The sequence below is a fragment of the Heptranchias perlo genome, chromosome 29 (assembly GCF_035084215.1).
Source record: "Heptranchias perlo isolate sHepPer1 chromosome 29, sHepPer1.hap1, whole genome shotgun sequence".
Lineage (NCBI taxonomy): Eukaryota > Metazoa > Chordata > Chondrichthyes > Hexanchiformes > Hexanchidae > Heptranchias > Heptranchias perlo.
In genome coordinates this window covers 27,655,723-27,727,811 of record NC_090353.1, presented here as the reverse complement: position 1 = coordinate 27,727,811, position 72,089 = coordinate 27,655,723, and the positions used below count along the sequence as shown (strand labels likewise).

Genomic DNA, 72,089 nt, shown 5'->3' with positions numbered 1-72,089 from the left:
TCGCTGCTGCTCCGAGTCCCCCCCCCCCCCCCCCCCCCCCCCCCCCCCCGACCTAACCTCTTCTGGCCCAGAGGCCAGCCTGGCTGCCTGAGATTGCGATGGACCCCAGGGGCTCATTTTCTGCCCTTAGCCTGCCAGCTGAATGCTAATAAGGCCCTGCTGTCAAAATAGACCTAGCCTCTCGCTGGGACTATTGGGTGACTGGTAGGCAGCTCCGCCAGCTAGCCGCCCGAAGTCTGTTCGGGGGGAAATTCTCCACCCCCCCCCACCCAATCCCCCACTTAAAGCACTGTCTTTCTTGACGTGACATTTCCTTCGTACCAGCGACTCAGCAACAGGAATCATAATTTTCCATATAATATTCAATAAACTCTGACTGCAGTTACTTTAATGATCCTGAATCCTGCTTCTAACCAAATAATTTTCTGTGTCTGTTTTGTCAACCTTTTTGAATATGGGCAGCACATTAGTCTTTTTCCAATCTACTGTTACCTCCCCATGTGTCCAGTTTCTCCCTCATAAAGATAGTCAGTGCCTCACCGATCTCCTTCCTATTCTTTCTCAGCACTCTGGGATAAGTACCATCTATCCCTGAGGATTTATTAATTTTGAGCCCATTTAGCCTGCTTAGGACTTCTATCTCATTTATAATGAAGTTGTTGATTATCCTTGGGGCATCTTTGTTTGGAGAGGGAATGTTGCTCATGTCTTCCCTTGTGAATACTGGGAGGAAGTATTCATTCAGAATATTTACTGTTTTATGCTCATCTGCAGTTGCAAGCCTATTAGTGTCTTTTATGGTTCTCATCTTTTCTCTGACTGCCCTCCTGTTGCGGTTCTGAAAGATTTTTTTTAATTATGCTTAGCTTCATTTGCTTTTGTTCCTCTGATCAGACTTTTAACATGTTTCCGCATCTTCTCGTATTTGCCTCAATGAGCCACTTCTGCTTTCTCCTTGTAGGATTTTTGCAGGCCATTTTTCCTCTTTATTTCACTTTTGATTTTTTTTTTACTAATGCATTTAAGGTCACCTTGATTTTGTCTGAGCTTGTTGGTTTTGGGAATCTTTTTTTACATGCTCAACATTATCGTCCTGAATTTCCACGGGGTTCCACGGTTCTCCTGCCAGGACTTCAGCAGAAACTCAGGAGAAATGGTGTAAATGGCTTTTTTTAGGCATTTACACCATTTTTCGAGGGTTTCCACTGACCTTTCACCAAAGTTAAAGGTATTTCTCTTGTCTTCTTATAAAGTGTTGTTGAATGACCTCCCCCAATTTACTTAATTTAGTTGCTCCCTCATTTCATCGAATGTAATTAACCATTTTAAAGTTATGTACCTGGCTCCTAGTCTTAGGTATTTCTGTCTCTCAGATCAAGTTAAACTTTATCACTCTTTAGTCACTGTCCCCCCTCTTTCCTTCCCCCCCGCCCCCAGTTATGTGCTCACAGTCCAAGTTAAACTCTTTGCATCTATATGCTTCTTTTAGACCTGTGCAGTTTTTTGTGTGAGTCGAAATAATAACTAATGTTTTGTAGAGCCCTCAGTGTTATGGAATGTTCTGTCTAGCTAGATGATAAACAATACATTAAGATTTTTATTAAGCTTGAGCAAGTTCAAAAAGCATACATTAATGGCATTTACTATATGACATTAAACATGTTTTCAATTCAGCCAGTGTGTTTGCCATCATGCAAGTTTAACATTTAAACATGCATGAAGTTAAATTATTTTTTTTATCACTTTCAAATCTATTTAAACTGAACAAGAGTTAAGGGATGGCATTTCCACTCAGTTTTCCAAAGATTTTTCCTGGCCTTTGAAGAATGTCATTGTTAAGGTAAGCAAGCTATCTTTAGGATTATCTGTAGCAATAAGCCACCACGAGTGGAATTCTAGAACAGAAGAGTAGCCCAAGATTAAGAATCCTGGACCCAGGAGGGTGATCTATACAGAAACAATTATGTTTGGTAGAGGAGAGGGAGTTATTTAGAATTAGGCCTCTAGTGAAATTTAGGAAGGGCAGGAGAATTGCCAGCACAGGCATGATGGGCTGAATGGCCTCCTTTGCTGTAAGATTCTATGAATAAGTGTGTCAACAAAATGTTACATCTGTTGGGGGGGATAAGAGTACATTAAATTTAGATTTTAAAAAATAGGCATTTGAAAGAAATCAATTATAAGATATGCCCCTGTTTGAAAATGTAATTGTATGCTCTGAGGCAGAATTGTGGTCCTACATGTTGGAATATGTTTGATTCCTCCATACCATTGAGTTCCCAAACACAATCACATTCTTTCTGAGCAGAGAAATGGCACCTCTCACTGGAAGGGAAAGAGGGAGGAAACTCCAAGAAGCAAGACTGTCTTCTAAAGGCTGCCCTCTGACAATATCTGTGGCTAGACATTCTTCAATGCATTCCATTTATCTCACAGGCAAAGTCATTGTGGGTGCATGACTTTGCCCATGAGATAAACATAATGTAAGGAAGAATTTCTAGCTACTACATGGGTCAGATTGACCTTTGTGGAGACTCGGGGCCTGGAACCTCATTCCCAGCTTTCTCTCTTGGTCATAGTTGATGCATGGCCTTAAAAGACCAGAAAAGATGGGAGTCAACTTAAGGGATTTCACAGTCAAATTTCAAATAGAAAATGTATTTGCCAGGTGCAGATATAGTGACGCACCCGCTATAATGAAATTGTTTTGTGGCAAATATGTTTATTATAAGATGATATTTCTCATTTTTTAAAATGAAACTCAGGTATGTAAGATTATGGATTCCACCTTCATTATACTTGCAATTTTTAATTCTAACTGATTTTAAGTGAGAAAGTTTACTAAATGCCCCATGAAAATGCTTAAAAAGAAAGACTTCATCAATCTAGGCTAATTTATCTGGAAATAAACCAGAATTTTTGAAACCAAACAAACACTACGGCCCTGAAATTCTGCCATTTTAATGGGCTAATGCCTCCTCCATGACAGTGAAGAGAACAATTTCAGACAAAAGCATCTTTACTGCCAGGGCATTTAGCATCACCTGAGCCAAGCACAAAGAGGCGAATCGGACAGAGAGGATCACACGCCTGTCACAGAACCCACCAGACGTTACCTCCACTAACTTAAATGGAAAGGAAATCAGATCGATTCTGTTACCAGCATACGGTTCTCCCACCAGATTTGCTTGTTTGCACTCCACCCAGGCAATGTTTAGTGTCCAAGAGGAAAATCTGCCCCAAAGTATTCACATGCCAACATCCGACAGTGTCATTTCAGGACCTAGCTCTTTATTTCTGAAAAAGGTGTTTTTTCTTTGGGGGAAGGGGAGAACAGAAACAAAACAAACAACAGCAAAGCAAAAAAAAAATCTACAAAACCCTAGCCTTAATTATAATATAGCACCTGTGTGACAAATTAAGTTTTAACTGGTCGTGTATTATTATCTCTCAACACAGTAATAAAATAAGTCAGGAGCTAAATTCCTGAACCTCATAATAGAGATTGTTTTATTGTTGTTAGCCTTACTATTAACATGGGTGTCATTTTCCATTTCACTATTTTTAAAATTTGAAATATTATTAGAATTTGTCACTAGCTGAATATTTACAATATAATATTGTATGCATTAAAAGAAATGAGCATTGAAAATTTTGCACATGGTAACTAGGTAAAAGATAAATTATTCCCATAAATACAGCAGTAAAATCATCGCTAAAATATCTATATTGGTGAAATGAAAAGATTTTGTGATTGCCTGTAGAGGGCGCTTTAAGTATGTAGAATAACATTTCTGTGAGTATCAATGGAATCAAAAATATTTCCACGAGCTTGATATCACAATGGCAAAGTGACCTCGCAAAGCATTTTAAATGACTAAAAAATACAAATATGCTCATTCAAATGAATCTTTTATTCAAAAGTATACATGTATTTTAAATGTAACGTCATTGGGAGTAGTGTGATCCGATAAATTTCTCTACTCATGAGGTTGCATATAACCCACTCCTGACTTTTTTTACTCTCATGAATTTATACAGCCAGCTTCACCTGGGGAGATACTTAATCATCTCAGTGTTACCAATGACCTGTCCTTTATGTATTCTCAGTAGACTATCCGTTTCATTGGATGTCAGAATTCCCATCGTTCTGGTTCGTGCCTAGTACTGTGAAATCTACAGGCTTTCACTCATTTCAAAACAATTCTTCACAATAAATGTGAATTGTCTCATTTATTATTACGCTTATAATAAATGATTGTGTGCTGCAGCATTGTAATACTGAACCGAGAGCAGATATCGACCATGGTGCACGGTAGACAAGTTATCTCGTTTGGGTGTTATCGGGCACTGCGGATGAGAAAGCTTATCCTGCGGTAGCAGATGTGAATCAAAAATCATAGAGGTTTCTTTATCTTCGTGGTTTTAGAGGGAGGGAACTTTACTCAGGATTATGCATTAAGCCATAGAGCACCTATGACATGCCTGTTGTACAATTTCTTAATATTACACAGTATAATTTCTCCAAGTCTGCTCCCAGCAACTAACGTGCTCATCTCATGGGACATCTCTCCGTGTTACAATTGTCTAGCTGCACCACGTACTTCTACCACATAATACGTACTAAAATATCAACGATGGCTATTCGACTCCCTTGAGATTAAACAAGTTAGGGAGAGCTCATGGCAATGCAAGTTGTATGTGGCCAAACAGTTTTCCTATGCTTTCATATTGATCATACTATACAGCATATTTAAGATGCTCCTTCCGATGATGGACGTTGGAATAGAACAGGAATATTTTTGAAAACTGTACAACAAATGAAGGAGAAGCAAAACTTAGTAGGGTGAAGAAAGGTCTGGGTCATCAAGAAAGAGACATAACAGATTGATTTACTTTTTTTTGAGTGATAAATGCAATTCAAACAAATTAATACAGATTTTATTTGGTTGAAGTATTTGGGGATTTGATAAAGTTTTTGAATCAGGGGAGTTATACAGAATTGAATTTTTAACATTGTATCAAACTTCGAATCTGATTTTCTATATATTTTTTTTTCCTGTGTTCATCAATGTGTGTAATGTCAATGCTGACATGAGGGAGAAGGGAATAGAGGAATATGGGGAAAGGGTGGGAAGAGGTAATTAGTGTGGGAGGAGGCTCGTGTGGTGTATAAACATGGAACTGTTGGGCCAAATGGCCTGTTTCTGTCCTGTAGATCCCATGTAATTCTAGGAAATGTGGGAATTTCATTTGAGGTGAAAGGAAATAGTGAGGCCTAGAAGGTTAAGTATTGAGTCATCAAAGCTAAGAGGTGATATATTCTGGTTAGATAAATGAAACTGTGGTTTTGAAGAATTAAAAGAAATAAAGGGGGGAATTTTAACCTCCCAGGATGGGCAGGAGGAGGGGTAAATTCTTAATGACCCCAACGTGTCTACTTCCGGTTTGGGGTCAGATGAGCAACCTGCTCTGCAGAGGCAGGTCGGTAATTATAATATTTAAATGAGGCTGCGTGCCTCAGATTTCATCATTAATTTGGATTTAATAACTGCAGGCTGGGGAAACCCGGCAGCTAATGGGAGGCGGGAGCTGCCGGCTGCAGCAGGCATGTGCTTTTCCAGCACTGCTTGTGGGCCAGGAGAAGCAGGAGTGCTTCACCCCCCCCCACCCCCTGCCCCCTCCCCCCCCGCAGCCCCTCAAGCTAATCTGCCACGATCGGTCAACCACCCACCCCCGCGATCTGAGCCCAACCCCCCTCGCGATCCGAGCCCAATGCACTTTACATTGCCGGGGACCATCCCACTCCCACTCTGACCTCTCTGTCCTTGGCCTCTTGCACTGTTCCGGTGAAGCTCAACGTTAGCTTAAGAAACAGCACCTCATCTTTCATTTAGGCACTTTACAACCTTCTGGACTCAACATTGATTTCAATAACTTCGGATCATAACCACCGCTCCCATTTTTTCGGTCCGCTAGTGCTGGTAATGGTTCCGCTGCTGCCATTTACAGCTACTCCTGATCAATCTTTTGTTTCTTATCCTGACCCATTACCACCTTCCTTGCCTTGCACCATCATCCCTTTTGTCATTTAATCACTCGTGCCCTCTACCGTATCACAGACCTTCCCTTTTGTTCTTACCACCCCTCCCCTCCCTCCCAACACCCCCCCCCCCCCCACACACACTTTCCCTGGCTCTGTACTTGCTCAAAAACTTTAACTCTTTTAACATCTCCCGGTCCTGTCGCAAGGTCTTCGACCTGAAACGTTAACTCTGTTTCTTTTTTCACAGATGCTGCCTGACTTGCTGAGCTTCTCCAGCATTTTCTGTTTTTATATTAGTATATCTGTATCCAGTTACTGTGGCCTCTTAGAATTTGTACAGAACTTGTTTGATCACATTGTGGGGGTTGGAGCGGAATTTCCTGGAGTTTTTTTCCTAAATTGGCCTACAGTTTTTCTCTTTTTATTTTTGCCTCTCCTAGAAGATTGCATGGCTGCATGTAGGGATGGGGAGGGGTCAAATGTGGTCAATGGTCTACAGAAGTTACATGATGCTGGTCTGTATAGGACAGGCTTGATTGACCATCTGATCTTTTCCTGTCCTTCTCTTTCATACATTCTCTACCCCGTCACCCCCCAGCATACTCTTTACTCTGGTCAGCACTGTAAAGTTGTTTTATATTGTTCTTCAGTCACTGGCTCCTGTCGAATGGATCTCCTGCAGCTGGCATCCACATCAAGGTAAATCTGTTGGAGCTTTTTTCAACTGGAGTCTTCCTGGCTGCCGCCAATCTTAATGGGGGTAGTAAACATACAGCTGAACCGTGATATTATCACGCACAGATGTATTTATCATCTTCTTGCTGATGTATTCTGGCCAAAGTACTATGGCCAGCCCATGCATGCATTCCCCTCTTTGCTGCTAGCTCACAGAGAGTTTGGCGACACCACTTAGAATTCAGGAGAGGAACGCCGTTAGGCTGCACTCCCAAGATCTGACCTATAATGTAAAAGGCTCTTAAAGGAACAGTTCTGATAAATGATTTTCACTCCCAGCCATTTTCTATTTGATTTCAGATTCCCAGCTTTCACAACTTGCTATACTTTAACTCTGGAAGTTGTGTTTGAATACAGGCCAGAATGATAGAATGGAAGTCTCTCCACTCTAATTTCTCTGATAGTTATAAAGCTGTTAAATTTATTAGTTAGGGCTATCTTTACAGCAATGTTAACGGTAAATATGTCTTGACACTAAAAGAGTGTTTTGTTCATGCAATGTGAAAAATCTACAAACACATTGCTGCTTCCTCTGACCAACCCTCTGACACCTGCTGTTCATGAAATCTAGCAAAGCAATCATTGTTCAACCATGATAATCATGGTTCAACAGCTTCACAAACAGTTAATGAGCCTCTTGACCCACATGTGTTAACCACCAACTTCATGGCTTTTATCTACAAATCACAGATGAGAAGGGTGATTCAGCCCATCTTAGTTCATCCATCCAGAAGAACTCTACAGACCCCCTTTACAGCATCTAATTCTTTCTATAATGAGTTCATGTTTTTTTTTCCTCCAGTGGTCTATCTGGAAGTCCATTCCATATGTGAAGAACTTCCTAATATCAGTCCTAAAGTTTCCTTTTTCTACTTTGAATCTGTGACCCCTTGTTGTACTCCCACAATTTAATTTAAAGTAATATTCTGTATTTACCTTTTCAATACCATTTACAGTTTTGTATATATCTATAAGATCACCTATTAGATGCTTCCTTTCCAAGATGACTAGTCCAAATTCTTCAGTCTTTCTTCATAACTCAGGTCCTTGACACTAAGGATCAGAACCATGGCTCTTCTCCACACTGCTTCCAGGACCTGAGTGTCTCCCTTATTTCTTGACAACCAGAACTGGATACAGTATTCAAGATGTGGTCTGATCAAAGGACTATACATTTTGATTGCAACTTCCTCTGACTTCTGTTATTCTGTTTTAGCTATGTAGTTCAACATCCTATTATCTTTATTGATTGCCCCTCTACACTGGTTGGACATATTGAACCTTGAGTCTACTAAGGTTCATCAATCTCTTTCAACTTCATCCGTAGCTATTTCAGCACCATTTATGGAGTACATATGTCACCCATTGTTTCCTTCTATGTGCAATACTTTGCACTTATTTGTATTGAATTTCATCTGCCATTGTTCTGCCAACATTGGCCATATTTTGTCCAACTCATTCTGTAATTTTCCTCCAATTCCATGACCTCTCCTAGTCTGGTATCATTGCTAAATTTGACCAATTTGCATTGCGCATCTAAATCCATGTCATTGATGCAAATTAGAAACATGAATGATTCCAATAATGAGCCCCGGATCATCCCTCTAAATAGTACCTGATGTTTTCTACTTTCTGGCCAATTTCTTATCCATTCCCAGATTTAACCTGAATACCACAACTTTTTGAGTTTAACTAGTAGCCTTTTATGTGGAATTTTATCCTTTGAAGTCCAGATATACCCTGTCATAGATTTTTAACAGTCCAATTAGATTGTCACTTCCTCAAGAAATTGAGGAGATTAGTCAGAGGGGATCTTCCCATTCTGAATTCATCATGACTGTTTTCTTCAAACACGCTGCCTTTCCTAGTTTAGTATCCTCTATAAATTTATCAGGTTATTATTATAGAGGTAATCCTAAAGTTTACTATGATCAATTCCATTATTTTACATCACCCAGAGTATGTAACACTTTCAAGTGTGACAAGTATGATCTGTGACCAACCCACAAGATACAAGACTTTTATTATATGTCAGTGTAGTATGCAGGCTTACTTGAATTTATGACAACAGCAACCAAAACTATAATGTCTGACTGCTCATCTTTTCCCAGACATCTTGACATACTTTCCATAAAGTTTACTTGTAATACTTTTTATTCCTTCTCCTTAGATTCCTCCAAGCAATGTCCAATTTCCCAGCCAAAGTTGCTGGTAGCTAACTAATCCCTGGACCTTTACCGGTGCTGCTCTTTAACCAGTTGTGAAGACATACATGAGAGTTTCCGAAGGTATATCTATGAGGAAGTGTTTTGCTTCTTTTCTATGCTTCCCTTCATCAACATAATCAAGATAGGGAATTCATGTCATAGTGAGTCACACCCTAAGGTGCAGTGTAATTTCACCAATGTGCTGCATCATATATATCCAATTGTTTTTATAGTGACTAACACATCAGGGTAAATTAATCTTGTGTAACAATTGCTGAATGTTATTGAAATAATGCCGATACTGGCTTTTAATAGGATGGTGGTGGAGGTGTAGACACTGTTTGAATCACCAGCGTTACTGAGGGAATTAAGAATGTTCTCAATCCCACATTGTGGTCAGCATAATACATTGCAATGCATTTTGTGGGGTAGAGAAAACCAGACAGTAAAAAAAAACAACATAAATTATCAAGCCTTTTCCCACAATCAAAAGCTGTATTTAATATTGTACAGGCATCCGTGGAGAGTGAGCACTTCTTCAAATAATGATGGATTCTTCCCTGCATTTTGCCATTGTATTGTTTCATTTGGTTGATTATGTTTGGATACGAAATAGGAAGTTGGTCAAACTCATTAAAAAAAATAATAATTTCTTTGTTTTGGAAAGATGGAACCTTGTAATATCGTCAGTCAGGGAGGTAGGGCATTTTCAATAAGTTGTAACACATTGAACAGTGAAGATATTGAGAGCATTGAAGATATTCATAAGAATAGACTAATGCTCCTAAATCAGAGGAGACTCTTCTAACACCTATCCTATTCCTGCAAGAAAAAGCGTGTAATCTAATAGGCAATCCTGCTCTAACCTCTCATCTGCAGCCTCTCTATTGCAATAGGAGTAGGCCATTTGGCCCCTCGAGCCTGCTCTGCCATTTGATAAGATCATGGCTGATCTGGTTGTGACCTCAACCCTACTTTCCTGTCTACCTACTATAACCTTTCACTCCCTTGTTAATCAGAAATCTATTTAACTCAGCCTTAAAAATATTCAATGACCCTGCCTCCACTGCTCTCTGGGGAAGGGAGTTCCACAGACTCACGACCCTCTGAGAGAAAAAATTTCTCCTCATCTCCATCTTAAATGGGAGACCTCTTATTTTTAAACTGTGGCACCTAGTTCTAGTCTCTCGCACAAGGGGAAACATCCTCTCAGCATCTACCCCTTCTAGTCCCCTCAGGATCTTATATGTTTCAATAAGATCACCACTCATTCTTCTAAACTCCAGTGTATACAGGCCCAACTTGTCCAACTTTTCCTCACAAGATAAACCCCTCATCCCAGGAATCAGTCAAGTGAACCTTCTCTGAACTGCCTCCAAAGCAATTATGTCCTTTCTTAAATAAGGAGACAAAGACTGCACACAGTATTCTAGATGTGATCTCACCATGCCCTGTACAACTGTAGCAAAACATCTCTCTTTATGTATTCTATTCCCCTTACAATAAATGACAACATTCTACTTGCCTTCCTTATCACTTGCTGTACCTGCATACTAACTTTTTGTGATTCATGCACTAGGGCACCCAGATCCCTCTGTACCTCAGAGTTCTGCAATATCTCTCCATTTAAATAATATACTGCTTTTCTATTCCTCCTGCCAAAATGGACAAGTTCACATTTTACCACATTATACTCCATCTGCCAAATTTTTGCCCACTCACTTAACCTATCTGTAAACCTTTGCAGACTCCTTGGGCGCGGGTAACCCACCTAGTAAAATCGGTGGGTTCCCCACGCGATCGCAAGTAAATTGAAGCCACTTACTTTGGCTTCTGGGTTTCACGCTGGAAAGCTGCGCAGCGGGCGGACTGCGCACCCGCATCATAGGCTGTCAGATGGAGGAGCCCTATTTAAAGGGGCAGTCCTCCACTGATTGATGCTGCAGAAAGGAGCCAAAATTACAGCATGGAGCAGCCCAGGGGATAGGCTGCTCCCAGGTTTAGTGATGCCTCATTCCAGGTCCAACTGGATGGGGTGAGGGGGAGGGGGAGGAGGAGGAGGGGGAAGGGGAAGGGGAAGGGGAAGACATCTTCTCCCCGGCGGACGAGAGGAAGTGGCCTACCTCTGCCACCACGAAGGCTTGGCTTGAGGTGGCAGAGGAGGTCACCAGCACCACCAACATATCACGCACCTGCATACACTGCAGGAGGCAATAGGTCAGCTGAAGTGAGTACACTTACTCATTCCCCTGCACTCCGTCTGCCACATCACCGCCCCCACCCTACATCTCCTTCACTGCCAACACCACACTATCACATCACTCCTCACACCCACTAAAAGCTCATCCTCATTTTACCTGTACTTACTCACCTCGCCAGTACTCATCCCACCACTACCACTCAATCCAATCCTCAAACAATTCATGGCTGTATCTCATACTCACCCTCTGATGCATCTCTTTCACGGTCAGCCTCACCCAACCTGCCACTACCTGTGCTGCAGCCACAGGGCATACATCACGTATGTGTAGTAGGAAGCATAAGGCAAACTTGTCGTGAGCATGAAGGGGATGCACAAGGGTGTTTGAGGGTTTGTCATGGTTTTCACTTATATTTGATTTCTGATCAACTTATATTACATATTATATTGTCACCACTGCTGCCACGTCTTGGCTATTCTTGACTGGCTTGTGCAATAATGCCCTTCCTGAGGATCACCATGAAGACCCACAACTGATGCCACCCATTGTGTCACTGCAGAGTGGGTGCAGGTGTATTTGCAGGACTCTTTTGTGCAGACGACTGAGAGACGCCGCCGATGTCCCCGATGGCACCCTGGAAGGATCCGGAGGAAAAGTTGTTGAGGGCAGTAGTGACTTTGACAGCGACAGGTAAGAAGATGGTGCTCAGGCCAGCCGGGAACAGCTCAGCATGAAGGAGGCTGCAGATGTCCACAACTACATGTCGAGTGACTCTGAGCCTCCGTGTGCACTGCTCCTCAGAGAGGTCCAGGAAGCTAAGCCTCTGTCTATAGACCCTGTGGCGAGGGTAGTGCCTTCTGCAACGCATCTCTCTCTGCGGTTGCCCTCACACCTGCTGTGCAGGTGGATGTGTCACAGCACTGTGTTGTGGAGCTCCACGTGTCAGAGGTGACCGGCGAGGCTGGTGATGCTGTTTGTCCTCCGAGGAGGTCATGACTGCAGCTACGGCGGCCCCCATCCGGAAGATGTACATCTGAGGGGGTCCGCAAGGTAGGTAAATGTGTCTGCACACCAGGTAGAGGTTGCAAGTTGGTGAATTTTTGTGTTAGGAGGAGGGTGGTGGAGGCCAAACTTTGTCCAAAGTGACAGAGTGGCCTCCTGCAATGAGTGAGGGTCTCCCCACCACCCCCCCACCCCGCCCATCTGTCAAATGGACCTTTGCAACTCCCACAGGCTGGTGGCTGCAACACATCTATTTCAATTGGGAGTGTTTTCCCCCAGTATGTGAAACACGCTCAGTTTGGATGAAAATCTCACCCCTCCTAAAATATCCTCCCAATCAGGTCTGCTAACGACCTTAAGTATCAAAATAATTGGTTTAAGTGGGATCCCGCCGGCTTTAATTGCCGGTGGGAGTCCCGCATGCGGGGGCTGCACGGGCATCTAAGCGCATCATTGGGGAACCCGGAAGTGGGCGGGTTGGAGCCGGGCTCCGGACCCGCTCTGGGAATCCCGAATTTTCGGAGCCGCCCCGCCACGAACTCACCCGCTCGGCTGTCCGAAAATCGACCCCCTTATGTCCTCTTCACAACTTACTTAGCTACCTATCTTTGTGTCATCAGCAAATTTAGCAACCATACATTCGGTCCCTTCATCCAAGTCATTGATATAGATTGTAAATAGTTGAGGCCCAAGCATTGATCCCTGTGGCACTCCACTCGTTACATCTTGCCATCCTGAAAATGACCCATTTATGCCTACTCTCCGTTTCCTGTTAGCTAATCCTTTATCCATGCTAATATGTTACCCCCTACATCATGAGCTCTTATTTTGTGTCGTAGCCTTTGATATGGCACCTTGTCAAAAGCTTTCTGGAAATCCAAGTACACCACATCCACAGGATCCCCTTTATCCACGTTGCTTGTTACTTGCTCAAAGAACTCTAATAAATTAGTCAAACACGATTTCCCTTTCACAAAGCCGTGTTGACTCTGCCAGATTGCATTGAGATTTTCTAAGTGCCCTGCTATAACCTCCTTAATAATAGATTCCAGCATTTTCCCTATGGCAGATGTTAAGCTAACTGGCCTGTAGTTTCCTGCTTTCTGTCGACCTCCTTTCTTGAATAGAGGCATAACATTCACTATTTTCCAATCTGATGGAACCCTTCGAGAATCTAGGGAATTTTAGAAAATTAATACCAATGCATCTACTATCTCTGCAGCCACTCCTTTTAAGACCCTAGAATGAAGTCCTTCAGCACCTGGGGACTTGTCGGGTTTTGTTCTAATAATTTTTTCATAGCCCTTTCCCTGGTGATTGTAAATATTTTAAGTTCCTCCCTCCCTTTCACCTCTTGATTCACAATTATTTCTGGCATGTTATTTGTATCCTCTACTGTGAAGACGGATACAAAATATCTGTTCAATTCATCCGCCATTTCCCTATTCTCCATTATTAATTCCCCAGACTCTCTCTCTAGAGGACCAACGCTCACTTTACTTACTCTTTTCCTTTTTAAATACCTGTAGAAACTCTTACTATCTTTTTTATATTCTTAGCTAGCTTTCTCTCGTACTCTAATTTCTCCCTCCTTATTATTCTTTTAGTCATTCTTTGCTGTTTTTATGTTCTGACCAATCTTCTGACTTGCCACTAATCTCCATAGAATTGTATTTCAGAACCTCAAGGCCTAGATTTGACACTTGTTACCCCACATAGTCTAAATGGGGTCGAGGAGCAAATGGATCTAGGGGTACAGATTCACAAATCATTAAAAGTAGCAAGGCAGGATAACACACCATTAAGAATGCAAACAAGGCACTGGAGTTCATTTCTAGAGGAGTAGAATTGAAAAGCAGAGAAGTTATGTTAAACTAGTACAGAACCTTGGATAGACCACACTTGGAGTACTGTGCTGAGTTCTGGTCTCCATATTACAAAAAGGACATAGAGGCACTGAAGAAGGTCCAAAAAAGATTTACAAGGATGATACCAGAACTGAGAGATTATATCTATCAGGAAAGACTGAACAGGCTGGGTCTCTTTTCTCTAAAAAAGAGAATCATAGAATCATAGAAGTTTACAACATGGAAACAGGCCCTTCGGCCCAACATGTCCATGTCGCCCAGTTTATACCACTAAGCTAGTCCCAATTGCCTGCTGAGAAGGCTGAGGGGTGACCTAATAGAAGTCTTTAAAATTATGACGGGGTTTGATAGGATAGACATAGAGAAAATGTTTCTGCTTGTGGGGGAATCCAAAACCAGGGGCCATAAATATAAGATAATCCCTAATAAATCCAATAAGGAACTCAGGAGAAACTTCTTTATCCAGAGAGTGGTTAGAATGAGGAACTCGCTACCACAAGGAGTAGTTGAGGCGAATATCGGAGATGCATTTAAGGGGAAGCTAGGTAAGCACGTGGGGGAGAAAGGAATGGAAGGTTTTTTTAATTGTATCATGTGATTTATAGCAATTAGTGTTAATTGTATTCGGGTGGTATGTGTCAATTGGGGACTCTCATATCCTTTTCATATGCAAGCTTATCTTGTGTGAGTGAGTGAGTGATTGATTGATTGATTGCTGTGTGAATGAAGGCTTGGAAACAACTGAAGACCAGGCTCCAGTATTCTATCCTTTACCAGGCTATCCATTTATATCAGGTTATGCTAATAGGGTTAGATAAAGTAGAGTGGGAGGAGGCTCATATGGAGCATAAACACTGGCATAGAGCAGTTGGGCCGAATGGCCTGTTCTTGTGCTGTAAATTCTATGCTACTGCTCAGAGCAAGGAATGCCTGTTCAGCATTGTTATAGTCAGATTTAGGGCCATTTAAAATTTGTTGCCTGTGCAATCAATCACTGAGCAATTTATTATATAGTGATTGGCACCAAATTAACATTTTAAAAAAAATTCTTCATCAGTTTTTTTACAGACCGGATTATGGCTACTGGGGACACTGAGGCCATTTGCAGTCATTCTCCAGAGGCAAACTCCTCAGCGGAGCTTATCCACAATATGCAAATAACTCCAAGGCCAGAAAATTGGTCAGGGACCGAGGCACATCTTTGTGGCAGATGGAAGTCCCACCACAGCAAAGATGTGGCCCGATTCCACTAAATCAGCATGATGTAGGCTTAGAACTGTAGAATCTTTGCTTCCTGAGGTCTTTTCTCTTCCCTGCAATTTTCAGCTTTTTAAATCTAGTCTTCAGGCTTTTTAAGTGATTTATTTTCTGTATCGGGTTACGTGAACAGAGTGTCTTGTGGGATCTTTCCCATGTTCAGCTCCTGTATTTTTCAGTATTTTATCACTATAGACACTATATTGATTTACAGCTCTTTTGTCTTAAACCATTTTATGTTCCAATTGGCATACATGTTTATACTTGAATAAAATGGTGAATCATCCAAAGGCAAGTCTGTGGTCTTTGTAGTCTGTACGTTATGTATACAATTATCAGATTTCTATGCTGCATTTGTTATTGAGCAAACGCTCACTTCAATTTTTTAATGTCTCGTATATTCTTTCCATTCTTGTTTTGGTTTGTCTATTTTTCAGGTATTTGTATCAATATTCATTTTAATTGTATGATTTCTAGGGATGTGAGCCAAACTAAATTCAGATCTCAGTGACCAGAATTGGGCAGTTTGGCTGAATATGTGAATACCTGAAGTTTGCCAAATTTATGTAACTTTAAGATTGACTGTCCCTTATATGATGGTTCGTATTCATGGTTGTCTCAATTTTCCATAATTCAGTATATATTTTCCCACATTCATGGCAGATAGCTTGCTAGCAACTGCTCTTTCTGACTAGATAAACTGTAACAATAGTGTATGTTAAACAATTATAGATACAACCACTAGGGATGGGGAAGTGGAAAGGGTGAGGCAGATGTATTTCCTCTTTTTCCCCCCCCCTGCCCCTTGCCCCCATTTTGAATCCTAGTATTGTCCTTGATGTGCCCCCAACTCTTTATAAATGGTTGTGCCTCTGCTGGCAGGCTAATGCTGTGTATATTTATCCATTATTCCTGACAGTCTAGTGAGAAGGAAAATGATTTGTAGCAGTGTAATGTTAATACATTTTGAAAGGAAACAACACAAGATCATAAGAAAAGTCAGACCATTCAGTCCATTGAAGCTCAGCCCTCTGGTACATTAACTCTCCCATCATGGAATTTTTCCTGGTGGCTGTCCAATAAGGAGTATGTGGGATTATTTGCTTGTGGTCCAATGCATCTAATAACTGATGGTCTTGTGGTGACAGTCCAGTAGAATAGTATACATTAGATATTCCTGGCTAGTCAGTCAGAGCAGTATGTGATAAATGCCTTACAACATAGAGATGATTGTAAAACACGTAGAGACTACAGCAGAGAAAGAAAGGAAAGAAGAAAGAAAATCTTGCGTTTATATAGTGTCGCACTATGTCTATCAGAAATCTTAAAATGCTTCACATACCATGAATTACGTTGAATTGCAGTGACTGTTGTTATATAAGCAAACACAGCAGCCCATTTTTCATACAACAAGATCCCACAAGGAATAATGAGATATATGACCAGTTAATCTTTTGGTGGTGTTGGTTAAGGAAGGAATGTTGGCCAGTGGTTTATGCTCAGTGCTGTATGAGTTTTGTACACTGCTGCTGGAGCTATAGGGAAGATTTTCTGCTTTGGGAAAATGTGTAGTGCCAGCCTGTGATTTTCCAGCTATTAAAATTAATGACAAGAGGCTGTGGAAAGTCCTCCCCTTATTTTTTTTCTACTTTGCCTGCCCCAACACCGCTTACTAAACGTTTTACTTTCTTACCAACTCCTTTTTGTTTTCTTAATTTGTTCCTCGCCTTAATGTGCTTGCTTTTTCTTCCGGTCTGTCACTCTCATCTTTTCCACTGCTGTCCCTTCTGATTTTATTTTACACAATTCCCCAATGTGAACAGACCTGTTGTCACATTGACCTTAGGCTGCAGCGCTGATAGTATTATCCTACCAACCAATCTGCTTCTGTGCAACATAGAATGCTACAAGAATCTTTGAAATGATAACAAAAAGCAACAACCCTTTCTTCTTAAGGCATGAAGGATATGTTTATATAAACAAAAACCACTAGTGATGTCTGCAGCACTCAAGAGTTATGCAACCCACATCGCTCAGATTGTCTTCCATTGTATACCTAACTCTTCCCTGTCCCCTAACACCTCAAATTTAAAATTCTCTTCCTTGTCATAGAATCATAGAATGATGCAGCACAGAAGGAGGCCATTCAGTCCATTGTGCCTAATGACTAATTGGAGCTAACCAATTAGTCCCATTCCCCTGCCCTTTCCCCGTAGCCCTGCAAAATTTTCTCCTTCAAGTATTTATCCAATTCCCTCCATGTTTAAATCCCTCCATGACACAGCGAGTGGTTAGGATCTGGAATACACTGCCCAAGGCGGTGGTTGAATCTGCCTCCATCATGGCCTTCAAAAGGGAACTGGATAAGTACTTGAAACAAAAAAATGTGCAGGGCTACTGCGATAGGGTGGGGCAGTGGGACTAGCTGGACTGCTCATGCATAGAGCTAGCGTGGACACAATGGGCCGAATGGCCTCCTTCCATGCTGTAACCTTCTATGACCTCAAATCTCCCTTTCTCTGTCACCTCCTCCAGCCCTACAACCACCTTCCCCTTCCCCCCCCCCCCCAAACACTCTCCCTCTGACTTTGATCACTTGTGCATTCCCCTTCCCTTTGTCACATCATTGACAACTGTGGATTCAGCCGCCTAGGTCCTATACTGTGGCATTACCTTCCTAAACTGTTCTACCTCTCCATTTCCCTCTCCTTCTTTAAGGCCCTCCTTAAAACTCACATACTTGCCAAATTTTTGGTCACCCTTTATAATCACTCCTTCTTGGCATCTGTTTTTTCCTAAAGCCTCTGTAAAGCATTTTTCTACATTAAAAGCACTATATACAAGCAATTTTTTTTGTTGTAGTGATATAAAAGGATTTGTGAATCCTTTTCCCTTTCTTATCTAAGGAGGCTTAGGCACTGACAGGACTAAAAAGATTGGATCTTCAGTTTGAGCTTCTCAAGTATGTGATCTTTAGGATCCTCGAAACCAAAGAGGAATCACCAAAGAAACTTAAACTCTCACATCAATGTCTCTCCATGGTTCTCCTCTTGTCAAAATTCATCATAATAGTAAATTATAGGAGGTTAATTACTGCCTGAGGGAAATTTATTCCCAACTGTTCCTTTTGAAATAATGGGCATGATTTTAGCATGGCAGCAGGATCTCAGCAGGGGGGGGTCAACGTGCGCGTGGGAAACCCGGAAAAAAATTTCCTACCCTTTTGCAAGCGATTGCGACTTAATTGAGGGCCCTTAATGTGGCTTCCAGGTTTGGCATCCCCACGCTGCGCAGCGGGCGCACTGCGTACCTAAATGACATGCTGGGAGATGGATTATTTAAAGGGCCATTGTAAGCATAGCTTTTAAGGATAAGAGATGGAAATTAAAGAAATGGAGCTGCACAGGACCAAGCCAGCACCCTGGTTCAATGCTTCCTCTCTTGAGTTGCTACTGGTCGGAGTGAGGAGGAGGAGGGACAGGCTGTACCCAGGGGGTAGGAGGAAGCGCCCTGCCTCTGCCACTAAGAAGATCTGGCTGAGGAGGTGACCAGCGACAGCAACATATCCCAGACTTGGGTGCTGTGCAGGAAGCAGGTCAGGAAAAGTAGTACAGTTACTCATTCATCTGCATTCTGTGGTGCACATCATCCCCCTCACACTCTGCCCTGTGAAGCCTACTCCATCACATCATTCCTCACACCCACTTAAGGCTCATTGTCAACTTACCTTCACTTTCTGTGCACTTCCTCACCTCCCCATTTGTACACCCACCCCTCCCACTCACCCCAATCCTGATGCAATGTGATAAATGTGTCGTTAGTCACTCTCTGATGCATCTCTTTCATTGTCAGCCTCACACAAAGCAATTCATCCATCAGGTGACCCCGTCACCCTCACTCACTCACACACATGTCTGTACTTTCTCCCCTTATAGGAGAAGAGAGCCCAAAATGCAAGGGAGAGGAGTCGGACTGGAGGGGGGACACCACAAATAGTGGCCCTCACAGAGGTGGAGGAGGCGGCCTTGGAAATCAGCCGAACGTTGGAGTGCCTAGCCATTGGGGATGCCGGGACTGGCACCCCGCAAATATCTAGTGACAGAACTTTAACATCCCTCACACACAACATGAATTGATGTTATCAATGATTGACCTGTTGCATACCTCAGTATGCTTATTGCAACGTTATTTCTGCTATGAATCTTAATATTGCTGTATGTTCTCTTCCAGGGCCTTCAAGGAGTGAAGATGTGGACGAGAGCGATTCTTCAGAAGAGCTCCCGGCCTCTGAGGGTGCATCGTCACATCTTAGTGAGCCATGCACCAGCGCAGATACTCACACCTCGGTGGGTCCTAATAGAGAGTTAGTTGGGTTATCACCTGGTAAGTCACCACACACAAGTGAGCATGAGCAGACACTGGTGGCAGGGGCATCTGTGGAAGTTCTGCGTCAGTGGGCGCACTCCTTTCCCAGCTCTGCTCAGCTGGGCATAGATGCTGAAACCCGGGGGCCATTGTTGAAAAGGAGAATGATCGAGGTACAGCGGCACCTTTGCGATGTACCGGAAGACGTGCCACATTCAGCCTCCACATTAACACAGAGGCATCACACATGTCCTCCAAGCTGTTATCCAGCAGTATGGGAGGGATGATGTTGAAAGGGGACATGGAAGTGGGGACTCCACTCAAAGCGGTCCCATGTTTCACGCGTTGCCCCCCCTCAACCGACACCCACAATGCTGCCTCCTTTCCAGATGGCCGAGTCTGCCCCTGCACAGGTGCAGGTGGAGCAGTCTTTGGTGGGACCCTCACGGGCTGCAGGGTGTAGGCCGAAAGCACCTAAGCAGTCAGGGCATGAATCTGAGCACCTGCCATGACCTCTGCTGAAGCCATAGGGGATACACCATGTAGAAGCGGTAGTAAGAGAAAGTTCTAAGGCTTTGTAATCACAAAAGATATGCACAAGAGTGTCTGACAGAATGTTGTGTTTTTCATTTATATTTGTTTTTTGTTAAATGCATCTTAAACGTTATAATTCTCACCACCATTGCCCATTCCTGAGTCCCTTTCATGAACGGCGAGCCTTGATGCCAGCCATTGGGCGCATTTACAATGGGCGTATGTGTGATTGTAGGAATGTTTCATGCAAGGGGAGGGGGGCTGGTGTTGGTGATTGTTGTTCCAGGTGGCCTGAGTACATGACTATCTTCACATTGCAGATCTCCTTACGAGAACCTATCAAATATGAGTGACTCCTTGGCATCACGAGCAGCCAGGTGAGCTGTTGCTCTGCCCATCATCGTCCTCCTCCTCCTCCTCCTCCTCCTCCTCCTCAATGCTGATGACAGATGGAGCTGCTTCATGAGCGCATGGGACCTCAGCCTCCGGTAACCCTCTCTGTTAAGCGATGTCGTGCAGGAAGCAACACATGACTGTTCTACACACTCTCGCTGGTATGTACTGAAGGGCTCCCCCAGATCGATCCAGGCACCTGAAGCGCATCTTGGGCAGTCCTATGGCTTGTTCAATGACATACCCGACGGTGATGTGACTGTTGTTGTACCGCTGCTGTGCCTCACTGGTGGGATTTCTCAGAGATGTCATGAGCCACGTCTTCAGGGGGTATCCCTTGTCTCCGAGGAGCCAGTTCTTATGTCTGTTTTGTGCATGGAAGAGGGCTGAATGAAGGAATCATGGCAGCTGCCAGGAAATTTGGCATACACCTGCAGAAACCTCTTCGATGGTCGCAAACCAGCAGCGCATTGATGGAGTGATATCCCTTTCGGTTGATAAACAGTCCTGGCGTGTGCAATCAATTGCGCCCTGCATCTGTGGGAAGCCAGCCAGAGAGTGGAAACCCACTGCCCTCTCAGTCTGGTTGATGTCGTCGATGGGGAAGTCGACGTAGTCGGGTGCCCTGGCGAACAAGCCATCTGTGACCTGTCATATACACTTATTGCAGATGACTGCGAGATCCCGGCGATGTCAACAGTGGCGCCCTGGAAGGATCTGGTGGCAAAGAAATTGAAGGCATTAGTGACTTTAACTGCGACGGGCAATGCGCTGCCCCCAGGCCCAGCCGGAAGCAGCTCTGCATGAAGAAGCATGCAGATGTCTGCAACCACCTGGCGACTCAATCTGAGCCTTCGTATGCACTGCTCCTCAGTGAGGTCCAGGAAGCTCAGCCTCTGCATGTAGACCCTCTGATGAGGGTAGTGCCTCCTGCTACCTCGGGCCTTCCATTGTTCCCCTTTCTGCTGTTCTGCAGGTCCTTGTGGCGCACCTCTGTCTTGTGGAGCTGCAAGCCCCAGAACTGCATGCCATGCCTTCCGCGGATGGTGATGTCCCTCCTCCTCAGTTGTACTGCTGAATAAATCCATTGCGTCCCCCTATCCTGATGGTATCAGTTTGAGAGGGTCCAAAATGTCGGTAAATATGTGTGAACACAAGAATTCTGAATGTGAACAAAAAAATCTCCAGTCTGAACACACAGAACTCCTAGCCAAAGGTTTATCTGAGAGAACTGATTGCCCTGCTGCAAAAACTCACCTTTTATTCACGTCAGTCACTGGTTTAAAGGTCCAAATGGCTGCCGGCTGCAACTCTCCTCCATTTCCATGGCGTCTTTCAGAGGCCACGGGAGTCACGTTGAGGCAGAGTTAAAATAATTTCTCTGCCTCAGTACATTAAAAATTAAACCCCTTAACAAGTATAAGTCTCTTAATTGTCACTTTAAATATCAGCCTGCCGGCTTTAATTGCTGGCGGGACTATCTGCTTCCTGAAGTGCCCGCTCAGGTCAAATGCGAAAGTCGGCAGCTTGGAGCCGGGATTCGTTCCCGTTCCTAAAATAATCTATTTTCATTGCCCCACCCATACTTGGGGGCTAAAATCACACCCAATGTCTTTTTTTATTATTTAATTTGTAGCTTTATTTCTATTTGTTTTGTTTAATTTCCCTTCTGTTTTAATGACTTTTGTTTTGCCCTCATGTGATCTTGAATTTGTAGAAGACACTAATAAGCAATCTTCAAATGTCTATATTTTGGAACATTGGTTCAGGCTTTGTTCATTTCTTATTACATGTATAAGGAATTATAAACAGTATTTTGCCTGGTCCTTTTGCCAATACTGTTCATTTCTCTCTTGTGTGATTAATAACTGTTTTCATATCATCTTATGTCTTGTCTAGTTTTTTTTTTGGCCACAGTTCTGTTGTTTATTTCCATGCAAAATTTGTAACTTTCTTGTCCATCATTAATTTGAGTCTTACAGCTGTTTCTAGTTCATCTTGCTAATTATTTCTGTAGTTAGTGCTGATATGTTTTATTTCTTTGGTTTTTCCTGTGCTTTTTTTTCTTTTGTGCTTGGCTGTAGTAGATCTTCTGTGTGTATTACCCTATTTTCTATAGTTTTCATTCTAATTTCTGCTGGTTGTTTCATTTGTAATATTTTGAGGTATGTTTTTCTTCATTTGATAGTAGAAAATGTTCTCCATTTTTAAAATACCATTATAAGGCTACTCAATGTCACTGCAATCATCCACAATGACATCATGGATGGCAAGGGCCTTATTTACAAGTGAACAAACATTCTGGAGGGAGATGCAGAGAGGGGCAGTGATAGTTGATCCGCTGGCAGTGTCCACAGGGTCAGCGGTGGGAGGGGTGAATGGAAGGAAGTTGGCCCCCAGCGGGCGTGCAAGAATGGAAGGTCGGTGAGAAAGTAGGATGGGGCAGTTGGGGTTGCTGCTCGTAAGGAGGCAGCGCTACGTGCCTGGATGGGCCCTTGAGAGGATGTCGAGGGCTTATCCAAGAGGGAGTCAACCCTGGGATGGTGGCAGGAGAGTAGGAAGGTCGAGGAGTAGTGAAGGGTTGGGGTAGGGATTTGGTGGGGGATAAGAGTACCCGAGAGAGGAGAACTGAAAGGGGGCATGACGACAGGAGAGTAGGGCCTGAGAAGGGAAAATAGAAGAGAAGAAGAAAGGAAAATAGTGATGGGCTCAGGTCTGGAACGGCAGCCAAAATGCGCATGCAAATGGACACAGGGAAACTCAGGTTATGTAGGCATGACAAAGATTAGGATAGATATGTCCTGGTAGTGAACAGAGAATAGAGAGGAGACAATAGGAGAGAGTCCAAAGCTAAAGTAGAGGTCCTGTGGTGGGATGAAGCTGACGTAGATACGATGGAGTCAGCTTGGCACATCGACAAACTGATGTCCAGGTTGGGAGACAGGTGTGGAGAGCAAGTGAGTCCAGGAGATATTTGAAGGGTAGAATATCAGAGGACGCACTGCTAGAGACATTTCCGTGGAAAATGAAGTGCCAAGGAAGTGTGGAGAATTGATCATGGGGCATCATAGGTTGATCGAAAGATCTCATGGAGGTGAGTAGTGGCCTCGGTGATTAGTAGTAAACACCAACGGATCCAATATCCCAGTGGAGAGACGAGTGGAGTCAGCAACAGGGGGAAGCAGGCAAAAAGTGGCAGAATAAAGGAGATTCGGCAGCAGTGGAGCAGAATCTGCAGCACGGTGGGAGCCAGCAGAAACCGATCAAAGCTAGCTCAGCATGGAGTGAAAAATTCCCTGGGATGGGGGTGATATTTTTCTTAATTCATTCATGGGATGTGGGCGTCGCTGGCAAGGCCAGCATTTATTGCCCATCCCTAATTGCCTTTGAGAAGGCAGTGGTGAGCCGCTTCAGTCCGTGTGGTGACAGTTCTCCCACAGTGCTGTTAGGTATGGAGTTCCAGGATTTTGACGGAGCGGCGATATATTTCCAAGTTGGGATCGTGTGTGACTTAGAGGGGAACGTGCAGGTGGGGTATTTCCATGCGTTTGCTGCCCTTGTCCTTCGAGGTGGTAGAGGTCGCGAGTTTGGGAGCTGCTGTCAAAGAAGCCTTGGCCAGTGGCTGCATTACATCTTGTAGATGGTACACACTGCAGCCAAGGTTGTAAATAGTCTGGTTCAGCCTGAGACAGTGGCCAAGGAGGGGGATAAAATTGGTGGTAAGGGTACAGAGTTTGTAGTGGGGGCCGAAGACAATAGCTTTGATTTTTCCAACGTTTAGCTGGAGGAAATTATGGCTTATCCAAAACTGAACATTGGTCAAGCAGTTTTCTAACACAGAGGCAGTGAAGGGATCGAGTAAGGTGGTGGAAAGGTAGTATTGGGTTTCGTCATTATACATGTCGAAGCTGACCCCATGTCTGCGGATGATGTCACCAAGGGGCAGCATACAGATGAGGAACAGGAGGGGGCCAAGGATAGTACTTTGGGGTTCCCCAAAGGTAAAAGTCTGGGGATGGGAAGGGAAGCCATTGCTGGGAAAACAAAGCGATGACTCAACCACAAAAATGAATTAAACCTCCCACCGATGACATCAGATGGGTGCAGTGGATGCTTCACTCACTGCCTGCCTGAAAATTGGGCAACATGACTATTGCTCCCCACCCCCTGCTCTGTATAATGTTAGCTGATCCCAGCTAAGGTTCCAGGCGTGATGCTCCAATTGCTCTTTTTGTTCCTGGCTGGAGAGGGGAAAAAAATCAGCCAACGTTTCTGCTCCTAATTACTGTTCAGTGACATTTGCTGGAAGATATCTGATATAGGAGGACAGAATCAGGTTTGGCTATAAATCCTCCATGACCACATACCCTGCTGACACTGCCTGGGCTCCAAATGATCACTTGTTTAAGCAGCCGTAGAACTGCTTGCCACTCTAAAACCATTCCCCATCACAAGTCAACTGCTTCAGAAGAGGAAAGGAGAAAACTAGAGGGGAAAAGATGATAAAAGAAAATAGGAGAGAAGAAAAAGATTCACTTGGATACTGCAATGGGAGCACTTTAAAGTCATTCTTGGATGGATGAACTAAGGTGGGCTAAATAGTCTTTTTCAGCTATAATTATCTTATGAATAGAGGAAAATACTCAACTATACATCTGTTATATTGGAAAAATGGCATCAACCAAATACTGTTGCATGGTTGATTTGCAGCACATTGCCAAATTCTAAATGGCTATGAGGCATCACAATTTCTTTTAATAAGCCAACTACCTACATGATGCACTAGAAAGTGCCTTTGCCACTGTGGAACTACAGTCAAGTAAAGAGAATAGTTACAACTGGAACAGAAATAAATAACACAGAGAATTGACAAGAAGAAACTGACACTTTTTTTATTACAATTCAGATGAAGAATCTGTAGGCATGACTTGAAAATAACCAGACCCCAAAAAAACAATTCCTCTCTGGCAAGCATAAAAACACAAGCAGATCCTGTATGCCAATTTTTTTTTAAATGCATGATAATTTAAAATGGGCTTTCAGTCAATATTTGCAGGATACAATACTTTCAGGCTTGTGTGTTTGTAGACTTTTGCAGCTTAACCTTTTTTTAAACTGTTCAAGTTAAAGAATAGAGAAGGCCAAGGGGTGACCTGATAGAGATCTTTAAGATAATGAAAGGGATTGATAGGGTAGACGTAGGGAAAATGTTTCCACTTAGGGGGAGTCCAAAAACTAGAGCTTATAACTATAATATAGTCACTAATAAATCCAATAGTGAATTCAGGAGAAACGTCTTTACCCAAAGATTTGTAAGAATGTGGAACTCGCTACCACAAGGAGTAGTTGAGGCAAATAACATAGATGCATTTAAGGGGAAGCTAGATAAGCACATGAGAGAGAAAGGAATAGAAGGATATACTGATAGGGTTTAATGAAATAGGGAGTGAGGAGGCTCATGTGGAGGATAAATGCTTGCATAGACCAGATGGGCCAAATGGCCTGTTGCTGTGCTGTTAACTCGATGTAAGTGAAAAACAAGGAAAAAAATTAAGTTGGAGTAGAGCAGGATGAATCAAGCATAATCCAATAAACCGGGAGTTTAGCACTGTCTCATCTCATACGAGATATAGAAAAGGGCCAACTTGTTCTAAGAATAATGAGTAAAATGTGTGTGTAAGTTAACCATAGGGTACACTAGCTTGCTTATAGTCAGCAAACAATTAATTAGTGCCTTTTTATTCCTAACTTTAATTGGTACAACAACTGGGTACAGCCAGAAATTGCCATCTCAATGACATGCATCTTAAAGACTTGGGGAAAACTTGTATTAGCTTTTAGTGCTTTTTTTTGATCCACACAACAACTGGAAACATTAAGGGAAAATAAAGGGCTTTTAGAAAAATATGGTTAGTGATATCATGACAGATGTGTTTAATTAAATCTTCACATTAGTCTCACAAGTGAAGGTTGTGGACAAATTCCAGATTCAGATTAACTGGTTCAAGAATCCATAATGTATCTACAGATCAAAAAAGCATATGCTATAAAAAAAAATTCAAAGCATGAAGGCCGATATGTTCTGCTTTTTTCAAAAAATGGAGAAATGCCTTTTTTTAATCATGACTCAATAACAAAATTGTAAATGTAAAAGGCCAATAAAAGTATGCGTAAAAGTACAATCCTACAATGCTAAAGCCAGATCTGAAGACTCAACGATGATATGTAATTATTTACAAAGCACCTTTTATGTCAAAATAGCCAGGATTGTCCAAGTCGGAGGCAACTCCAGCAGGGCAGGACTTCAGTCCCCAACCTCTGACAAACTTGTGGCCAAGGAAGTCATTCATGTAATTGGAGTAGGCTCCTTGGCTTTAACCTGCTACTCCGACAAGGTTCTCCCTGAGTGAGATGAGGTTGAGCAGTGGGTGGCTGGGAAGTCTTAGAGACCTGAGGTGACTCTTGTCTCACAGTAGCTGCTGTCCAAAAGGGACTAGCTGCTGACATCCTTATGTGTGTCTGAAACTCCATCATGTAAAAGTATTGAAGAGAGCGTAAAGAAGGTGGTTCGTTGTCGCTCTCCAAAAAGACAGAAGAGCTTGTTTAGTTGTGCACATAGTGACATTTACCCTTGATAAGCACATTGCAATACTTAGTCCAGCCTTTACCAACCTTCTCTTGCCAGCTCGCCTCCAACTTGGCCCTTTCCTCTCCTACGGGCTCTCCTGTGCATCCGCCTATTAAGTTGAATGCCCGATCCTCCCCCGGTTGTCCTTCCACGATACTAGTTGTATGCCTTTTTTCCCTTTGGAAGGGGAGACGGCAATTTTACAGGCCTATGAGTGCCATAGAGACTTTACCCCATATAAGATCATGTAAGCCATAATGATGAGAGGTGAGGTGCCTTGTGTTTATAAGTTGTGTCTTTGAAATCTATCCGTGCTAAATGGGATAGATTCAGAACAGATCTAGCAGCTAAAAACTGGGCATCCATGAGGCGCTGTGGGCCATCAGCAGCAGAATTGTATTCCAGCACAATCTGTAACCTCATGGCCTGGCATATTCCTCAATCTACCATTACCAACAAGCCAGGGGATCAACCCTGGTTCAATGAGGAGTGTAGAAGAGCATGCCAGGAGCAGCACCAGTAGTACCTAAAAATGAGGTACCAACCTGGTGAAGCTACAACTCAGGACTACATGCATGCTAAACAGCGGAAGCAACATGCTATAGACAGAGCTAAGCGATTCCACAACCAACGGATCATATCAAAGCTCTGCAGTCCTGCCACATCCAGTCGTGAATGGTGGTGGACAATTAAACAACTAACGGGAGGAGGAGGCTCTGCAAACATCCCCATCCTCAATGATGGCGGAGTCCAGCACGTGAGTGCAAAAGACAAGGCTGAAGCGTTTGCAACCATCTTCAGCCAGAAGTGTCGAGTTGATGATCCATCTCGGCCTCCTCCCGATATCCCCACCATCACAGAAGCCAGTCTTCAGCCAATTCGATTCATTCCACATGATATCAAGAAACAGCTGAGTGCCCTGGATACAGCAAAGGCTATGGGCCCTGACAACATCCCAGCTGTAGTGCTGAAGTCTTGTGCTCCAGAACTAGCTGTGCCTCTAGTCAAGCTGTTCCAGTACAGCTACAACACTGGCATCTACCCGACAATGTGGAAAATTGCCCAGGTATGTCCTGTCCACAAAAAGCAGGACAAATCCAATCCGGCCAATTCCCACCCCATCAGTCTACTCTCAATCGTCAGCAAAGTGATGGAAGGTGTCGTCGACAGTGCTTTGAGCGGCACTTACTCACCAATAACCTGCTCACTGATGCTCAGTTTGGGTTCCGCCAGGACCACTCGGCTCCAGACCTCATTACAACCTTGGTCCAAACATTGACAAAAGAGCTGAATTTCAGAGGTGAGGTGAGAGTGACTGCCCTTGACATCAAGGCAGCATTTGACCGAATATGGCACCAAGGAGCCCTGGTAAAATTGAAATCAATGGGAATCAGGGGGAAAACTCTCCAGTGGCTGGAGTCATACCTAGCACAAAGAAAGATGGTAGTGGTTGTTGGAGGCCAATCATCTCAGCCCCAGGGCATTGCTGCAGGAGTTTCTCAGGGCAGTGTCCTAGGCCCAACCATCTTCAGCTGCTTCATCAATGACCTTCCCTCCATCATAAGGTCAGAAATGGGGATGTTCGCTGATGATTGCACAGTGTTCAGTTCCATTCGCAACCCCTCAAATATTGAAGCAGTCCGAGCCCGCATGCAGCAAGCCCTGGACAACATCCAGGCTTGGGCTGATAAGTGGCAAGTAACATTCGTGCCAGACAAATGCCAGGCAATGACCATCTCCAACAAGAGAGAGTCTAACCACCTTGACATTCAACGGCATTACCATCGCCGAATCCCCCACCATCAATATCCTGGGGGTCACCATTGACAAGAAACTTAACTGGACCAGCCATATAAATACTGTGGCTGCAAGAGCAGGTCAGAGGCTAGATATTCTGCAGCGAGTGACTCACCTCCTGACTCCCCAAAGCCTTTCCACCATCTACAAGGCACAAGTCAGGAGTGTGATGGAATACTCTCCACTTGCTTGGATGAGTGCAGCTCCAACAACACTCAAGAAGCTCGACACCATCCAGGACAAAGCAGCCCGCTTGATTGGCACCCCATTCACCACCCTAAACATTCACTCTCTTCACCAACGGTGCACAGTGGCTGCGGTGTGTACCATCTACAGGATGCACTGCAGCAACTCGCTAAGGCTTCTTCGACAGCACCTCCCAAACCCGTGACCTCTACCACCTAGAAGGACAAGAGCAGCAGGCACATGGGAACAACACCACCTGCATGTTCCCCTCCAAGTCACTCACCATCCCGACTTGGAAATATATCGCCGTTCCTTCATCGTCGCTGGGTCAAAATCCTGGAACTCCCTTCCTAACAGCACTGTGGGAGAACCGTCACCACACGGACTGCAGCGGTTCAAGAAGGCGGCTCACCACCACCTTCTCAAGGGCAATTAGGGATGGGCAAAAATGCCGGCCTCGCCAGCAATGCCCACATCCCATGAAAGAATTTTTTTAAATAACAGAAGCCTTGTGGCAGGTAATGTGAGTTCATTGAGTGGTTTTGAGTAAAAAAAAGTGTTTGAATGTTTGGAGGGGCTGTATTTTGCAGAAGTGAACTTCCCCGACACCCAGGTGCTGAGAGAAAGACTATATGATGGGTAAGGAGGTGAGTGTAGCTGCATGAGTGTTGGAAGATGTGCATTGGTAGCAGTGCCTTGACCTTAGCCACACTTGTGAGGTTATTGAACCATTTTCTGCATTGTGTGGCAGTTCTTGGGGTGATGGTGATTGTACTGACTGCTCTGCCACCTCCCTGCAAACAGCCTGCACCACTTCTTTATGGGGTTTCCTGCCTCGAGTGTCCATCAGACGGTCCCGCTGGCCATCGCTTCTGCCAACAGAACCTCCACGGATGCATTGTAAAATCTAGGGCCCTTCCAGCTGCTGACACCCTCAATGCAGTTATTATCTTCTGCCAACTTGTTAAAATGTGATGTTGCCCTTTTAACTGGCTGCAGCCTTTTAAAGGTTACATCACATTGTATCTCCCTTCCTCCCAGATGTGGTAAGCCAATGAAAGGTGGTTTTCTGACCTCTAAACCACGTACATGAAGGGCCTTGGAGGAAATTGCAGTAGGTTTGCAACAGTTCCACATTGGTGAGTGTTAGGAACTCCCTGTTGCAAACCCGTCAACGGCAGAAGAATCCAGGCCAAAGTGCGAAAGAAACAGCGTTACAGATAGTGTGACATGACACAAAAAAAAGTTAAAAATGAATCAAAAAATTATACTGGAAGCACATGTGGATGAAAGACTTTTAATATGTAATAGATAATATTGATCAGAATTTGTTTTGTGATATATGCAGTCAATATGGTATCGTACTTTATAGTACATCACTTCTGCGACTAATTTATATCAAATATATTATGCTATTGAGTAAATAGTTTGGAATTAATAAACTTTTACTCTTTTTCTGTCATAGTTTTCACATTCTATTAGCTTTTTACATTTCAACATGTGTTTACTACATCGTTAAAAATAGCCATCTCAAAGACTTCATTAGACTTGCTTTAAATGTAACACACATAATGGTAAATTAATCGATCCTGTGCTCCTATTGCTCATCGGGAACATGAGTCGCAGAATCAGCATGACAGTGTTGTAGCCCTGTCTCTGACTTGTGCTTCCTTCGATCAAGGCTTCTGCTGGAGTGCTGAATTTACCCTATATAGTCAAACCAAATTATAAGCAAATCTGAAGCAATATGAATAAAATCCAGATATGATCAAATATTCAGATCCTAATACGTTTTTGAATCAGGCTCTTATTACCTAACATTTGATAGTTTTCAGCTGTTGCAGTACTGGTCATGAAACTTTGACTGAAGATTCTATACTACCACCATTTTGTTGAAACAAAGCACTAAAGAACATGGCATTAACATGCAAATGATGGTTTCCAAATATTTCCTGTCATAATAGACATTTCCTTTGCTGAAATTGGCACAATAATTTGCTTTGGCCAAGCGTTGGGAAAAGATACTCAGACTGTGGAAGGAGTTCACCGATCTTTTAATCTATTTATACATGTCCCTGTTGACATGTCATACATTTGATAACGTTACAAATTACAAAGGTGTATGTTGCACAAAGTATTAACATCATTGAGGGGGAAAGTACAGTTAGAAAATAGGAAATGTAAATTTCTGAGATCACCAATCACCAGGAACAACTTTTCGGCTGTAACTGGTTTTCCAAGGAAGATTTCTATAAAGTTTGGCAGTAGATCGTCCCAAATATCCAACCAAAGATTTGATGATTTGAAGTAATAATGACCAGTCATGTCAAAATTGGAGGAGGATTATTTAGGAGTTAAGGGGCCAAAAGGTTGTGATCCTTCAAACACAAAATGGAATTGAAATTAAAATAACAGAAAATCCTGGAAATGCACAGCAAGTCCTTAGGCATCTAAAACAGAAAATAAAGATTTGAATTTATATAGCACCTGACCTCATCTGTCAGAAACATCTCAAAGCACTTACCAATTCATATCTTTGAAGTATATAATAACTTATGACTCTGAGAAACTTCTCAAAGCACTTCATACAAATTATGCTAATGGAAAAAAATAATAGGACTTTAGATAGACAAAGCCTCAAGACCTGACGGTTTCCACCCAAAGCATTAAAAGAAATAGGTGAGGAAATTGCAGATGCATTAATCATAATTTTTCCAAAGCTCTCTAGATTCAGGAATTTTGCATTTGGATTGGAAAATTGCAAATGTCACTCCATTATTTTAGAAGTAGGAGAGGGAGAAGCTAAATAACTGCATACTTGTCAGTTTAACATCAGCTGGGGGGAAGTTACTGGAATCTATCATCAGAGACAGAGGGGGTAATTTTAACCCCCAAGAACGGGTGGGTTGAGGGCCAATGGGAGGTTAAAGTTTTTTGGAGCGGGACCGCATCCCGGCTCCAAATTCTAAGTTTAACCCAGGCGTGTTTGGATGCACACGCGCAACAGACATCCGGAAGACCTGCCGCCACTTAAAGCCGGCGGGCTGATATTTAAAGGGCCAATTCAAGTAGTTGAAACACTTTAGTTACTTAACTTTCTGTGGATTCGGCAACAGAAACTAATTTAATTTCTCATGAAATACGCCATAGAAATGGAGGCAAGATGCAGCCGAAGCTCATTTGGCCCTTTAAACCAGTGATTGACGGATATCAGTAAAAGGTGAGATATTACAGCTGGGCACTCAGACAAACCATTGGCTGGGAGTTCTTTTTGTTTAGACTGAGATTTCTTTATTGAAGCTGAGAATTCTTGTGTTCAGACAAATTTACCTACATTTTGGAGTCCCTCAAACTGACAAGATCAGGATGAAGAGCACAATGGATCTATTCCACAGTACAACTGAGGAGGAGGCACATCACCATCCACGGCAGGCACAGCATGCAGTTCTGGGATCTGCAGGTGCACAAGACAGAGGTGCGTAACAAGGGTCTAGAGGCAGAGGCTGAGCTTCCTGGATCTCTCTGAGAAGCAGTGCCTACGAAGGCTGAGATTGAGTCGGCAGGTTGTCACAGACATCTGCAACCTCCTTCAGGAAGAGCTGCTTCTGGCTGGGCCTGGTGGCTATGCATTTCCCATCGCAGTTAAAGTCACCACTGCCCTCAATTTCTTCGCCTCAGGATCCTTCCAGGGTGCCACTGGTGACATCTCCAGGGTGTCTTGGTCATCTGCACATAAGTGTATATGACAGGTCACGCACAGATGGCTTGTTTGCCAGGGTATCCGACTGTGTCAACTTCCCTCACAACAACATTAGCCAGACTGAGAGGGCAGTGGGTCTCAACATTCTGGCTGGCTTCCCATGCGTGCAGGGTGCAATTGGTTGCACACACGTAATAATCCAAGGACCTCCACATGAGTCAGGACTGTTCATAAACTGAAAGCAATATCACTCGAAACTATGCACAGCTGGTGTGCGACCACCAGAGGAGATTTCTGCAGGTGTGTGCCAGATTCTCTGGCAGCTGCCATGGTTCATTCATTTTGTGCTAGTCCAACATCCTGGACCTCACAGAAGACAGACTTAAGGGCTGGCTCCTTGGAGTTAAGGGATACCCCCTGCAGATAAGGCTCATGACGCCTGTAAGAAACCCCACAAACGAGGCACAGCACTGGTACAACCAGAGCCACATCACCACCAGGTCTGTCATTAAACAAGCCATTGGAACGTTGAAGATGCGCTTCAGATGCCTGGATAGATCTGTGGGAGCCCTTCAGTACTCGCTAGAGAGGGTGTACAGAATAATTGTCGTGTGCTGTGTCCAGCACAACATAGTGCAGCAGAGAGGGTTACAGGTAGAGGAGGTAGAATTCGCTCGTGAAGCATCCTCATCTGCCAGCAATATTGAAGAAGAGGACGAGGCGGAGGAAAATGAAGATGGGGAACCCATCGCCAGAGCAGCGGCTCATATTGCTGCCTGTGATGCTAGGGATTCCCTCATCTCTACCAGGTTCTCATAATGAGATCTGCAAATTGAAAACTTTGAAATTCTCAGGCCGCCTGGAACAACCACCAACAAAAACCCCCACCCCATTTGCACAAAACAGTCCTTCAACCATGCATACACCCATTGCACACGCGCCCAATGGGTGGCATAATGTCTTGACATTCATGATGAAGCACATGAAAAAGAAAATTCACAAAAGGGACTCAATAATGGCCAAGACGTGGCGGTGGTGGTGAGAATTATTAAATTTAATTTGACATAACCAAAAAAAACATATAAATTAACAACATGACATTTCGTCAAACACCCATGTGCAAATCCTTGGTGAAATACAACTTGCTTAGCCTTTCTCTTCCTACCGCTTCTAAGTGGTGTATCCTCTGTGGCTTCAGCAGAGGTAGTGGCAAGTTGCTGCCCTGACTGCTGAGATGCTCTTGGCCTACGACTCTGGGTTTTGGAGCCGGTGAGGGCCCCGCCAAAGACTGCTCCATCTGCACCTGTGCAGAGGCAGATTTGGCCATCTGAAGAGGAGGCAGCATTATGGTACTGGTTGATGGCGGTGGGGGGGACAATGGGTGAGACGTGGGAGCGCTTTGAGTGGAGTCCTCACTTCTACGTCCTCTTTCGCCATCATCCCTCTCCAGGGCCTGCACAACATCACTCACACCACTCTGCTGGCCAACAGGCTGGTGAGCAGATGTGCTGCATTCTAAGGCCATGGCTAAAGTATCTGTCTGCCTGTTTAAGACGGCAGACATGTTGGCATCCAGAGTCCGCACGGCCATGGTCATGGTCTTCGTGACTTTATTGGAGAGGCGTGCTTGAAGCTCAATGGAGGCTACCATTCTCTCCATTGCAGATATTCTCGCACTTATCTGTGCCACCACTCCACTAGTGATGGAGTTGGACTCCTCCATCCTCTCCGCTATTGTAGAGATTGCATGACATGTTTTCCAGCTCCTCCCAAAGGTGCAGCTGCACCTCTATCATTCTCATTCTCGACGATGGGTCCCGGGGTTCAACATCTGTGTCCAGCTGAGCAGAGCTTGGAGAGGAGTGTGCCGCCTGATGCTGACTCTCTACAGCTGCCCCTGCCACCAGTGTCTGCTTATGCATACTTGTGAGTGGTGAATCAAAAGGTGACAACCCAACTATCTGGCTAACAGGACCAACTAAAGTGCCAGTATCTGCATTGGTGCATGGCTGTATGTCATGTGACGGTGTATCGTCAAAACGAATGAGCTCTGAGGAATCGCCTTCTTCCATTGCAGCTGACTGCTGTTGAACTGTGAAGGCCCTGGAAGACAACAGACAATATTAATTATTAATTGGAAAAGTGACAATCTTTCCAATGACCATACTGAGATGTGGAACAGTTCAATCGTTGATAAAATCAATTCATCATGTGGTGAAGGATGTTAAAGTTCTGTCACCAGCCATCTACAGGTTGCAAGTCTCACCATCTCTGACAGATGGGCATGCAATGGTGAGATCGATGTCCATCACCTCCTCCTCTGCATCTGTCAACTGGACTATTTGTGCTGGTCCACCTCCAGTTCTTCTCCTCTCTCTTGCACTTTGCGCTCTCTTCTGCTACAAGGGGAGAAAGAACAGACCTGTGAGTGGCTGAAGGTGGCGTATTCACCCGATGTATGCATTGCTGACAATGAAACAGACACATCAGAGGGTGACTATTAGACAAGTGTATCACATTGCATCAGGATTGGGGTGAGTGGCAGCGGTGGGTACACAAATGGGGAGATCAGAAAGTGAAGGTTAGTTGATGCTGAAACTTAAATGGGTGTGAGGATTGATGTGATGGAGTAGGCTTACTAACACAGAATGAGAGAAGGGGGGTTGCATTTCACAGGATGTGGGTGAATCAGCAAACATACTCACTTTTCCTGACTTGGTTAGGTCATTAAACCGCTTCCTGCACTGAACCCAAGACCTGGGCATCGTGCTCCTGCTGCTCAACTCTTCTGCCACCTCCAGCCTTGCCTTCTTGGTGGCAGAAACAAGTTTCTTCCTCCTGACAACTGGGTACAGCACCTCCCTGTTGCTTTGCATACCAGCCAGTAGAACCTCAAGGGATGCATCGGTGAACCTAGGTGCTGCCTTTGCTCTGTATCCTTCCATTTCATTTGTTCCTCCTTCAAAATCCATTTTTGCATTGGCCTTTTAAATTCTCGAGTTCACATCACGTCATGCAGGTGCGCAGTACGCCCACTGCACAGCTTGGAGATGTGAAACCCGGACGTAAAACTAAATGCCTTCAATTGTGTTGCGATCGCTCAATCCCACACGCTAAAATTATTTCCGGGTTTCCCATGCGACTATTTACCCACGCGCTGAGTTCTTGCCGCCATGCTAAAATCATGCCCAGAGTGACTGAACACTTGGACAAGTGTCAGCTGATCAAAGAGAGCCAGCATGGATGTGTGAAAGGTAGGTTTTCTGACTAGTTGAATTTTTTGAGATCACTAGCATGGTGGATAAGGGAGTGTCTATGGATGTTTTCTATATGAACTTCCAGAAGGCATTTGATAAGGTTCCTCACATGAGATTAGCAGCAAAAATGGGAGCACATGGAATTGGAGGTAACCTTGTGACATGGATTGATAATTGATTGGAAGGTAGAAGTCACAGAGTAGGGATAAAGGTTCATTCTCTGATTGGTGGGATATAACAAGTGGGGTTCCCCTAGGATCTGTACTGGAGCCTCAGCTTTTCACCATAAATATTAATGATTTGGGTGAAGGTATAGAGAGTTATATATCCAAGTTTGCAGTTGACACTAAGTTAGAAGGCAGAATAAACTGTGTGAATGGGAGCAGGAAGTTGCAAAGGGACATAGACAGACGAAGTGAGTGGGCTAAATTATGGCAGATGGAGTTCAATGTGGAGAAGTGTGAGGTCTTCCATTTTGGATCTGAGAAAGACAAATCGGAATATTTTCTTAATGTTGAGAGATTAGGAGCTGTGGAGGAGCAAAGGGATTTAAGTGTTCACGTACACAAATCACTAAAAGCTGGTGCACAGGTACAAAAAGTAATCAAAAAGGCTAATAGAATGTCAGCTTTACCTCAATGGGGTTGGAATTCAAAAGTGAGGAAGTGATCCTTCAGTTGTACAGAGCCTTGGTCAAACCCTACCTGGTGTACTGCATTCAGTTTAGGGCACTGAACCTCAGGAAAAATATATTGGCCTTGGAGAGGGTACAGTGCAAATTCAACAGAATGATACTGGGGCTATAGGGTTAAATTATGAGAACAGGTTGCATAAACGTGGCTTGTATTCCCTTGAGTTCAGAAGATTGAGGTGTGATCTAATTGAGGTCTATAAAATGATAAAGGCATTCGATAGGGTAGATACAGATAAATTATTTCCTCTAGTGGGGGAATCCAGAACAAGACTGCATAATCGTAAAATTAGAGTTACTAATCATTTGTAGTATTAGCTTTGTTGTACCTGGGTCTGCTTCTGTTCATGGTTCAGTCAGCTTTGCTCAGTTGAAGCAGCCTTGCCTCTGAAGCAGAAGGTTGTAAATTCAAATCCAGGCTGTAAGCTCATAGGGAGTGCTGAATTGTCAGAGTTGGTGTCCTTTGGGTGAGACATTAAACCAAGGCTCTGCCTGTTCAGGTGGATGTTACTATTTGAACTAAGAGTGGGGAGTTGTCCTGGGCAACATTCCTCCCGCAATCAATACCACCAAACCAGATATACTGGTCATTCATCTCCTTGCTGTTTCTGGTAACTTGCTGTGTGAAAATTGGCTGCTGCATATACCTACACATCAACAGTGAATTACTTTGAGCTAACACAGAAGCAATACACTGTGGATGCTGGAAATCTGAAATAAAAACAGAAAATACTGGAAACACTCAGCAGGTCAGGCAGCATCCAAGTCAGGATGATATGTGATGACCCTCAGTTGACATCACTTAATATGGGTTGTGGAGATTGGACCATCATATTTATTTAGATTCCCAACACAGAACACATTTTCAAATCTATCTAAACCTGTGGTATGTTTGCTTTTATATTTTGCGAACTTGTTGGTAAAATTATGGAGAAACAATTCAGTGAAGTAGGATTCGACATGTTGGCAATGAAGGGAAACCTTAGTGAAGATAATCAGGCTTCAAGAGCATAAACTACAACAGATTCGTACAAATGTAAGTACTAAACAAACTGTTTAGAAAATAGTTTGGCGGAAAATAGTGGGAAATTATCAGCAATGCCACAGAAAGATTAGGTGTGATTTCAAATGTATCAATTATTACACAGTTAGAAATGTGTATCATTAGATCGTTTGTCAGTTATGAATTTCTTTTTGTAAAATATTTTCACGTGGTACGAATTTTGCTACAATACAGATTGTAGCATATCTTTCTATAATGAGTGGCCAACCCACAACATCTGCTTTATGCCTGGCAACAAGTTGAAATTCTGATATCCCATTGTCTTTTGGATAAGGCATTAAACCGAGACCCTTTCGTGGCACTATTCGAAGAAGAGCAGGGAGTTTTCCTGGTGTCTTGACTAACATTCATCCCTCAAACAACACCATCAAAACAAATTAACTGGTCATTTGTCTCATTTATTTCCTGTGGAACCCTGTTGTGCACAAATTGGCTATTGTTTTTGCCAACATAACAACAGAAGTAAATACACTTCAAGAGTAATTCATTAGCTTTGAAGTGTTTTGGAATATCCTGAAGAAATGAAAAGCACGATATAAAAGTTAGTCCTTAGTTGGGAGATTTTAATTCCATCTAGGTTTCTACTAGCGTGTTTCTAGACTCTTTTGCTTCAGCTTTTTAAAAAACTTTTTTGCCTTTTTCAAAATTCTGGTTTGTCTTGTGAATTGTGAACAGCATTATGCAGGAATTATTTTTTCTCCTTTTATCGGTTCATATTTTCTTCATTTCGAAAGATTCCTTGTGAGTGAACCTAGCATGATTTAAAGCAGCACCATACTGGAGAGGTGGGACTAGTAAAAGTTTGTGACTATATTCCTTTTTTTAAATTTTGTTTTATCCCACCAAGTGCTTCTCACTATAACTTTACAGACATCCTAAAGATGGTCTTAATTAAGTAGGGCCAGCTTTAGAAACATAGGCCCCAGACTGAGTCGGTGGCAGTCCTTTAGAAGTTTGGTATTAAAAACATAACACTACCATTGGAAACAGAATACTTGCCAATTCATTTTTCTTCTGCTGTAATTGCTTTCATATGTGGTCATTTGTTTTAGAACAAACTGCATAAACCTGACCTTAACATATAACAGGTTGAATAGCAGACCATCTCTGGTGCATTCAGTTACCTACAATGTAAAAATGTGAATGATTCTGGAAGAATTTTGTGCCTCACTGACCATTCTAAGAATGAACTTGTTTTGTTCAAATTTTCTTTCACAAACAGTATCTGTTCCAAGAAATTTACTTAACATCCTTATTGACATGAGTTACATAATGAGAAAAATGACTGAGTGCCAACATACACTGTCTGTTACACAATAAACATGTCCGTTTACTGACCCCATAAAGTTATAGCAAATGTGCATTTATTACATAAATGGAAACACAGATGAAACTAAATGGGTTCTAATACAGAAATTTAATGGGGAGGCTCAGATGAAGTTGTGAACTGTTGAAATTCAAGCAGTTAGTGATCTGAATAGCGCTATTGAATTTTTGTTTCTGATTCATTCATAATATTTTCTTTTTATATTATTGCATGGATATTTTTACTACTTCTGTGGCTGCTGTTGCTTTTCTGACATTGCCACTGGCCCATGACAAAATGATACAAGAACTCACAAAAAAACAAGTTAATGAGGGAGGAGGGCTCACAGATAATCCAATTTTATGGAAGAGGCTCACAGAATTCAAATCGGTGAGGACGGTTTACAGAATATTAGGTTAGTGAGGATATACCATAATGTCAGGTTGATTGAGGGAAACTCGCCCAATATCATGCTAGTGAGGGTAAGGTTCATAGAGTACCAGTTTGGTAAGGAGGTTGAGAAGGGGGACTCCGTTGGCTCTGTGGGATGATGAATTAAAATAAATTCATTGTCCCCATATAAAATAACGCCATGAAAGGCATTAATAACGGGAAAGGTAAAAAAATATACTTATGCTTTTTTTTTGCATTGGCATTGCTTAGATCTGCCCCAACTTCACACACTTGAAATGCCATCGAACCAGTAATATGCATGTATATATGAATGATTTTAAATAAATATACGGAGATACGGTTGACTGCGTTAAATTTCCTGCAATTAAAAGCTTATGACTATAAATCTTTGCAGATATGTGTACTTCCTAGACTTTTTTTTACGGTTAATCTTAGTAATTTGCATTGATTGCGTGTATTTGAAAACACGATAGAAATGGCAATATATCGGCTGGACTGTTCCGTAATTTTTGATAATTTATGCGTAAACCTGCGATTTTGAAACTTTACACAGTATAAATTCGTACTTTCCAGATTTATAATCCAGGCTGATTAAAGGCACGTTTAACACGACAGTAATACTAATTTCTGAAGTCTGATCTTATTATCCGGATACAGTAACTAACTGCAACAAGTAAATTGAGTGCAGTTTGCTAATTATAACCATTTCCCCTGTAATTAATACAATACGGCTGATTTATGTACTTCGATTAAGACCTTATTTTCAATATCTTTACGTGGTTCCCGTAACATGTAATCATTCCAACTTTATAACAAAATAATTTGTTTAGAAGCTAAAAAAAAGTTGTGTGCCCTGAATTTTTTTCATCACGATCTTGAACTAATGTGGGACAATGCAAAATATCAAATTAAAAAGTCATACTTCGGGGTTCAGTTTTATCGTTACGTAAAATAAACGGACTATTCAGCGTGTGATGAAATAACTACTGATACTCAGAAGCAGACTTGTACTCGGTTAGATTACCGCAGAATAACAGAATATTTTATCTTCACGCAAAGTTAGCACCATAGTCAACTACTGAGAATCTCGGTCTATTTATTTTATTGGAATTGCGTCAGAAAACTACAGGCAAGTGGAAAAAGCGTGGGAGCCACGTAAAATCAATTCTGCTAAGATCAAATCCCTGTTGCAATCAACTTACCGTCGAAACAAAAACAGTAGGTCTGATCATAAGGTCTGTAACTTATTATCGGGGCTGCTAAGCTCGAAAGCTGCTGGAAATTTCAATATATGAATTTTAAATACAGCTTCTCCGGAGGTCAATGTATAGCTAAATACGAAGAGCGAAATCTGTCTTTATAAATTCCTCAGATATAGCTGTATCGAAAATCGGGAAATAATTTAAGCATTGGGAAATAACAGCTGTAAATTACATGGCCGAATAACACTCAACATTTGTCCCGAGGAGTTTTATTTGAAGGAAATAATGACTAATGGTTAGACCATAGTAAAAGTGACCTCGTTGCCTGGATGCTGGCGGGAGACTGTGCTTATTTTGGTTGAAATCCAAGGCGGGATCAGTCGGTGGGCGCGGTTTGATAAAAGATAAAAGTCAGCCTTTGCAAAAACATTGCTTCTCCTGTCACCTCACTGTCAACCCGCCCACCGAAGACGCGTCTGTTTCGCACGCCCACCCGGTCCAATTATTTAAGAACCAGTTGGGAAATCACAGCCCACATTCATTGTGCAAAGTGCGGTCTAACCCTGTACAAGAAAGTTCGGGGCTTGTGATTTGATTTTTTATTTCTCTCTTACTGTCACAATGAGGTATTTAGTCAAGAACCTGTTCGTGACACCCTTCATTTTTGTCATCCTGTGCCACTTCATCGGTGGCAATCCCTCTTATGGTAAGATGCGAACGTTGTTATTAAATAATTCGTTTGTTTAGAGCACATTCAGCTGCGGGCTGTTCATAAACATATGTTTTAACACTTAAGTGATCGCTAAAACTAACTTGTAGCATTCTGAAATAATCAAAGATTGCTGGAAACAGCCATGTCGCGCTGTGCGATGCACGAATCGGTAGGCAAAATAGCCAGTGATATGTTAGATGCAGCAAAATATATATTCGTTTAAAAAAAAACTTCGGAAATGTTGATGGTTTAAAAAAAAACTTTAACTTAACAATATATTCCAGGGCGGTCAGTAACAACTCGTGCTGTAGCCTGGTTAAATATACATTCACCAGCAGCCTACACACTGCACGTGGGTTAAAAGTGGAAAAACACTTTTGAATGAAATTTATGATAAATTGTTACATAAAACCACCAAATGCGCAGCATCTATGGTCAGCATCTGATGGGATTTTTTAAAATCCGGTCGCTCCATTCTCACGAAGGACCCCGCCCCAAGTGTGAACCTGTCCTTTTTTTCAGACGCTGGCTGACCTGCTGTGTATTTCCAGAATGAACTGATTTTTAAAAAAAAATCAGATTTGCAATATTGTTTTGCTTTTCGTCCTCAATAATACTTATCAGTCAAACGCTAACGCAGGGTTATAGAACTACTAAAAAGACCCCCCCACCAAGTGCATTACCCAACTGGTATCTGAGGAGTGAAGGAGCCCTCAGTCCCAGCTACTGAGTAATAGTTTATAAAGTGATGATACCAATGGAGCCAGAGGAGCTGGTTAGCTGGGGTTTTGTTTTCTTTTCAATGAGATTGGGCGAAAGTGTAGGTGAAGCCCAGAGTGTAAAGGTGAAGGGGGCCTATGTGAGAACTGAGGGAGGTTTTGCAGGAGGATGGGGAAGATTTGTACCTCTGGTCTAAATAAATTGTAAGGGTTCCTTCGAATGAGGTTAAACCGAGCCTGTAAAAGACCCCATGGCATTATTTGGAAGAGGAGCAGGGGCGTTCTGCGCGATGTTCTGGCCAATATTTATTCCTCAAGCAACATCACTAAAAGAGATGATCTGGTCATTATCACATTGCTGTTTGTGGGACCTTGCTGTGCGCAGTTTGCCTGCCCCATTTCCTACATTACAACAGTGACTATATTTCAAAAGTACATCATTGGCTGTAAAGCACTTCGGGGCTTCCTTGAAAGGCACTATATAAATTCAAATTCTTTCTTTACTGGAGCTAGTGAAAGCAGAGGGGTTAGATGGTAAGTGAAGGGGATTTTTTTACTCTAAATAACAAAACTGCCTCAAACTTGTAGTTTTATAACACCTCGTCACATCCCTACCCGTAACAAATTATTTTAAAACGCGGTGATTCGTTGAAAGGAGTCTGTATTACTGGTGAAGAAGGTGGAGGGTCTTTTACTTTACAAGATGGTAACAGGCTTGTGTCTGGCATGGTGGGGTTTGGGGTTGGTGACAGTTTGTGTGGTAGTGGAAGAGCTGTGAGGAGCCATGAGGTCCGGACCACCGACCAAGCGCAGATTAAACGTTAACAAGACATGAAAGCTGATGATCAGACGAGGGTCAGAGGAGGCGTGCAACCCGGCGGTTGAGTCGCACTCTCGCCATCTCCGCTCACGCGTCTCCGGGACCTTCATGGGAAGTCGAGGTGCGTCCCGGGCCGAGGCGGCTTTTCAACTGCAGGAGGATGAGGAATAGTAAACTCAGGAGTCCCTCTCCCAGAAAGGGGACATTACTTTCAGATGAATAACTGGTAATTTTAAAGCGTAGAATTTTTGAAAAAACGAATATATTGAGAGGAAAGCTAATAAATAAAAAGTTGAGTAGGACATGTTCTCCATAAACAAGGTTTAAAATAAACTGCAAATGACAGGGGTTTGGAACACGTTTGGACTTGCTGTTGGTTTCACAGAAATAACAGTTTCAGACAGTGTCAATACCATTGGTTTGATTTCAGCAAAGATGTGGCTTTGAGATGCAAATGGTACCTGGTTTTGGGAACTCATGCTTGGGGTAGAGTCAAGTTTTTGTAAATGAGGAGCAAAGACGTTCTTTGGAGGTGGGAAGCAAGTCGCAAGTGCCACATAATGTGTACGATCCTGGGGTGGGAGAGAGCTCCACCCTCCTAACAGGAATCTTTCCTGCAATTATTCCAACATTGGAAAAAAATTCTTGGTAAGCAAATTGGTATCTGCAAACACAATCTGAGCATTTCCCGCATACATTAGTCCTTCACAAAAGCATTCATTGATGTATCGCTGCCTCCGATATAAACAATTTGGTGGATCATTCTCCCACAGATAACATATAAACATAATTAAATCTTTTGTGCTATATAATTCCATTGGTGGGTGGTTGTGCATTCAGAGGCACTAACTCCGAATGCTAATGATCTGGGTGATTTCAACAAGAAGAAGAAAATATAACTGCCCTAAAAAATATATAACGACCTCACAAGTGCAAGCGTTGTTTTGGCATTGGCTTTTTGTTTAGTTCAAATAAATAGCTTCAATAGGGGGCAACTGAATAAATATAGTTGTGGCACTGATTGGTTGGACAAAAACGTCACCAGTCAATGAGCAGAGTTTTGTGCATATATTTAAATACTCCCGCATAGAACTCGGCTTACCTGACCAGAGAGTAGTGTTACTGAGGCAGTATAACTTTTTTTTGGACTGTTCACACTGTCCTGAAAGTAGGTATTAGTATCTACTACATTACAACAGTGACTACATTTCATAAAGTGCTTCATTGGCTGCAAAGTGCTTTGGGACGTTCTGAGGTCGTGAAAGGTGCTGTATAATGCAAGTTCATTCTTTAGTGTACATATTGAGCATAAGCTCTGTCTTCAATACAAAGTTGCATAATCATAGAAGTTGCAAGCAATTGTTTGTGTATCACTCCTGGCACCACTGAAAGTCTGAGGGAATTTTTTTTCTAGTTACATTTGTCGCACTGACATTTGGCGGTATTGGGCAATCTCAAATTTAATTCAAAAACATTCATTTTGAAGGGAAAGTTCTGAAACTTGATACAGCATCAGCTGAAAATAATAATACATAGGCCACAGAGAGATGCTCCTGCTCTCAGCAATGCACAGAAATATTTAACCAAAATTAGATGAGATGATCAGTAGTTTACTGAAATTAGTTTTTGGTACTGTTATTGGAATTGCAATGATGTTGAAGTTGTAACATGTCACTTTACTTAGTATTTTACGGAAAAATGAAATGAAAAATCTAAATAAAGTAAAATCTCTTGTGATTTTCACTTTTTTTTTCTTCTTGAATCAACTATATAGGAACAGGAGTAGGCCATTCAGCTCACCGAGCCTGTTCCGCCATTCAATGAGATCATGGCTGATCTGTATCCTAACTCCATTTACCCGCCTTGGCTCCATATCCCTTAATACCCTTGGTTCGCAAAAAGGTGCCCCTTTAATTCACTCAATGCCAAGTCACTGGCTACAAGAATAGGTCATTCTGTTGGTGGAGGACCAGGCTTGGGATCAGAACTCATTCTTTTATCTTTCCAAGGTGGATAAAATGACTACCAGGTATTCGAATGTTAGGAGAAAATAGGAGACTGCAGGGCTTTTGCAGTGCTCATAGTAACTCCCAGCTATTCAATAAAAAGGGATTAGTGTAGCACCCAATAAACATTCCATGTCGAATGAAGTCCAGCCTTTGCAGTGGATCTCTCTTGCTATCTCATGACATAGACTTCTTATGTCACAACATTGTCTATAGTCAGGTAGCATTGCAATGATCAAAGGTTACTAAATTATCAATTCCACCGTAGAATTCAGAGATTGAGTTGAAGAGGAAAGTATGAGTTTCCTTACCCCATGAAAGTTTTTGCTCAAACTGAATGCTTGCAGCAATGCAGTTATAGCATTATCTGCATTTGTCAACTTCACTGACATTCATGCATGTGCAGCTGATCAAGGGAATTTCACAGTTAACACTTTTTGCCTGTGTTCATGGTTGGATGGCAGTTTTCATAAGCAGACCAAGTCTCCTGTGAACCAACACCTGCATTCTTAATCACACTGTGTATGGGTTGGCATGCCTAAGTTTAACAAATAATTCCTAATCATGGTAGATCGCTGGAGAATACATGGGAAGTCCACCACACACTCCCATCCCTTTCCAAAGGTGAAAAATAACCCATTTCCAAACAAGTGCATATAGATTTAGTAAAATTTATTCAAAGTTGTAATAAATACATAGAAGCAGAAAGGTACAATAATCAAACTTGCACAATATATCAACTGTTCCAAAACAAAAGGAAAACGTCTTGAGATCCTTGTTATTCTTTCCAGCAATTTTTGAGTAACAGTCTCTGATAGCTCATTATGTGGGAGGTGAATCCTCATAAAACCAAAGTTAACACTTTCACTTGTCGAGATATGACAAAGCATAAACTGATGACTCAGAGAATGCCTGTGCATTTTAATACATTTTTATCTTTAATGAAAAAGTCCTTAATACAGGAAACCATTTGTTAATGATCCAAGAAATTATTATTTCAGGGGCATTCAAGCCTTCCAATATAATGGTCCAAGAAACAAGTGTTATCTCAGTGATGTTCACACCTTCCCAGTATATTGGTTCAATATTCTTGGGTGAATAGAGTCATCCATGTCTCTGTCAGTCTACATATGTTAATTGCTTCTATGAGGTGTCTCAGCCACTAAAGCCTTTTTGACTTACTGATTTCTGAACACAGGCATTTGCTATTATTCCATTGCCACACCATTTCCCATCTTCCATTTCCAATCTTGGTGAGGGAAGACACTTTTGCCATTTTAACACTGGATATTTAAAAATCAATCTGAAATAAAGGCACAGGAGCTTAACAGTATTTTAGTTTCGCAAAGTGCAACCTAGTCAATCATAGAATTATAATTAAGGGAGCTGGATAGAAATAGAAGAAAATATTTTTGTAAGAATAAATTGGTGACATATTTAGTAGGAATATTTTCAGATAGAGAGCTAATTATCCTGTTTATTTTTGGAGCAAGACTAAATTTCATAGATAAATGTGTTATGTATACATGAAAATCTTCACCATTGGTATTTTTAAAAAAATGCAGCATATAACATTAATGTTTTCCCTGTATCAATTACTTTTATTTTTATAATGAAATCAATCTGAAAACTTTTATCAAAAGCTCTCACTGCATTTTAATGTAAAATCTGCATCTGTCTTCAGAAGGCTGTGGTGTGTTCAACAGCCCCATGGGCTAGCAATGGTTTCACTGTCTCAGAAAATCTTAGGAAGATTTGACTATGCTGTATAACTCATTTGCTGTAATTTTAACATTAAAAGTTGGGCTACACTGAGCAGCAGAATTTTAAAATTTTTGAAGATTGCATAATCGGAATTTTTCTGTCATGATTTATGGCCTATTCAGCATACAGCCTGGTAATGCTCTACACGACCTGAAATATTATAGACAAAAAAAGGACTGGTAATATGTTCTATCATTTAAAAAAAATCTTTACAGGAGCTGCACAGTGGCACAGCATATTGGTGGTCCAATATCTAATAGGGAATTCAGGAGAAACATTTTTATCCAGAGAGTGGTTAGAATGTGGAACTTGCTATCACATGGAGCAGTTGAGACGAATAGCATAGATACATTTAAAGGGAAGCTAAATAAGTACATGAGGGAGAAAGGAATAGAAGGATATGCGGATAGGGTTAGATGAAGTATGGTGGGAGGAGGTTCGTGTGGAGCATAAACACCGGCATAGATCAGTTGGGCCGAATGGCCTGTTCTCTGCTGTAAATTCTATGTAATGTACTATGTATGTTGTGTACATACATATAATGTGTTAGGGTGCAGGTTCGTAACTGCTGATTTTGAGTGGTTAATTAAGGAGGGAATAAAATAAATGTAATAGTGGAGGCAAGATACAATTTTACAAATTGTAAGCAATGTAATAATGTGTGTAAAATATTTTAGTGAAAGCAGATATTTTTGATGTTTCTCACCCATGTTTCTGTGTTATGGTTCCTTCAGCTGGGGTATGTTGGCTACAGCAGGGAAGAAGTGGAAAATGCCAGGCTTTGTCCATGACCCGGATTGATCGAGAGGAGTGTTGCAGTAGTGGAAGTGCTCAAGCTGCATGGACAAGTCAGGATATACCAGAAAGTGACATTCTAAAACTGATAATTCTTGGTGGAATCAATTGCTACCCATGTCATAGTAAGTATAGTGACTGTGATAGATCAGGGGCAGCTGTAAAAGAATGTTGCTGTACAATATTTAGAAATGAATTTATATGAAAATCTAATATAAATGTGTACCAAGTCACAATGGCCTCGTCTCCCCCCACCCCACCCTTGCCAAAGTTGATTGGGACTTAGCTGTCTGCCATGGCCATTTGCTGTGGATATACACCCCTGACCCCAGCCAACCTTCCTGCTACAGGGTCATTTACATGGGAGGACCTCTGCCTGAGGTGGTCCCACCTAAATGGGGTGAAGTTTAGATGTGGCAGGCCTCGGAGGTCTGCCACAGCATGAGTTGCAGGCAGCCTCTGCCTAGAAAAATGTCCTCTATGCTTAAATGTTACTTTCTTTTCAGCCTATGCAAGGCCATGCTTTGTGAGCGCTTGCGCAGGCTCCGTTTGCCAGAAAATATTTCAGCGTCCTACTACTGTTAAGAGAAGATTGGGGTCCTGGGCCAAACAGGCGTCCAGTGTTCAAAAGTGGAAAATACATTGGTGATCGTATTTGCTCGATTAGCATCACATAAGGGCAGGCGTACCCTCCGTCAGCCACCAAGAAATGGGAGTAGCTTCAAGGATCCACTGAAAAAAGTGGTGGGGAGCGGGCAGAATGTCTAGGTCAATTTGCCTTTGTCTTGAGAGTCAAAGTTGCTGAAAAATAGGATTTTACTAACCTAACCAAATTATACTAGTAGCTAACTTGATTTTGAAAATGGTTGCCCTCTGACAGCAAGTATAGAACATTGTCTCAGAATATCATGCAGTATAGTCCCAAATTCTTGAATGGACCTGAATCACCATCTTATAAAAGAAAAGCACACACGTTCCCTTGAGTTAGTGTGGGATTCAGGAGAAACTTTTGAGAAAAGCCCAACAATAAGACATATTTACAATGTTATCAACATTCTCTAAAGTTATTTTTCACCTCCAATGCGTACTATTAAGTGGAAATGTGTGTACTAGCATGAGATAAAGTGGCGGGCGTGAGCATTTTTTTGCCACGAGTCGTAAAACACAATAGTACATCATATGTTTCCTGACAGTGAATCATCTTTTATTCATCCTTTGTTTCTGTCTTACGATGTAGCACTGTTTTGTCATTTTGGCATTTTTGGACGGAATGTTAGTCATAAAATGCTGCCTTTGGAGCCATTCCACAGATTTCATGGATTAAATTGCTTCATCTTTATATTGTGCTGCAGGGGCCAGAACCCTCTGAAATCTGTTATTTTTTTTTATTCGTTCATGAGATGTGGGCGTCGCTGGCGAGGCCAGCATTTATTGCCCATCCCTAATTGCCCTTGAGAAGGTGGTGGTGAGCTGCCTTCTTGAACTGCTGCAGTCCGTGTGGTGAAGGTTCTCCCACAGTGCTGTTAGGAAGGGAGTTCCAGGATTTTGACCCAGCAACGATGAAGGAACGGCGATATATTTCCAAGCCAGGATGGTGTGCAGGTGGTGTTGTTCCCATGTGCCTGCTGCTCTTGTCCTTCTAGGCGGTAGAGGTCGCGGGTTTGGGAGGTGCTGTCGAAGAAGCCTTGGCGAGTTGCTGCAGTGCATCCTGTGGATGGTACACACTGCAGCCACTGTGCGCTGGTGGTGAAGGGAGTGAATGTTTAGGGTGGTAGATAGGGTGCCTTGATTGGTCCTTCATTTCTACAATTTTCTCTGTATAAACTTTATTCTCCTAGAAATCTGGCTTAGAGTTCTGAGTCCTTATCCAATCCTTTATGAAAAATTTTTGCAAATAACTTCATCGGCACGCTGCTGATCTTGGCACATTTCTTACCATTTGCCATTTTTATCACTTCAAGAACTGCCTGCTGACAAAATGAGACTACAGTCTGTTTTTACAGTGAGGTGTGCAAATGGCTTATTTGCCTCAATGGGTTTATCGTCAGGAGTGCTGTTACAATATTTTTACTTTAGTGAAGTTGTTTTTCTTAAAACGCAGTGAAGTTGAATAAATATTAGGACCAAGTACTGCTTGACCAGAACTACATGGCAAGTTGTTTGATCTAAGCGCCGCTTGGGGGGCTGCATCTGCAGTGAGTTAAGTTCTGTGCACACTGCTATTGTCATATGGTTCTTATAAAATATTGTAGTAATAGAGATTTTATTGAGAAGATTTCATCCCTGTCTGAGAAGTAAAACCAAGCAGTAGTAGTACCAGCACCAGACCACAAGACCACCAGAGAATTTGCCCACACATTTTTAACAATTAACTTCAAAGGCAAAGTTTAATAAACTTTCAATGGGTCTAAATAATACTTACCTGAAGAAGTATGCAAGTACATTATGTCATACCATGAATTATATTGTAGTATCATGAAAGCCCCTTCCTCCCTCCTGGCAAGCAGCATTCCAGTGATCTGACCTCTGAATACTGGGCTGACTTCCAGCGGGGTACTTGTGTCCGTTGGGAATGGAGTGGTGAAACCCCACCCCTGCTCCATCACATCCAGCCGGTCCCAACTGGCCAGGCTAATGACCTGGCCACATAAAAAGGGGTTTTTGTTACAGAAACAACCCGGAGCATGATCTGCTGGCTGTAAAAAGCAGTAGAAGAAATGGGTTGCCTTAGGCACGGAAGAGAAGAAGAACAGAATATGAAAGACATCTGAAGCTTCCACAATTTACTGTAGTTTCAAATAGTGAGAATCGCTGCCTTAATGTAAGACATTTCAACATGGTTTATACAATTGCAGCCTAATGCCTTTGAAGATGTTATACTGTACATTCACATTCACTGCAGAAATCTTGACACAAGTGACTTTCCTACGTTTTAAATTTTTCAGGGATAAGTAATCTTTATGGGCTGCTCTGCTGTATATCAAAAGATGAGTTTTGAGATTTATCCTTTGTTACATTATATTCCTCATTGGTTCATGATAGCGCTGGAAACAGAAGAGAATCTGTTACTTCTCAGAGAAATTCCAAATTTGTATAACAACTTAAGGGTCACAGAAGAAGAAAAGATTATTTGGTCCCCTCAAGCCCTTTCCTTCAACAGTCCATTCACAATTTCCCTATCATGGAATTTACTAAACTTATTTGTTCTCCAAAGGGAAGATTCTCCCAACTTTCTATCTTCCACCAGAGGTACTTACAGCCTGGATTACTCATTTTCGACCGATTGTTATCTATGATATGATACTTCTGCAGTCCCAGCAGCTCGGGAACAATTGGGCTTCATAAAGCATTTAGTGATCTTTGTTTGTATATTCTTATATAAGCTTCAGTCTTGTCCTTAAACAGATATATGTGGCTTTTTAAAGGGAACTGATCAATACAACATTAGCTCCTTAGAGTAGGAGACTTTCACACATCCACTATTCTTGGGAAAAAATCTTCTAATATTTAACATTATTTGAGGCATGCTAATTTTGTACTGGTATCCTTTTGTTCAATGCTGACAGTTCTCATTTAAAGCTTGCTTATGTCTGCGTTACTCATCACTGTAAGCATTTTAAAAACCGTCCCTCAAATTTTTCTTCATTGAAAACAAATTTAACTCTGGTATTATCCTTGTTATAGGAACAGGAGTTGGCCATTCAGCCTCTCGAGCCTGTTCTGCCATTCAATTAGACCATGGCTGATCTGTATCTTAAATCATCTACCCGCATTGGTTCCGTAACCCTTGCCTAACAAAATCTACCAAACTCCATTTTGAAATTTTCAATTGACCTCCAGCCTCAACAGCTTTTTGGGGGAAGAGAGTTTGAGATTTCCACTGCCTTTGTGTGAAGAAGTGCACCTGGACATCACCCTGAACGGCCGAGCTCTAATTTTAAGTTTATGCTCCCTTGCCCTGGATTCCCCACCATAGGAAATAGTTTCTCTCTATCTATCTTATCAACTCTTTTAAACATCTTAAACAACCTCAATTAGATCACCCTGTAATCTTCTATACTCAAGGGAATACAAGCCAAGTCTATGCAGCCTGTCCACATAATTAAACCTTTTAGCCCAGGTACCATTCTGGTGAATCTGCGCTGCACTCCTCTAAGGCCAATATATCCTTCCTGAGGTCTGCTGCCCAGAACTGAATGCAGTACTCTAAATGGGGTCTAACCAGAGCTTTATATAACTGTAACATAACTTCCACCCCTTTGTTTTTCAGCCACCTTATAAAAGCCAACATTCCATTAGCCATTTTAATTATTTTTTTGTACCTGTCCATTAGCTTTTAGTGATTTCTGTATTTAAACCCCTAAATTTCTCTGCTCCTCCACAGTTCTTAGCTTCTTACCATTTATCTCTAAACCCTGTTCAATGCATCAACACTCTTTTGAAGGTAGCAGGGCTCAATTTGAAAGGTTCCTTTCCCACCTTGGACCATCACTGGCAGCAAGTGCAGGTCAGAGAATCCGGGCCATGGAATTATAGTCCTCTGTCCCTCATGTGCTCGGGTCTAGTAAGGTTTTGTGAAACAATGCAATTTCAGCAGTAGATTGTCCAAAATGTGGACAGTGCTTGATCTAACAAGGTTAAAATAAAATGCATTAATTTATAGTTTAATGCCGATGGACTACACATCAGCATGATTAGTCTTATTAATAATAGCTTCACATTGACTAGATACATTCAGTGAATCAGTAATCACTATACCTACATCAGATCCCTGTGAAACTCTACCAGTTACTCCCCCACAGACAGATCTTTCTCCATTCATCATCAGCTGTTTTCTATTGCTAAATCAGCTTTCAACTCATTGCCACTAATTCTATAAATTTTAATTTTCTTTAAAAGGTTCACATTTGGTTCTTTATGGGATGTCTTCTGAAAATCCAAGTAAATCGCATCCAATTGACATGTCCCACTTTATAATATAGTTACTTCCTCAGTAAGTTCATGAAGTATAATGTATTGCTTCTTAATCCATATTGATTACTTCTTACGAATTGATCTAGTACACATTAATACCAAACCATAACATCCTTTTGACTAGCCATCTATAATTCTTAAGCCTATGTAGAATGGCCACCCGTCTGGATTTGAACAGTCCTGTTTAGGAGGTGGGTGCCTGGGAATTTTCATAACTGAAAACCTGACAGCAAAAGTTTGGTTTTCAGTTGCTGCATTTTAAAAATGCTCTGCTTGCACGTGAGTAGTTCCATTCGTGTCTCTATCCATATATAGCTGGTACCAGGTATAAGCCCCACCCTCTGTCAAGTCTTGGACTGACCAAAAGGTGGGAGTCTTTGATTATTTTCTTACTCTTTTTTGAATATCAGGATAACATTCAGTATAAAGGAAACTAGAATACAACCACTATGGATTTTCTTCCTAATGTTTTAATCTGATTATTTAGGATATAATTAGGTAAATTCCTGATTTACATTTTTACGAAGACTTGGCTTAATATGGTGATTTATTATTGATTAGAAGATTAATTTATCGTTCAAACTGAAAACTTTTGCGAGATGCGTCCAACTTTGTTGAATAATGACGTCCATGTATCCCTGCTCATTGCTGAGTACAGTGGCACATTCATTTCTATCGAATTGCATATTAGCTTTGGTAGTGCATGACACGTCATACACGACAACAACAAGCATTTATGTAGCACCTATAACGTAGTAAAAATGTCCACCGGAGCATTATCCGACAAAATTTGACACCGAGCCACATAGAAATATTAGGACAGGCGACCAAAAGCTTGGTCAAAAAGGTAGGTTTTAAGGAGCGACTTAAAGGAGGAGAAAGAGTCAGAGAGGTTTAGGGAGGGAATTCCCAGGCAGCTGAAGGCTGGGCCACCAATGGTGGAGCGATGAAAATCAGGGATGCGCAAGAGGCCAGAATTGGAGGAGTGCAGAGATCTGAGGATTGTAGGACTGGAGAACGTTAGAGATAGGGAGGGGTGAGGGAGGGAGGGAGTTGAACACACTCGAGGTGTTGCCGAACCGGGAGTCAATGTAGGTCAGCGAGCACAGGGGTGATGGGTTAACGGGACTTGGTGCAAGTTAGGATACAGGCAGCAGAGATTTGGATGAGCTCAAGTTTACAGAGGGTGGAAGGTGGGAGGCTGGACAAGTGAGCATTGGAATAGTCATAAAATCCTTTAAGCTGATACTATATTACAGTACCGACAATGAGTGACACTTGCAGTGCTCTCAATTGCCAGAACAAACTGTACAGGAAAATGAGCTATACTGGGAATAAAACTATGCCACTATGCTCAGGCTGCCAGTATTGGCAGTACCTCAAGGTAATATTTTGTTTCAGATTTCACAGCTTCAAAGTTCAGCTGTAGCATGAGCACTCTTATTTCAATTTCATTAATGATTACTTCCAAAAGTGCTGCCAATGTCAGCACAAGTAACTCCAAACAACTGTTTGCATTTGTGATTAAGCTATGGCTGCTTCCTAATAAAGGGAGGTACATTTTGAACTCTACTCATTTTTCAAGACAACAATTTGTGTGCATATGTGAGTAATTGTGTGATAATGTCTTGTGGTATTAGAATATAATGGCATCACATGGATTGGGGTAGTGGTCATTTGTTAAATATATACACCAATGAATACATAATTACATAATAAAATTACGGTTCCTCCACTAATGGTGCCCTTTTTTTTGCTTTTGTCTGAAATTTGAATAGAAAACAAGACAACAGCAGGGTGATATTGTGTCTTATGAGACATCTTGTGCTTGTTGAAAGCAGTCCTGTGAGAAGGTCGGCCGTATCATACCAATTGTACCATACTGCCCCCGAATCCACAACTGTTGTACAAACATACTGGTAATCAACCAGACATTCATGCACAAACTCTATCACCTGATAAAACTGGCACTCTTCTCAAAATACTACAAGTATAGACCTACCAGACACGTGGATGCATTAGGAATCCTGAGAACATCATGATTGTCCAGCTTTATGCAATAATAAAAAATAATTGATATAATCTACATTTATCTATCAAATCTGGAACTCTGAAAGAAGAAAAGCCCTTGGGCTATTTTTAAAATGAAATTACAGCTATTTTAAAATGGGCACACTGTTACTGTTCATTTTTGAAATTTTACTGGTGAAAGTCTACACCACTTGATACACCAGTATTATTACTTTATTTTTTTTTGTCTGTTACTTTAGAAACTTGTGAGGGTGTGGACTGTGGACCTGGGAAGATTTGCAAAATGAATAAGCATAACAAGCCAACATGCATCTGTGCGCCTGACTGTTCAAATGTCACAAAGAAGGTACCTGTGTGCGGAACTGACGGTAAAGTCTACAAGGATGAATGTGGTCTCCTTTTGGCAAAGTGCAGAGGATTGCCAGAATTAGAAGTGCAGTATCAAGGAGAATGTAAAAGTATGTTTTGATTTCATTTTTCCTGCCAACTTTAGATGTTTTCTCCCACCATTTTAGGTAGGATAACCTGTTTCTGTTGATGGAGCTCCCTAACCACGTGGATGGCATGGTGTGAAGGGAGAGTGCGCGTCCATTGTCTGTGCTTCCTTCACATGGGTTGGCTGAGATTCAGAGATTGGGCTCACTCTGTGAATATATTTGCCTGGAAATGAATTATCTACAGTACACTGTGCAATAACATATGAATATGTAGAGATCGCATTCCGGGTTTTGTAGTTTTATTTTATTTTGCACACCGTTTCTCATCCATGCATAATTTAAGGTGAATGATGGGAGCAGATTTTCCCAGTGTAGCAAAATATTTGTAAACATGCTTAAAAGAATGGGTGTACTGTTTTGTTGCATCTAGTGCACAGAAGAAAGCTACACCCTATGTTATTTATTTAAAAATCAACAGCATAAAATGGCAAGAGGAATATAATAGTAAATATGAGAAGAGGTTTTTGTAATTTATGTTTTTTCAATCACTGGGCATAAGAATGGCCCGCAGAGCCCTAAATATATTTGTTTTATCAGAAGATCACCATTTATTAAGCAACACATTTATATTTGTTAATCATTAATTTTATGGGCATAAATCTACAGATAAAAACAAACTTTGTCAAAATACCATTCTAAATTTAGGGCCTCTGTTCTTTCACTGAACTGTTGACTTTAGGCCCTGGCTTTGGATATTGTTTATTATCTGCATTAAAATAATAGTTTTATTATTAATTTGAATAAACCATGCCATTTACAGTGGTGAAATCCAATGGTCTGTCAAACAGGGACATTTAAAAGGCAATGTGATTATAAATATAAACTTTAGTGTAAAGTACATTGTAGATAATTCAGCTCAAGAAAGATGTGCTTATGTACTCAAGTTTCTGACATAATAGTTGACCAACTTAATATTGTTGGGAGCATTAGATTTGCTGTCAAGCTGTAACATGCCATGTAATGTGATTTTTATACCCTAGTCTTCATTATCACCATGCTGTCACTTCTTGCAAATAAGTGCTGGACTTATATTTGGTCATAAATAGAATATTAATACAATCTACTCTTAATTCAAAGTCACTTAATTCAAATCATCTGATATTCAATTTTTTGCACTAATTCCCAACTTTCTGATGTTGTTTAAGTTACTTAATTTGAATGACTGGATAAGTATATTTTTAAAGTGAGGAGAAAATGACTTTGAATTATCAGTAGTAGATTGTATTGACTAGCTTATGATACAGATTTGTGGTGAAACAGGAGACTAACTGGTCAATAATAGAAAACAGCAGTCTTTTCTGTAAATCCTAAAGGGACATAAATGTCCTTTTATTGCGAAGCATTTGCAAACGCAGAGTAATTCATTCATAAAATAGAATCATAGAAACTTTGGGCACAGAGGAGGCCATTCGCCCATCGTGTCTGTGCTGGCAGAGAAAGAGCTATCCAGCTTGATCCCACTTTCTAGCACTTGGTCCATAGCCTTGTAGGTTACGGCACTTCAAGTGCACATCCAAGTACTTTTTAAATGAGTTGAGGGTTTCTGCCTCTATCACCCTTTCAGGCAGTGAGTTCCAGACCCCTGCCTCTGGGTGAAAAAAATTCTCCTCAGCTCCCCTCTAATCCTTCTACCAATTACTTTAAATCTATGCCCCCTGGTCACTGACCCCCTCTGCTAATGGAAATAGGTGCTTCCTATCCATTCTATCTAGGCCCCTCATAATTTTATACACCTCAATTAAATCACCCCTCAGCCTCCTCTGTTCCAATGAAAACAGCCCCAGCCTATCCAATCTTTCCTCATAGCTAAAATTCTCCAGTCCTGGCAACATCCTCGTAAGTCTCCTCTGTACCCTCTCTAGTGCAAATCACATCTTTCCTGTAATGACCAGAACTGTATGCAGTACTCAAGCTGTGGCCTAACTAGTGTTTTATACAGTTCTAGCATAACCTCCCTGCATTTATATTCTGTGCCGTGGCTAATAAAGTATCCCATATACCTTTTTAACCACCTTATCTACCTGTCCTGTTGCCTTCAAGGATCTGTGGATATGCACTACAAGGTCCCTTTGTTCCTCTACACCGCTCAGTATCCTCCCATTTATTGTGTATTCCCTTGCCTTGTTTGCCCTCCCTAAATGCATTACCTCACTCTTCTCCGAATTGAATTCCATTTGCCACTTTTCTGCCCACCTGACCAGTCCATTGATATCTTCCTGCAGTCTACAGCTTTCCTCCTCATTATCAACCACTTGGCCAATTTTTGTATCATCTGCAAACTTCTTAATCATGCCCCTTACATTTAGGTCTAAATCGTTAATACATACCACAAAAAGCAAAGGACCTAGTACTGAACCCTGTGGAAACCCACTGGAAACAGTCTTCCAGTCAAATGCACTACCTTCATCGACCCTCCTTGTTACCTCCTTAAAAAATTGACCGAGTTCTTTATTGAAGAGTCACATGCTTGGATTGGTTTCTCCACAGCAGTGCAAATGGTTGGCTGGGTTTAATGAAACTGTATTTTTTTTTAAAAATAATTAAATCCAAAACAATAAAAATTATTTGTAAAGTTATGTCACTATAATCATTTTAACGTCTCTCCCCCAGTTGCTAATGCAATGAAAAGCTGTTGCCATAAAAAGTCCCAATTAATGTTGCAGATTCATAGACGCAAAGCCCATCTGTTCAATGTAGAATTAATACTGATGTGATACAAATTCTTTTTATTAATACATACATTTTATTATAGTACTTTTAACATCATTGAAAAATACTTCAAAATATTATCAGCCTTTCACAATTGATACTTAGTGGACAATGCAAATTATAATTTACTAAGGTACATCTTATTCTGAGCTGCATCCATTATAAGTTCTAACTTATTGAAGTAGAATATAAAATTTTTTAAATCTTGTGGTTGCATTACTTAATGTTGTATATCATGCCTATTTTCCAGAGTCTTGCACGCAGGTTTTATGCCCTGGTACCTCCATGTGTGTGATAGACCAAACTCCCAGCGCGCACTGCGTGATGTGCAGAGTGATGCCATGTCCAGAACCTTTGTCATCTGAGCAAGCGCTTTGTGGGAACAACGGTATTACCTATCATAGTGTGTGCCATTTGAGACGCGCAACTTGCTTACTGGGAAAATCCATTGGTGTTGCCCACTATGGCAGATGCAACTGTAAGTTAAACACATTGATCAACTGTCTCAGAGCTTAAATACATAAATTCAAAAATGGTACTCCAATTTTGCAAATTAAAAATAAAGTATACAATTAACTTTTTATATATATTTGGAGATACCGTGCGCTAGAAATTGGTGTGTGTTGCGCCTGTTTTCTGGGCGTAAATCGAGTGCTAAGCACACCAATTTAGCAGTGGGACAGCCTACTCCCTATCTCCGCAGGCGTTAGTTCCACTGCCAAATTCATGGGCCCCATTTTTTAGGAGTCCTGGACCCCTTTGATAAATTGGTCACCTCCTGAGCGGGCAGGCCCCATTCAGGATTCTTCAGCGGCCCCGTCGTCCAGCATCAAAGGTACATTTTTGAAATTTATTTTTTTGAAAAAAAACCTTCCTGTGGAACCAGGAGGAGCAGGAGTGCTTCCCCGGCTCCACAGGAGTCGCAATCCCTTTTTTTTTTACCCACCCCACTCCCGCTGCCCTGCCCCTGGAACTTGCTCCAACCCTCCTCCTGGGACTTACCTGAGGGCCGCTGCCCAAAATTGAAGTCTCCCTTCGAGCGAGCTGTCTGTGGAGGCGCGCCCAGCGCTGGCAGCTCGCCTCAATTATTCAGATGAGGCCTGAGGACTAATTTCTATCAATCCTCGGGTACATGTTGCCTCCCGAAAATAAGCCCAGACTAATTTCTACCCCCGTGGAATTCTTAAATGATTCTTAGTTGCCTATGGGTCTTTAATTCTCTTTTATCATGTACATTAGGAAGGTTTAGAAAATTATTTTTGCAGATACCAATGTAAAACAAGAAACTTTAACATAAATCATACTACCACCACCACCACCACCACCACCACAACAACAACAACAACAACAACAACAACAACTCGCATTTATATAGCGCCTTTAACATAGTAAAACATCCCAAGGTGCTGCACATGAGCATTATTGAACAAAATTTGATACCGAAACACATAAGGAGGTATTAGGACAGGTGACCAAAAGCTTGGACAACGAGGTAGGTTTTAAGGAGTGTCTTAAAGGAGAAGAGAGAGGTAGCGAGGCGGAGAGGTTTATAGAGGGAATTCCAGAGTTTAGGGCCGAGGCAGCTGAAGGCACGACCGCCAGTGGTGGAGCGATTAAAATCAGGGATGCGCAAAGGCAAGAATTGGAGGAGTGCAGAGATCTGAGGGTTTAGGGCTGGAGGAGGTTACAGAGATAGGGAAGGGCGAAGGCCATGGAGGGAGTTGAAAACAAGGATGAGAATTTTAAAATTGAGGCATTCCTGGTCTGGGAGCCAATGTAGGAAGCGAGCACAGGGGTGATGAGTGAACGGGGCTTGGTTCGAGTTAGTATAGGGGTAGCAGAGTTTTGGATGAGCTCAAGTTTATGGAGAGTGGAAGATGGGAGACTGGCCAGGAGAGCATTGGAATAGTCATGTCTAGAGATAACAAAGGCATGGATGAGGGTTTCAGCAACAGATGAGCTGAGGCAGGGGCGGAGATGGGCGATGTTACGGAGGTGGAAGTAGGCAGCCTTGCTGATGGAGCGGATATGTGATCAGAAGTTCATCTCAGGGTCAAATAGGACGCCAAGGTTGCGAACGGTCTGGTTCAGCCTCAGACAGTGGCCAGGGAGAAGGATCATGTTTGATGTTTCAAGATATTATTGTGCAATAGGAAAGAAATCGCTCTGGTTGCTATAAGTAGTAATATTGTAAATGCAAATGATAGGAATGAGACCCAAAACCCTAATATTAAAAAAAAAGTTTTTGCATTATTTGAAGGATTATATTGGCACTATTAGCTCACTGTTGGTGTATTGTGAGCTGATATCACATACACTTCTACATTTGTAGAAATTAAGCATAATTCCGATTTTCTGAGTTGCCTCAGATTCTTATGTTGCAATGCTTGCTGACATGAAGATGTGTCTTATACAAGTGTTGTGATAGTGGCAAATGCAAGATACAGCATTAAGTTCCGTTTACAAAGGTACTGCAAGTTTTTTTTTCATGATAATATAGCATCTTACTCATAAGTAATGTACAGCATTGCATATATTAATCTTTGATTTCAAACACCAGCCTTCAGGTAATATTAGTCCAGAAATATCTTTGTGTTCAAATATTTTTCCCCATGTAACTCAGCACTGTACTAATTTTATGCTTTTGTTTACAGCTTCGGAAGAAGGTATCAAGCAAAAAGGAGACAATCAAGATAATATGGTGTTTTCGAAACTTCTCCTCGGATGGTAGTTTATAATAAATAAAGAAGTTATAAGCAGAGAAGAAAAAGACATTGGGGCAAAAATTCCTCTGGGCATTAGAGTAGTACCTTTCAAAACACCCATTCACTTCTTTCCCCTGCCCCTTAAACTGCACGTGTGTCTCATTGGTTGTCAAATGCATTAATGCACAGATCTGGGGCGTAACAATTTTTTTTTCCTTCCAAGGAGCATTTATGAGAGATGTTCCGACTGCTTGAGGTTTCCTCTACGCATGCCATTAATGTTGCTTGCAGACTGCACAGCAGACAGTGCAGAACTGGATGGTAGACTTGCCAACTGTAACTAGGCCAGCTTCCATGGTATCTTGCAAGGAGACACACATCTGTGCTCATGCAGCATCCTATATTTCATAGTTAGCCCCATGAGATCAGAATCACAAAGTAACACAGCAGTACCAGTTGTCCTGAAGGACGTCCACCCAGTAACAGACAACCTTTTTGCCCCTGCCTCAGTCATGACTAATCTTGTTCCCTGATGAAGGTCACTGTTTCCAGTCGTGTTGATGATGGAGAGTCCACTGGTGAGGTTTATAGAGTTTCGTCCTCCATAGATTGTGGTATTTCTGTGTAAAGTGATGATATGCGGTTAATTTTGCTGACTCCGCACTCTCAACCAGATGCCACACTTGAAAGAAGTGTGCTTCAGAGAATCATTGTTTCAGCCCTGTCTCCAACCTTATATTTGAGCCTGGCTCCCCACTGGGAAGTTGGGGTCACTGTCAGTACGTGCTTTTTTTTACAGTGGAATGTGCACTATTTTTGACTGGTGAATGTCAAATTCATTGCCGGAGTTTAAATAATCAAACATAATTGTACAAACAGGAGCTTGGTAGTCTCCTCCAGTTTGTACAATGTCCAGATCTTCCAGCCTGTGATCCCCGTGATGGCTTCCTTGAAATGGGGATCTAGTTGTTCAATTGTAGACACTGGTACCCATTGAAGATTACTTCCTTTTGCAAGGAGAAGAACAGTATGCATTGAATGCTAGGGCATTGTGTAGTTAGAAGGTACACTGCAGCACAGCCTGTATAATATCACCAAGTTATAGTCCAACGATCGTTGGACTATAACTTGGTGTTGTAAAATTGTTTACAATTGTTAACCCCAGTCCATCACCGGCATCTCCACATCATGTATAATATCATGCATAGCATTATCCAGGTTGAGTTACCTAAGTGGCTGAACTTCAAAGATATAGCTGACTGCATTTGTATCGTCAGTTCTTGGTGTGCAAATGATAGTGAGATACGAATCATTCTCACCTGCAACTTCATATATTTCCTACACATTGCCTCTTCTAATACTTAACAGTCTTAGTTTTCTTTGTGCTCTACTTTCACTGCATTATTTGATAAATGTAGGCTCGCAGTACTCTTTATAAAGCTATTTCAACAAACATCTTTGACAGCTGCAAAGTCCTTTCATATTCACACATGGCAGATTTGGGTAATTCAGATGCATCCTTGTTGCATACCTTGCACATTCTTTAGGTCAGACACCTTGCGTACATCTTTCCATGTGCGGTGGGTGGGAGGCACCGCAGTCACTGTCTCTGATCGTCTTCCACCTCTGCTGCACTCTGATTATTTGTGTTACTGTTCTGCCCAGAAGATGGCACTTTACTGGGCCCTGTAATAATCTATAATAATCTCCCGGGCATCTTCTGTGAACAGAACTTCAAGATCTTCATCTTCCCTGCACGAACGCTGCAAATTGCATACTGCACAGCGGGTTTATCCCACTGAGCGCTATTTATGCCCGTTAAGTGTCTAGTTAGATCATTCACAAGTGCCTCAGCATCATTATTGCAAGTTTCCTCTGATAGTCTTTTGCATTGTGTATTAATAGTAGTCCATTTTTCCATAAGGCACATTGACTGACTAAAATTGTGCTTTCTTGTGCATTACAGCTAACAGAGGAGTTAACTCTCACTTAACACATTCTCAGTGCACTAAGAGGAATTTCAACCCTGTTGTGTTTATATTGTACATACTCATACCATATATTTATTGTAAGAAAAACAATGAAGAAAATACTCCATTTTATTTATACCTTAGTATTTTGTCATATCCATCTGATGTAATTATAATTATTTTTCACAAAGTTTGCTACTTTTCAAACACATTTCCAACTGTAAAAACGGATGCATTTCGTATTATATCATCACATTGTTAAGCTGTTTCAATTCTACAATAAGCTACATTTGGAATATATTATCAGTCATGTAAGATGAAATATGTATATACTAATAAACACTTTGAGGTTGAAATTGCATTGTGTGGTATTAGTAACGAATGGTTGATATGAAAATTCATTTAATAAACTAATTAACGCCTGCATTAAAATAGTGAGCAGAAGAATTCACATGAATGACTTTGTTACTTAGTGCACAATGCATTATCAACCTACTTTACAGTAGCCATCTCCAACTCAACTTAAATGTTTGCAGTTACAATGAACTTTACACTTTAACATCCTTGTTTTGTAGAAGAGCATGTTTTGCTTTGTGAAAATTACTGTTTTGAAATTTATTTCTCTATGTAAATCATTATTTGGAGTGAAATCATGCTGTATGCTATCAAGCTGCTCACATGACATTCCTTTGACCACTAATTTAACAGGTGCTAAACTGTTTAATATAATGGGCTGATGCTTCCACTAAAATACTGGAGAAAGATTTTCATACAAAAATGTAAATGCGTTAATATCGTAAAAAGAGAGTTCACCCCATATATTAGTAATGAAGGTCCAAGTACGGAAATAATTTTATGGTGAAGTATTAACATGTTTTTACACAAAGATTCTCACATACGTCTACAAAAAAAAGAGTATAATTTAGATTTTCAATTGTACCTTTTTACCCCTTTGTTGGACTTTTAGATTCTGAACAATGAAGATTTATCCTTTATCAATTTTTTTGAAAAAATATTTTTTTAATGATGGATATTGTAGGTCATAATGAATGCAAAGTATTATCATATGGAATAGATCTCTGTTTATGAAACTATCTGAGGAGAATGGATATTTTTTACCTTGTATTATTTTTGGACATCATAAATAAATGCTATCTGTACTGCAGTTGTCATTGTGAAACTCTTTACACCCCTCAGTTTTTCCTTCTACAAGATATAAAGTTTTAAAAGGTAAACATTTTCCCTGCATGAAGCCTCACCCACTGGGAGCACACAATCACAAAATTTACCTTTTTAATGGCCTCTATTATGTAAGAGGAAGGTTCCCACCAGTATCCAGCCAATTTGGTTCACTACACATGAAATTAAGAAGCAACTGATGCACTGGAAACAGAAAAGGTTTTGGGCCTTGACAACAGGCCGGGGGTAGCGCTGAAGTACAGGTCCTACCCTCCTGGAATGTCCGTGAGTTTCCCGGAATGGGGGTTCCTATCCTGAGCATTGCCTCCTTCAGCCCAAGAGATCAACAATTTAAATTTGTAATAATCAGTGAATGATTACTGACAGTTAGCCAGGTGTCGGGATTCAGAACGAGGTTAAACTGCATTAATTTTAAACAATTGTTTCCCAGCCTTTTCCACAGAGCTCGTCACTGGACACTGCTCAGAGCCGGTATCCGCAAGAAGCATGACCGACCAGGGTGCGGGTTGGGGTCAGGAATCGAGGGTTGAGGGGAGAGGGAGACTGTGGAATGAGGGCACGGGGATAGAGATGAAGATGGAAATGAGGGCTCGGGGAGAAAGAGATAGACTGGGGAATGGGGGCTCAGGGAGAGATGAAGACTGGGGAATGAGGGCTCGTGAGAGTGATGGGGAATGGGAGCTTGGGGAGAGATGGAGACTGGGGAGTGAGGGCATGGGGAGAGTGATGGAGACTGGGAGTTCAGGGAGAGAGATGGGGAATAGGGGCTTGGGGAATGGATGGAGACTGGGGAATGGGGGCTCAGGGACAGAGATGGAGACTGGGGAATGGGGGCTCAGGGAGAGAGATGGAGACAGGGGAATGGGGGCTCAGGGAGAGAGATGGAGACTGGGGAATGGGGACTCAGAGGGAGAGATGGAGACTGGGGATGGGGGGTAAGAGATGGAGAATGGGGTCTAGAGGGAGAGACGGAGAGAATGGTTTCCCCTTTTCCCCACCCTTGGTTTCCCCTCTTTGCCTGCTCACTGGCGGCCTCCTGGTTCTTAAAACTTGTCACACAACAGCTGCTGGCACGAAACCATGAATAAAGATTCTCAACTACAGGGGACCCAATCATTATAAAGTAAATCCAATAGCATTTGTAGATGTCATGTGATCTGACATCACGTGATCCAATGACACATGGTCAGATGTCATGGGGTCAGAACATCACTTTATCAAACCACCAGGAATGTCTCCAACCAAAGTTGGCAACCCCATTCCCCAGTCTCCATCTCTCCCCCCTGCCCCATTCCCCAGTCTCCATCTCTCCCCCCAGCCCCATTCCCCAGTCTCCATCTCTCCCCCCAGCCCTATTCCCCAGTCTCCATCTCTTCCCCCAGCCTATTCTACAGTATCCATCTCTTTCCCCAGCCCTATTCCCCAGTCTCCATCTCTCCCCGGAGCCCCATTTGCCAATCTCCATCTCTTTCCCCAGCCTTATTCCCCAGTCTCCATCTCTTTCCCCAGCCCTATTCCCCAGTCTCCATCTCTTCCACCAGCCCCATTTCCCAATCTCCATCTCTTCCACCAGCCCCATTTCCCAGTCTCCATCTCTTCCCCCAGCCCCATTCCCCAGTGCCCATATCTCTCCCTGAGCTCCCAGTCTTTATCTCTCCCAAACCCCATTCCCCTGTCTCTATCTCTCCCCCCGAGCCCTCATTCCCCAGTCTCCATCTCTCCCCAACCAAAATTGGCAACCCTATGCTGAAGACATGCATCAGAGATAGCTGCTACCTTAGCCAAGTTGTTCCAGTACAACTATGCCACTGGCACGTCCATGCAATGTGGAAGATTTCCCAGGTATGTCCTATCCACAAAAAACAGGATTTTTTTTATTTGTTCATGGGATGTGGGCGTCGCTGGCAAGGCCAGCATTTATTGCCCATCCCTAATTGCCCTTGAGCACGTGGTTGTGAGCCGCCTTCTTGAACCGCTGCACTCTGTGTGGTGAAGGTTCTCCCACAGTGCTGTTAGATAGGGAGTTTCAGGATTTTGACCCAGCGATGATGAAGGATAAATCTATATCTGGCCAATTGCCGTCCTATCAGCCTTCTCCCAATCAACAATAAAGTGATGGAAGGTGTCATCAATAGTGCCATCAGCCGATACCTACTCACCAATATTGTGCTATGATGCTCAGTTTGGGTTCTGTCAGAACCACTGGGCTCCAGACTGCATCACAACTTTGATCCAGATATGGATGCAAGATCTGAATGCCAGAGGAGAGGTCAGAATAGATGTCCTCGACATCAAGGCAGCATTTGACGGTATGGCACCAAGGCATCTCAGCAAAACTGAGGTCAACGGGAAAACCGTCCAGTGACTGACACAAACTAAGATAGTCTGGGTGGGTTGGGGGCAGGGAGGCAAACAAAATCGGGCATTTGTGGAGCGGAAAGGAATCCCGGCTCCAACCTGCCGAAAAACATGCACGACCAAGACCCATCTGGGTGCATGCTCTGTTCCCGAATCCAGAAGTCCCGCTGGCAATTAAAGCCAGCGGGATGATATTTAAACCAACAACTGAAGTACTTAAAGTGCTTGAAATCTTCCTTAATGTAATTAATCATGCTGGCAAGCGATTTCAACGCTGCCTCAACGTGTTTCTCGTGCTGTGTGAAGCACGCCGAGGGAAACTAGGCGGGTTGCAGCCAACAGCCATTTAGACGTTTAAATCCCTGTTTGACTGGTGGATAAAAGGTGAGTTATTGCAGCAGGGCACTCAGTTCTCTTCAGCAAACTTTTGGCTGGGAGATCTTTGTGTTTGGATTGACAATTCATTCCGCCACCTGCAGCTCCACAACACAGAGATGCGCCACAGGCACCTGCACAAGAGCAGAGAGGGCAACAACAGAGAGACCGATGTCGCAGGAGGCACTACCCTCATGAGAGGGTCTACAGACCGAGGCTGAGCTTCCTGAGCCTCTCTGAGGAGCAGTGCCTACGGAGACTGAGAGTGAGTCGCCAGGTTGTCGCAGACATCTGCAGCCTCCTTCATGCCGAGCTGCTCCCGGCTCAGCCTGGTGGCATCTCGTTGCCCATCGCAGTTAAAGTGACCACTGCCCTCAGCTTCTTCACCTCTGGATCATTCCAGGGAGCCACTGGTGACATCGTCGGGGTCTCTCAGTCGTCTGCCCACAAGTGCATTAGACAGATGGTTTGTTTGGCAGGACATCTCACTACGTCAAACTTCCCCATGGACAATCTCGGCCAGACGGAGAGGGCATTGGGATTCCACAGCTGGCTTTCCACGGGTACAGGGTGCAACCGATTGCATGCATATAGCAATCCGAGCACCTCCACACGAGCCAGGACTGTTCATCAACAAAAAGGCATATCTCTCTATCTTTGTGACCACCGGAAAAGATTTCTTCACGTGTGCACCATATTCCCTGGCAGCTGCCATGATTCATTCATTCTGAGGGAATTCAACATCCCAGCCCTCTTCTAAGCACCAAACACCCTTAAGGGCTGGCTTCTCAGAGACAAGGGATACCCCCTGCACACGTGGCTCATGACACCTCTGAGGAACCCCATCAGCGAGGAACAGGTTTGATACAATGACAGTCACATCGCCACCAGGTCTGTCATACAACATGCAATAGGACTGCTGAAGATGCGATTTCAGTGCTTGGGTCAGTCTGGGGGAGTGCTTCAATACGCACCATTGAGACTGGGTCAAATTATAGTAGTGTGTTGCGTCCTGCACAACATGGCGCAACAGAGAGGGTTACCATTTGATGAGACCCCCATGCCCTCATCCAGCATCCACATCTGCTATCAGAGGAGGAGGAGGAGGAGGAGCCCATCGGCAGAGCAGCGGCTCACCTGGCTGCTCGTGAGGCTAGGGCGTCATTAATATTTGGACAATTCTCATAAGGAGATCTCAAAGTGAGAATAGTCCAGTCCTCAGACCACCTGGAAAAAGCAGTGCCAACACCAGCCCCCTCCACCCCCAATGCTGCACAAAACAGTCCTACAATTACACAAACACCCACTGTAAACTCACCCACTGGGTGGCATCAGGTCTCACCGTTCATGATGAAGTACATGAAAGGACACTATCACAAAAGGCAGTCGAGAATGGGCAAGAAGTGGCAGTAGTGGTGAGAAGTATAACATTTAATGTGAAGTTAACAAAAACCAAATGTCAGCTGGGTAAAATACTTCCCTTCTCCTCCACACCCCGGCCAGCAGCACCTCAAGTGAGGTGTCTCTGACTCTTGGAGCTGGCTTGCACCTCTGCTGCTCCATTCTGCGTACTTGCTCCTTGCTCCAGCAAAAGACATTGGTGCAATGGCCCTTTAAACACACTCACTCCAGCTGACAGCAAGTCACGCGGGTGCGCAGTCTGTTCGCTGCACAGCTTTAGGACGTCAAATCCAGAAACCATGTTAAGGGGCACCAATTAAGTTGCGATCGAGTGGGGAACGGTAAGATTTTATTATTCGGGTTTGCCGCGCACCCATTGACCCCCCCTCGCTGCCATCCCACCGCCTTATTAAAATTGTGCCTAAAGAGTCTGCAAAGGGATATAGACAGGTTAAGTGAGTGGGCAAGAAGGTGGCAGATGGAGTATAATGTGGGGAAATGTGAGGTTATTCACTTTGGTAGGAAGAATAGAAAAACAGAATGTTTTTTAAATGGTGTGAAACTATTAAATGTTGGTGTTCAGAGAGATTTGGGTGTCCTTGTACACGAAACACAGAATGTTAACATGCAGGTACAGCAAGCAATTAGGAAGGCAAATGGTATGTTGGCCTTTATTGCAAGGGGGTTGGAGTACAAGAGTAAGGAAGTTTTGCTGCAATTGTACAGGGCTTTGGTGAGACCACACCTGGAGTACTGTGTACAGTTTTGGTTTCCTTACCTAAGGAAGGATATACTTGCCTTAGAGACGGTGCAACAAAGGTTCACTAGATTGATTCCTGGGATGAGAGGGTTGTTCTATGAGGAGAGATTGAGTAGAGTGGGCCTATACTCTCTGGAGTTTAGAAGAATGAGAGGTGATCTCATTGAAACATATAAGATTCTGAGAAGGCTTGACAGGGTGGATGCTGAGAGGCTGCGTCCCCTGGCTGGAGAGTCTGGAACAGGGGGCCTAGTCTCAGGATAAGGGGTTGGCCATTTATGACTGAGATGAGGAGGAATTTCTTCACTCAGAGGGTTGTGAATCTTTGGAATTCTCTATCCCAGAGGGCTGGGGATGCTCAGCTGTTGAGTCTATTCAAGGCTGAGATCAATAGATTTTTGGACTCAAAGGGAATCAAGGGATATTGGGATCGGGCGGGAAAATGAGGTTGAAGATCAGCCATGATCTTATTGAATGGTGGCGCAGGCTCGAGGAGCCATATGGCCTACTCCTGCTCCTATTTCTTGTGTTCTTATGTTCTTATAAGTAATAATATTCTTTTACTATAACATTGTTTTAACCACTCTTGTATATATTTCTGGCACAGACGTGATGGGCTGAATGGCCTCATTCTGTTCCGTAAATTTCTTTAATTCTATAATTGAAACGCTATTTGCCCTGATAGCAGTACTGCCCATCATAAAAGGTTCTATTCCAAATGATGAGCAATTCTTTATTGCTGGATCGCATGTACTTATTATTTGGCAAAATATCATGTTCCACCATTTTATTATTTTATGTATTTCCCATCTCTTTGTTGGTGGATTTTAGCTCATAATGTGTAGGGGAAATCATACAGGGAAACTATTAAGGAAATACAGGAAATAAAAGTACCGTACAGGAAAGATCCAATCATTAGATGGGAGCACTGCATTTACTGAATCGTGAGAGTGGTTTTGGGTCAGATTGTGGGAAAATAAAACATGAGCTGTATACAGAATCAGTGAAATGATTATTTCTTAATGCGTCATAGTTTCATCTTGATACTGTATTAAAAAAATAAACATTTATTAACTTCTTAACAGTGTTTGAAAATGTATGACACAGTCACTGAAAGATACATTTCTTGAATTACTTTTTGCTTGGTGATAAAGTTCCAACTTTTCAGGTTTTGGCTGCTGATAAAAGTTTCCTTTTTGAGAAGCATTACCTACTTTCAAGGAAAGGAAGAGTCTTAATTATCAGTTTTTTTCAGGATTGAAAATGCTGCAAAGCACTTTCATAGTCATGGCATTTAAATTATATAGATCACCAGAGGTTGTCACAATTTTTAAAGCTCTTTGTATTTTTCACACTGAGCAAACTGTGCCTATTAAACCATTCCAAATATTAAATGGAAACACTCACAAAAAGATTTTCTTTTCATCAGCAGACAGCAGTTGAAAAAACATTTCCTTCCTCGTAACGAAGCCAATCTTTTAATATTGCATATATTTCGATTTCATATCCAAAGTAATTGCTAAAATAGCACATTCAACACATTCCTTGATGAAAGTCAGTTTTATCGAGACCCTCAATTTTAGCTTGCTATGATTTTTGGTTTGATGTGGATAAAGTTGCAATACTGCAATTGTCTGTGTTTTTTATATAGCAAGCTTAAAAGATTGTTTGTCGAAAGACTTCATTTCTGATTCAACCTGTAGTAAATCTGCGACAATTTAACTTAGCAGTGTTGCTGACAGATGCCTCCATTAAATGTTTTTTATAAATCAGAAAGCAAGGGAGAAAGCCAAGATTCATAGTGCAGAACACCACCAAGGTTAAAATGAGTAAAAGAGAAGACATGGTTAATCAACAAGGTAAAGCAGAAATCACCGATAGCCGATGGCAAGCTTGGGTTTTCAAAATCTAAAAATAGCAGGAGGAAATCTTAATGTTTTCACATCAGTTCCAGGCTCCTATTCTGCACAACCAGATCTTCAAGATTACGTTAGTAATGCTGACATGCTATCACCAGCATCTAGAAGAGTGGCCACAAAGCGTTACACATGCATGCTCTGCACCTTGTCTCACACGCATGCACACACATACACATATATATGCGCATGCACATACACACACACATGCGCACGCACGCACAAAAACACTTAAATTTCTGAAGGGTAAATTTATGAACTCGCATATTGGGAATTCAGGCAAGGAGGTCAGTGTGTCCTGCAGAACATTCTGTTCAATAAACTTAATGACAGAAAATCCTGTGGGACTTGCTGACCAAATTCCCAATGCACAGATTCATAAAATTACCCCTCAGAAAGTTAAGAGTGGTGCAACAGATCACTCAAGCTCTTATTTAACCTTAATCGTAAATTTTAAAAAGCCGACTTTGCACTCTCTCACCAGACCACGCAAGGACAGCCGACTTGCATAATACTATGGTGGCCTAGGGTAGGTCGCTTAAGGCACGCCTGAGTTGCCAGGGCTGTCAGGTGAGTTTCTGTCATGAGAGGAAAGGGCAGGGGAGACACAGGGCAAGGGAGTAGGGGTTCCATGGACAGGGATAGAGGGATTTTTTTTTTTGAAAACGCAGCCTCCCACTTAGCACGATTGGCATAATAAGCCTAGAGCACTGCTTATGCATAGGCTCTCAGCCCCCTTTCATAGAATCATAGAATGATACAGCATAGAAGGAGACCATTCAGCCCATCATACCTGTGCTGGCTCTTTGAAAGAGTTATCCAATTAGTCATACTTCCCTGCTCTGTTCCCATAGCCCTGCAAACTTTTCCCTTCAGGTATTTATCCAATTCCATTTTGAATGTTCTTATTGAATCTGCTTCCACCACCCTTTCAGGCAGTGCATTCCATATCATAACAACTCGTTGCGTAAAAAAAAATGTTCTCATGTTGCCTCTGGTTCTTTTGCCAAGTACTTTAAATCTGTGTCCTCTGGTTACCGGCTCTTCTCTCTCTGGAAACAGTTTCTCCTTGTTTACTCTATCAAAACCCTTCATGGTTTTGAACACCTCCATCAAATCCCCCCTTAACCTTCCCTGCTGTAAGGAGAACAACCCCAGCTTCTCCTGGCCTTTGTGCTAGCTGCCCGCAGTGGAGCTGTTTGGGCACCTTGGGTACATTGCAAAATCTCAGGCCTCCATGTCCAATAATTTGAGGAAACAGGCACCAAATGTGTTTCAGCACCATTGTATTATTGGTCCCAACATGTTTATATGAATAAAGAAAGAACTTGCATTTATATAGTGCCTTTCATGACTACAGGACATCCCAAAGTGCTTCACAGCCAATGAAGTACTTCAGCAGTCACCATTGGAATGTAGGGAAATGCAGAAGCCAATTTGCGCACAGCGAGGTCCCACAAACAGCAATGAAATAAATGACCAGATAATCTGTTTCAGCGATGTCGATTGAGGGATAAACGTTGGC

The 72,089-nt window shown here is 42.2% G+C and overlaps 1 protein-coding gene across 1 annotated transcript; it reads left to right on the top strand.

Annotated features, from left to right (window-relative positions):
• The first annotated feature begins 41,405 nt into the window (after window positions 1–41,405).
• On the top strand, window positions 41,406–63,700 carry fstl3 (follistatin-like 3 (secreted glycoprotein)). Its single transcript, XM_067968354.1, has 5 exons — window positions 41,406–41,558; window positions 47,608–47,793; window positions 54,913–55,131; window positions 58,130–58,357; window positions 60,534–63,700. The coding sequence occupies exons 1-5, from the start codon at window positions 41,474–41,476 to the stop codon at window positions 60,608–60,610; spliced, it is 795 nt and encodes a 264-aa protein (XP_067824455.1). The 5' UTR covers window positions 41,406–41,473; the 3' UTR covers window positions 60,611–63,700.
• The last annotated feature ends 8,389 nt before the right edge of the window (window positions 63,701–72,089 follow it).

Coding starts and splice junctions, on each gene's coding strand:
- fstl3 (XM_067968354.1), top strand. CDS start 41,474: ATGAGGTATTTAGTCAAGAACCTGTTCGTGACACCCTTCATTTTTGTC. Junction 41,559..47,607: donor CGGTGGCAATCCCTCTTATG/GTAAGATGCGAA, acceptor TGGTTCCTTCAG/CTGGGGTATGTTGGCTACAG. Junction 58,358..60,533: donor CCACTATGGCAGATGCAACT/GTAAGTTAAACA, acceptor TTTTGTTTACAG/CTTCGGAAGAAGGTATCAAG.